Consider the following 71,347-nt stretch of genomic DNA (forward strand, 5'->3'; position numbering starts at 1 on the left):
AGAAGAAGAATGGGAGAAATAAACTTGAGCACGGAGGTAGAATGCAAGATTTGGGAGCCCGCTGTCGTTGTTGTTGTTGTTGTTGTCCTTGTGTGTGCATTGTTCTGAAATAGACGAGACAGAGATGGACATGAATGAATTCATAAATATCAAAATAACTTATTTTGACCCTCTACTTCCAAGGAAGGAAATAGGGTGTGTGTGTGTGTGTGTGTGTGTGTGTGTGTTTCATCAAAGACTTTATTACTGTTTTGGCCATCCAAAATGTGTCGGCAACACGTCTTCCTAATAACACGGCCAGTGATTTCATGCTGTCCTCCGGCCACGGTCATTGGGCAGCCCTGTGGCTCTCCAGTGCCCCTCCCCCAGAGGGAAAGGGAGGTGTAGGTAGGACTGGAAGTGGGAAAGACTTCTCTCCCCCACTTTCCAGCGTCAGGAATGTAGCGAAGGTGCTAGAAGGATTTGCCTGTTGTCTCTGGGCTTCGATTGGGTTTCGACAGGCCCCTTTTACTTTCCTGTCTGCTTCTCAATCCAGGCAATTTCATGGCTTCTTTTCTGCTGCCGAGACGTGTTTGTGGCACAGGGTTGTTAGCGGGTGGAGGGCTGTTAGATGCGGCCGCGGGCTGAGGAGCAGCTCAGTTGCTAAGCGGCCTCCTTCTGCAGCCCAGCCCCGCTCGGGAGGTTGTGCTAGCAGCCCAGAGTTAATGGGGGTGATCTGGGCGCCCGAAGGGGAGCAGTGTGTCCTAGTTAATTACTCAACACAATTGGACAGCTGAGAGCTGTCTGTATACTTACGTTCAATGAATTGGAATATAATAAAGTAGAGCTCATTCATTTATTGAACAGGAGTTTATTGGGATCCGTGCTACTGCTCCGCTGAATGTAATTAGCCAATTACACAGAACTGTGCTAGAGGGGAGGAGCGTTCCAGGCAGAGGGAGCAGCCAGGCCGATGTCTAGGTCACGTGCTTGGCCTGCTCCGGGAAGAGCAGGAAGGCGCTTGGACCTCGAGACACACGGGGAGGACAGAGCGGGGTGGGAGAGGAGGCTGGAAGGTAGGGAGCCTGGGTTGGGGGGGGCGGGGTGCACGTCATGTACAGCTTTCTAGGCCACAGTGGGGACATGAGATTTTAGCCTAAGTAGGAGAACAGCTACTACAGAGCTTGAAGATCAAGTTGCTTTGAGTCTCATGGGGCCCTTAAGATGCCATGGCCTCTTGGGTTAATCCCCCGTACCCCCTCCCCTCTTAGCATGGCACCCACCAACTCCACTTCTGGGCTCTCCTCCTACCCACCCGACCCCCAGCTCCATACACACCAGTGACCATATCCCTTTCTCCACCCAGCAAACTCCTCCCTACCCTTCAAGACCCAGCACCTCTGTCACTGGCCCCATCCAGCCTTCCTCGAATCCCCCAGTCTGTGAATTCCCCTCTCTGGGACACACTCTCCTGTGAAACAGGGTCCACACCGTCTCCGTCTCCGTAAGGGATCTCCTGCCCCCAACGACTGGAGGCCGGAGGAGGAACCTGGTGCTGGCCCGGGGCCAGGACAAACAGGGGAGGTGCCGGAAGTTCTGAGTGGATGAACGAGCAGATGAACGAGTGAAAGAGTAGTTGCAGAGAGTTAACCCACTAACTTCCAGTCAGCCGTCAGCCTCACAGGGTGAAGGAATGTTCCCAAGCCCCAGCTGGGAGCCAGCTGCCTGAGGTTACATCCAGCCCCCACCAAGCACTCCCTAGGGGACTCTGGGCAAATGGCTGAGCCTCGATTTTGTTCTGTATAAAACCGGAATGATAATACTGCCACTCCTTGCCCTGTGGTCATTGAGAGGACTAAATAAATTAGTGCATAAGTAATGCTTAGCACACAGTAATCATTCAGAAAGTACCAGGAGGATTATGGCGACTATTGCTGGTGCTAAGGAAGGGAGCCCGCAGCTCGTGAGGCGAGGGAACCTCAGAGGGAAGTGAACTCTGCTTCCTTCTTCCCAGGTCTGCCCGGAGCAGGTCTGAACCACAGGAGCCATTCATAATAGGCTTGCGTCAGAGGTGCTAGAAGGAACCATATTTTCATGAACCTTCCTGTAATGCCATCAAAATCATTTTTTATTCCAAAACTCTTCCTTGACTTCTTGGGACCCATGTGTAGGGTCTTTTCCTGTGGAGAGGTAGGACCTCGGAAAGAAATTGGGCCCCAAGCCAGAACACCTGGGTCGGAGTTCTCCGCCACCTGTCAGCTAAGTGGCCTTGGGCGACTGGTTTCACCTCTGGGCTGATATCCTCTGTAGAGAGAGGCCGATGGCCTGAGGCTGTGGTGGGGCAGGGACCTGCTTCCACATTCAGCTTGCGGAGTCAGGCTATTATGGCTCAAATTCTGTCCCCTGTTCGCTATGGACCTGGGTGAACTACCCAGTCTCCCTGTGCCTCAGTTTCTTCAACAGAAACATGGGATCGTAACACAGTTCAGCTGTTATGGGCTGAATTGTGTCCCCCGCCCCGACCCAAAATTCAGTTTTTAAGTCCTAACCCTCAGTATTTCAAAATATGACTGTATTTGGAGGCAGGGTCTTTAAAGAGGTCATTAAGGTAAAACAGGGTCATTGGGATGGACTCTACTCCAATATGACAGGTGTCCTTATAAGAAAAGGAAATTAGGATACACACAGAGGGAAGGCCATGTGAAGACACAATGAGAGGGAAGCCTCGGAGGAAATCAACTCTGCCAACCTTGATCTTGGACTTCCAGGCTCCAGAACCATGAGAGCATACATTTCTGCTGTTTAAGCCCCCCGGTCTGTGATCTTTTGATGTGGCGGCCCTCACAGATTAAGATGCATCCTGTTAGGGGGTCGTGAGATTAAATGAGGTGATGCTTGTCAGGTGCTTTGACTTGGGGGAGAGGGGGGCAGGCAGCAGGGCCCACGCATGCCCATTTTGCTCATCATAGGAAAGGTCCCAGAGCACACAGGGTTCATTGGACATGTACTACACCCAAAAGAGAATCCCTTCTTTGAGTTCTGCTCAGACCCAAGGACACTTTCAGTATTTATCACACGCCTATTCTGCGCCAGGCACCCATGGGAGTGGGGGGCTCCCTGCCTGCATGGGGCTTGCAGTCTAATCTGCAGAAAGAGAGAAAACAAAGAAACCATGAAATGCATAAATCCTTAGCACAGGAACCAGAGCACAAATAGAGCCAGGGGGCTGTGTAATAGAGAAGTAGGAGTGTGACAAGGGCTGAGAAGGTGCCCTTGAGTGCTGAGATGGACCTGGGGAGGGACGAGGTAGGCCATGGCAGCAGCCTTTTAAAAGCCTGAGGTGGGGACGCCTGGGTGGCTCGGTTAAGCGTCCAACTTCGGCTCCGTTCATGATCCCGCGGTTCGTGGGTTCGAGCCCCGCGTCGGGCACTGTGCTGACTGACAGCTCAGAGCCTGGAGCCTCCTTCGGACTCTGCGTCTCCCTCTCTCTCTCTCTGTCCCTCTCCCACTCACTCTCTCTCTCTCTCTCTCAAAAGTAAATAAACATTAAAAAACGTAAAAATAGGGGCGCCTGGGTGGCGCAGTCGGTTAAGCGTCCGACTTCAGCCAGGTCACGATCTCGCGGTCTGTGAGTTCGAGCCCCGCATCGGGCTCTGGGCTGATGGCTCGGAGCCTGGAGCCTGTTTCCGATTCTGTGTCTCCCTCTCTCTCTGCCCCTCCCCCGTTCATGCTCTGTCTCTCTCTGTCCCCAAAATAAATAAACGTTGAAAAAAAAAATTAAAAAAAAAAACCGTAAAAATAAAATAAAATTAAAAAATAGAAGCCTGGGGTGGGAAGGTGCCGAGAATGCGGGGGTAAGATGAGACCAGCGGTCAGTAAGGAGTCAGGATAACTCCTCCTTTTTTATGGGCATGAAGTAGAAGCCTGGGTTTGAGTCCCAAACGTGTCTCAGTCTCCTTATCAATAAAATGGGGAGGCAAACAGTAGTAGCCCTCAGAGTTGTAAGGATAACGAGTTTATATGGTAGCCGACCTAGCACAATGCCTAGCAGACAGGGAGAGCTCTAAGTGTTACTCTATAACAATAACGAGCAACATTTATCGAGCACTTACCATGTGCCGGGCATCTAAAAGCTTTACCTATATTATATCATTTAGTCTTTATAATAGCCTTTGGAGACAGGAACTGTCATAATTTCTATTTTGCTGGTGGGGAACCGAGGCACACAACATTATATCCAAGATCACAGAGCAGGATATTACCCAAGGCAGCCAGACCCCAGGAGAGGGCAGCTGGCAGCTGAGGCTGACTCAGTCCTGGCAGAGAACGGTCACCTCTGTCGGTGTCTTCATTCAAGGGGGTCTCAAAGCATGCGCGCGCGCACACACACACACACACACACACACACACAACCCACCCGCGAATGTCATCCCCCAGGCCTCCAAAGCCTGCTCGGCATCTGCAGGGGAATCCTATCCCTTTCCTTCTTCAGAGATCTCGGAGGAGGCAAAGCTGAATTTGAAATTTCTAGCAAGTTCAGAGCTCTGCACCCTGCCTTGTCGGTCCCTGTTGAAGAGATCGATGTGTTTTATTCTTGCACCGCCAACGGGCAAAGCCCAGAGGAGCAGAGCAGAAGATATTTCCTCCTCATGCGCACTGAGAAGAGAACTCAGTGCTTGATAGATTTCCTCATTACGGTTTTGGTGACGCGCCATTTCTTTCCACGAAGAAGAGGAGAGACTGCGAGTGCCTGTGTGGAGCCACGATGCCTTTGCAGGCAGCTCCTCTTAATGCCATAAAATCAGTGGGCAGGGCAGGCCTGGCAGAAGGTGCAACCATGCCAGTCAGGGCGAGTCGTGGCTGGCAGAACCCGTTCAACATCTGTCTCCCTGGCAGTTTCAACTGCTGGGCTCTCCAGGGCCTCTTTGGTTGGTTCCCGAAATCAAGGCCATCCCTGGGCACTTCTGCGAAGAAGGCCAACTTTGCCCATCTTCGTTCTTCGCACTGGATCGATTGGGATTACATCTGGTTGAAAGCAACAGAGATCCCAAACACAAGTGGCTTACGTAAGACAACTGTTTCTGTCTCTCTCCTGTCAGAGCCAGGAAGTCAGCAGTCCTGGGTTGTTGTGGTACTTGGCCAAGCCCTCAGGGACCCAGGCTTTCTCCAATTTATTCCTCAAACTTCTCGAGGGCCAGGATCATCCCTGGGTGCACAAGACCACAGCTACAGCCCCACACATCACACTCTTTCGTTACTGGTAAGTAGATGGAGGAAGGCATAGAGAAGAAGGTGCTCATCGACCACCTCTTAAAGAAGGTTCCTAAAAGAACCGTGTGACAATGTCACTTACTTACCTCCCATTTAATCACACGGCCACGTGCAGCTGCAGACGGGGAGATATAATCCTTACTTGGGACGGTCAGGGCCTCGCTAAAAACTGTGGAATTTTAATTACGGAAGAAGGGGACAATGGTTACCGGCTCATGGGGCCATCTACCAACCTCAACCACACCTCCTCACCGCCAAACTTTCCGGTAGAAGAGAAACTCGCATTTTGTATAATGTGCTCGGCATCATGGACTTTCCCACAAGCTAAGTCCCTGGGTCTTTGAAGACAAAGTATAGAGTCGTAGGTAAGGGTTGGATTTATAATCCTGACTTAACCCTTTACAAATGGTGATACCTCGGGCAGATAACTCAACCTTAGTGTTGTAATAGACAAGGTGCATGATTATGATCCCTGTGCCAGAGGTTGTCATGAGGATTAATCAAAAGGGTAGGTAAGGTTCTTGGCACACAGTGTGTCCCTGGCTTTGCCAAGCCACTGAGCCCTCTGAGTCTTAGACGCTTCATCGATAAAATAAAGATCTGCTCTATAAGGTGACGAGGATTAAAAGCGAGGAAAGATATTAAACATTGGCACAGCGCTTACTCCCAAGAAAACAGAACCGTTGGGGCTGCTGTTATTTAGGCCTCTCAAAATGCCCGCGACGTGTCAAGATATGATTTTCAAGAGGTTAGAAACGCGGCGCTTTAAAAAAAAAAAAAAAAAAATGGCTCTTATAAAAGATAGAATGAACACAAGTCAAAGTCTTATTCAACTCATAAAATCCTGAGGGAACCAATGTGACAGCAAAGCTGATTTATAGATTATAGGCAAGAAAAAATAAAAGAAAAAGAATGTGGAATAAGTTTGTCAGGTTAGGTCCGAATGGCTGACATTCGATGTGGCAACAAAGTCATAGGCTATCTTTTGTGTCAGGAAGAAATCATCTCCACAATCACCTCTATGGGGCAAAAATCTGCAAGTTAACATGCAACGTTTAGCGCCTGGGCTCTATTCAATAGCAAACAGCCAAATCAAATATGGGTGAGTTTTCCTGGAGAATTAAATAGTCCTTGGAAGCCCGGGTGCCTCCGCATGACGTTGGAAGGGCATGCGGTCCTTTTCTCATCTTATTTCCGTGTTTCAGAAAAATCTGGCTAACAGAAGTAATCCTCAACCCTTGAGGAAACGGAGTCCCTGCCGGTGACTTTGGAGAACAGGGAATGGTCCCTGCCTGCTGGCTTCTTCCTGTCTGCCGTGTGTATGTGGCAGGGAGGGGGCTGTGAATTGTTGAGTCTACTACGTGAACGCAGAGTTGGCCATCCACCCTGGGGAAGACGGCCAGGGAAGCAGAAAGATGAGAAGGAGTCAGGTGGAAGGAAGGGAGAGGCACTTTCCAGACTGGAAGGTCCCCGAGAAATGGCACAGGGACGAGGGTGCGGATAGGCACGCGGCAAGAGCTATAGGCAGCTGAGTCCGGCCCGAAGCGGAGCTCTCTCGTGTTTTTGCAGACGAGAGGTTAATTAACTTGTTCCAAGTCCCCTGGCTAGTAAGAAGAGCTGGCCTTGTATAAAGTCCACTCATGTCCCCACACCACTCTCCTCTCCTGGCTTTTTAAAATCTTGGCCCTCGAGGGACCAAAGGTCTGCGCCAGTCATTTGCACTTCGGTGTTAGTTTAAACCAGTATATTGCTTCTCCTGGGGCGGTTTGAGTTTCAGGCCTGTCCTGCTGCAGTGAAATGAAAGGTGTTGACCTGCATTAAAGGAATCCCTGGCATCCAGGTGGTGCTGGAGGGAAGGGAGCTTCCCCCCTGCCCCTGAAATCCCAGAGAGTACCCCCAGAGAGTCAGGCTGAAGCTGCTTGACAACCAGAGAGCAGAGACAGGAGCCGGGAGACAGCGTGTCTGCTCTGTCACCCAGATGTCCGCTCCTCTTATAAGCCCGTTAGGTTTGATGACGAAATGTTGGCCTCCAGGCCCAAAGAGGGAGGTAAAAGGATCCTCTGACATATTCAGACTTATAAAATGGGATGCGGTTTAATTGCCTGAGAAGTTATTTCAAGACGTGCCCTGGCCTTTGCAGAGCCCGAGATCCCTGGTGATAGAGGAGGGGGTGGGGGGGGTGAGGGAAACAAGTTAAACGCAATAGCTCTTTAAATTGTTCCTTTGTTAGTGGTTGATTAGTGAAGTCCCTGATGCATGTAGCTGGGAGGAAAATATGTTTCATTTCACCCGGCGTTGAAGTAATTCATCAGATGCAAACAGTCTGCCTCTTTACCTCGGATGCCAACCCTGTTCAAATCGGGCAGCTCTTCTTTTGCAAACAAGCCAGCTCATTGTCACCGCCCCCCCCGCGCCCCTCACCCCACCCCAGCACACACAGCCCACCTCTGGGTGTCTGAGCTAGAAAGCACCCCTTCCTTCTCCCACCTGCCAAGACCCTCGAAGGTCCAGCTCAGGGGCAACCACAGCCTTCCTTGGCTGTTCGTCTCCCAGAGCAGGGGGACCGTGAGGTCTCCGTCTGTCCGGCAGCCTTTTCCTCACCCATTCATTTAACAGATGTTTATCAAGCACCTTGTTCTGTGCCAAGCGCCGGGAATGTAGCATTGAATCCGACGGCCACGATCTCCTGCTTTCGTGGGGCTTAATTCCAGGGCAAGGACTGTTCCCTCTCCAATCACGAGGCAGAAACCGCCAGTTCACATTAAGCTATTCATTGATTCGGTCGATGGATATTAACGAGTGCCTCTTAACGTGTCGGGCACTGTTGTAGGCACTGGGGCTGCAACAGGGAACGAAACAGACGACGCCCTCGCTCCCTCGAAGTTTACATTCTAAACTAGGTAGGGTAGACCATAAACAGATAGACACAGCTGTATGTCAAGCAGTCTGAAATCTGGGTCACGCGATGAAGGGGACGGCAGGACACCATGGCCGGCAAAGCCCTCTCTGAGGCAGAGCATTTGGAAACAGAGCTAAAGGAAGCGCAGGCCAGGAGGACAGGCGGTTACAGCCCTCGCACGTGGGGCTTCCGAGGGGTCGGCGACAGTCTGGGTATTCACCCTCCCAGCCGCTCCTTTAGAGGCAGAGGGCAGCGCCCTTGACCTTGTCTTATGGATGAATCAACTGGGTTTCAGAGAAGCGATCTACCATGGAGGAAAGGAGTCTGAAGCCAGGCTGTCCCGCATGGAGCCAGCGTGTCCCTTCGTAGAACTGCAGAGCTGTTTCAGAGCGCCTTGGTCTCAGCAGGGACGGCTCAGGCTCGCTTTTTTCCCTGCTCACTGCATGCTGAGAACCGCGCTGTGTAGCGTCAGGGCTGTGGCTCTCAGGTCCGCTCTTGGTAGCTGTGTGTGACGTGGGGCAAGCTGCTCAACCTCTCTGGCCCTCTGTTTTCTCATCTGTAAAGTGGGGATTGCAGGACCCAGTTATAGGGTGGAGGTGAGGCTCACATGACCAACGGAGCCAACACGCAGGAAACGGTATGTTAAGTGTCCCTAGTCGTATGGATACTTGACTGAAGTATGGGTGATATTGTGGATCGAATTGTGTCCCCCCAAAAAGATAGGCTGAAGTGCTAACTTCCAGTATTGTAAATGCGATCTTATTTGATAAAAGGGTCTTATCTGTAATTAAGTTAAGATGAGGTCGTGTTCGGCTAGGGTAGACCCTAACCCAGTGTGACTGGTGCCCATACGAGAAGACAAAAGAGTGTAGACGGAGACAAACAGGGTGAACCCCATGTGACCCTGAGGCAGAGACTGAAGAAATGGGTCTGTAGGCCAAGGAATACCAAGGATTTCTGGAAGGCAGAAGCTAGGAGGGATCATGGCACAGATTCTCCTCCAGAGGCTTCGGAGAGAGCATGGCCCTGTGGTTACCTCAATTTTGGGCTTTGGCCCCCAGAACCGTGCGAGAACACATTTCTCTTGTTTTAAGGCGCCCGGTTGGTCGTACTTTGTGACGGCAGCTATAGGAAGCTAATGCAGGTGAGATGGTAAGTCTCCGGAAGAACTGAGTGTGTAGATGGGAACCAGAGTTCTGTCTCCTGGCACGTGTTTTGGGATCAGAGCCTTAAGGATCTCCCGGTGCGTGTAATCTTGGAGCCAGATGATCAAATCTTCAGGGGCCGGTCTGGAGGTGGGGACAGAAACCTGGAGAACACCCTTAGTCTGATCCTGAACTGGAGCCCCACCAACCTGTGGTGTTAGCCCGAGACTTCCAGAGGGTAATCTTGGGGTTCGGTCTGAGTACAGGGGCTGCCACAGACGTCCTGGCTCAGGGAAAGTGAGAGCCCGTGAGCTTTTCTGGACATCATGCCAGAACTCACAAAGCTGTCTGTTTAAATACAGATGAAATCAGAAGCATGGGCCTTCACCAGCACTTACATAAAACCCAGATTGTCAAATTCGAGGGAGAAAGAATCAGAACAGCCTGGTCAGGGTCTGGGCCAACATTCCAGGGGACTGATTCAAGACAGGGAACAGATTCTGGGGGGCCCCCAGCAATCTCCAAGATCTCAGCAAAAATATCAACACAGGCTGAAGTGCAATCCCACGGGCAGATACGGTATCATTTCCCTGTGGAGGTTTAGAATTCTAGCATCTTGGGGTGGAAGGGACCTTAAGAGTCAGTTCATATGGGATGGCTGTTGGATGTAAGGGCTTTGGAAGCAAATGGAGCTGGGTTCAAGTTCCACCTCTTCGACTCTTGAGGAGAGCCGGTTCCAAGCTCTGTGACCTTGTTCTCCTCTCCTTCTCTGTGTGACAGGAACCAGCGACTAGCATCCTGGGATCTAATGATGCTTCCACTGTGCTTAGCTTAGACTCATTACAACTGCCGAGAGAGCCATAACTCTTGTTATTAGGATTGCTGTTCAACCCCACTCCACAGCGGGGCTGGAAGGCCCCTCCATGAAGGGCCCTTCTTCCTATTTCCGAATGCCTCCAGCCCATGCCTCTCTGACTACCTCTGGTAGAACACTCTTTGCTACATTAAGATGGCTCCTTCTGGGGCGCCTGGGTGGTGCAGTCGGTTAAGCGTCCGACTTCAGCCAGGTCACGATCTCGCGGTCCGTGAGTTCGAGCCCCGCGTCAGGCTCTGGGCTGATGGCTCAGAGCCTGGAGCCAGTTTCCGATTCTGTGTCTCCCTCTCTCTCTGCCCCTCCCCCGTTCATGCTCTGTCTCTCTCTGTCCCAAAAATAAATAAACGTTGAAAAAAAAAAATTTTTTTTTAAAAAAGATGGCTCCTTCTAAGGAAGCTTCCCTTGGCTGCGATGCTCTCTGTGTTCACAGATAGGACAATATTGCCAAAAGGTTAGGGGCACGGGCCCCTGGGCCCGCACTCCAACCTGTCTCCAGTTGAGGAGCTTTATGTCTTTGAGCAAATTACTCAACCCGCCAGTTAACTAACGGTCACAAAGTTTATATCACTTTACCTTTCAGTGCCTTGGCGTTCTCCTCTGGGAGATGATGATAATGATGAAGACAGTACCTGCCCCCTACGGTTTGTCATAAGATTGGAGAATATACATAAGGCACTTGGAAGGGAGCCTGATATAGAGGATCCTCAATAATTAGCTGTTACTGATGGAACTGCCATCCCTTGGTTGAATCTTATGTCCCTCTCCCGTTTTTTTTTTTTTAAGTTTATTCATTTATTTTGAGAGAGGCAGAAACAGTGTGACTGGGGGGAGGGGCAGAGAGAGGGAGGAGACAGAGAATCCCAGGCAGGCTGTGCCCTGCCAGCGCACAGAGTCGGACCCGGGGCTCGAGCCCGCGAACCGTGAGATCATGACCTGAGCTAAAGTGGGACGCTTAACCCACCCAGCCACCCAGGTGCCCCTCCCCCAATTTCCCCCCAATTCGTTTTTCATCACAATCCACTGCATCCCAGTCGGCCCAGCCCGTGACCCCGTCACGACACCAGCCCCAGCTGGGGAATGTGGGCAGGCTCTGCAGCACTTGCCGGCCCCACACTTGGTTTAATGCTCTGCAGTCTCCATCCTGAAATTCTGAATAAGTTTTGAACAAGGGGCCCCGCAGGTGCATTTTGCACCCGGCCCTGTAAATGATGGTCCCGCCTGAAGCGTTGGCGCCACTGGCCTCTGGCCCTCCGCACAGCCCGCTTCTCCCCCTGGCCACTTCCCACTGCAAGCGGCAGAGCTGGTCAATTCGGGCCTCGGTGTACCCTCTCTGTTCTCTCCTCATTCGCGCCCCCCTCCCCATCCCTCGCTCGCCACCTTCTCCCCCAACTTTCTCTGTTCCTGCTTGGCAGCCAGGCTCAGAACAGGCTTGTCCCCACCCCAGATCAGGTGTCCCAGGTCCCATCAGGAGGCATCCTCCTCTTTCAGAGGCCTCTCCTCTCCCCCACTGCGATGGTGGAAGCAATCTGCATTTGTCGGCTTGCTGTGGTGACAATGGATACTGTCTTTGGCCGAGTTGAAGTCACAGTGGCCTTTACAAATCCATGAAGATTGTAGGGTAAGAAACCCAGCTTCTGAGCCTGGAGGTGGGGGCGTGAGGCTTGGCAAAGGGTTCCTGGCGGGAGGGAGGCTTGAGGGAAGGATTTGAGGGCATGGAGTTTGGCATCCAATCATCAAGGAAACCAGAACGATCTATTCCCGTGCATTGAGCCGGAGACTTTGCCCATCTGTCATTTCCCCAGGGTTACTCGCTGCCTCACTTCTCTTGTCTCTTAGGAGGTAAGAAAACTGGGTTAGTGCTGAGCAAATAAAGTGGCCACCCAGAATTTCTGGGTCCTGCTTGCCACGTAGGAGAATGGGCAAGGGGGAAGCAGGTGGGTTGAAGATGAAACGGGGCAGCGCGTGCTTTGAGCGGCAGAAATAGCTAACGGGTCTGAACTTGCAGAAAACTCATATCCCTCCAAATGGTTCCCCCTGGAAGGAAGATACCAGCTAGACAGCGCGGTAAAAGTGCCTCACTGGCTCCCTGCTGGCTGCCAGAATAGAAGAGCGGTCAGCCCCAGCTCTGCCTCAGACCTGGGTCCTGGGGGATCCCTGAGGCTGGGGCACAGGCTCAGTAAAAGTGGGGGGCGGAATAAGGCCTGGAAGTCCATACTTGCTGCTTAAATTCAAGGCCCCCAGGCCTCTGCAATCAGGCACCGAGCCGGCCTGAGAGGACTAAGAACCTCTGAGAGGCCTAAGAACGGCAGATGGGGTGCTGGGATAATCCTCCCATTTCACACTTAATGAACTGGCTTTCAGCTGGAAGAACCGCTCCCCAAGGGCACACTCCTCTAACTGCTGGGGCAAAGCTACCTCCGGGTTCCCCTGGTAACCAGAGACTCCTAAGGGGGGGTGGGGAGCTGGGGGTCGGCCCCTGAGGGCATCTCCTAACGGCAGTGCAGCTGGAAAGTGGGGGTGTCCCGGACTCCTGGGGCAGCTCCAACCCGCTGCGTTGACTCAGAGAGCCTGGAGGCCTGGAGACGGTCCTTGGGGCTTAGTGACAGTCTGCAAAGATGCTGTGTCCTTGTTTCTCCAGAGCCTAGACACTTCACCAGCATGGGCCCTAGAGACCGGAAGGCCTGTTGTGGGTGGAATGTTTACTTAGCCCCAAGGCACAGGGACTGTCGAGCCAGAAAGGCAGCTGTTCTAACCACACCACACCCAGGGATGTGAAACCAGGACTTGATCCAGAAGGAGGCTGGGGCTGGGGGTGGGGGTGGCGGGAGGCCTTCCCCAAGGGCTGGGCTGGGGTTTGAAATTGCCACGCTCCACCAGGGCCTGGGGAAAGCGATGGAAACCCGGCCTGCAGGACAGAGGGGTGGAAGAGGAGAACCCCAACTCCTGACAGGCGCCGGGCTGGGTGTAAGAAGAGACTGAGCTTGGCCACAGGGACACGGGCCGAGCATGGGCCTGCCGCTTCCCCTTTCTGGGCCTAGTTCCTCATTTCTGACTCGGAGCCTCTGGAGCGGTCTCCCATGGGAGCTGCCAGCTCTGATTTTTTGATGAGTTGAGTTTACCGTGTCCTGAGCTGGCTTTGCAGAGAGCATGTGGGAAACGAGGAAGCTGCAGAGAGCTGACTGGTGATTTCCCTGGAGGGTCTGGGGCCAGCAGGGAAGTCAGTGGTAGCCCAGGCCCCACATGGCGGCGGTGGGCACAGGATCCGCTGAAATTGCGTAGCGGGAAGATGAGCTCATTACATTTCCCCGTGTACATCGGTGCCTTTCACAGCTGAGTGTCCCGGGGAGGGGAGGGTTGAGAAGGCGGCTCAGCAGGGTCTGGAGCCCCCATGTCTGAAGGCCAGGCGGACACGAAAATGAGGCAGTAGCAGCATATTTAATGACACGGAAAAACGTTCAGTGATCAGGTGAAAAAAGCAGGTTATAAAAAGCAGCATATGTAGGACAATCCTCTTATTATGGGGAAGAAATATTTCCTTCGCCCATGCACGTGCTCGCACACACACACACACACACACACACACACACCAGAAGAAAAAAGGTCCTAAAAGGCAAAGAGTGATTATCTCGGTGTGTTGGGATTCCCTGTGGCTTTTCTTTTCTTTCTCTTCTTTTTGCTTTTTTTTAGCGTGTGTACGCATACTTTGTGTATTTTCCAAGCTTTAAAACATTGAATTTTTTTTCCCTTCGCAGAAGGTACCAACACTGTCCAATGCATTGGCTTCATATATATGGGAAGTTCCTGCCCACGATTTGGCTAAAGGTCCAGGCGCTAGGTGGCCACGTCTTCCTTTATACAAGCTCATGGTGACTTTAGAATTGCAGCATTGGAGTGAACTACCGGGACAATCTGGGGAGTTGAAGTTACATTTACAATAGAGAAAGCATCACCTGTCCATATAAAAAAGACTACGAGAGGCACTAAAACTTCCACAACCATCTTCTTAGTGTCGGCCATTAAATTTCTGGCACTTCCTGGCCCTTCTCCCTACCTCAGCCCAGCTGATTGGACCGGCTGTGATCTGCTGACCCCACCAAAGCCAGTCCGTGGGTTGGCCAGGTCCCTATACGATCAAATTCCCTCCTCAGGGATCTGAACTGAGAAACTAAGAAAGAGTGAGGCAGTTAGCCGTGGGAATAGTAGGATGGGAGGAGACGTAGCAGCATGACGGAGTGAGGGCAGAGGAGTTACAGATGGTGTGGGTTGTGAGAAAGTAGAAATAATTATTAAAATGAATAAGCAAAAGACAAGAGAGCAGAGCTCTGAGTTTAAAAAAAAAAAAAAAAAAAAAAAAAAAAGGTACAGAGATTAAAGGCCGAGACAACCCAAATGGCAAGAGGAGAAAAGAGCAGAAGTCCAAGGGAACAAAGTTGCCATGTTTCTTCTTACTTTGGGTTCTCTGGGAAACAGATTCTGAGGCAAGGATTTGGGCGCAAATTTGCACTCAAAATATTTGGGCAGTGGTCCCAGGAAACTGCAGAAGAGGAGCGGAAAGGGTTACGGGCAAGGAAAGGCAGACAAAATGTGGTGCATTATCACGCCTGCCACGGAAGTGAGCGACTGGGCCTTATTCCAGGGGGAAACCTGAATACACACACCTGGGTTAACCCCAGCCAAGAGGTGAGAGATTGGGGCATCTATACAGCAACTCCTGGGAATCACTGGTGGAGGGCTATGCCCACAGAGTTTGAGTCCCTGGCACTCCAACCTGCTGCTTGTAGAAAGAGCTGCCTTCCATGGCCCCAGGAAAACGTTCCCTGGGCACAGAGACGCTTACGCTAGCAGCGGAAGGAACGGAAGCACACTGAAAGGTCTGAAGGCCGTAGGCAAGGCACTGGGGGTACCTGCCTCACCGAGAGAGAGGAGTGACCTCTTCATTTTTTACAGTGGCCTAGATCTTGGACTTCATTGCAACGAGCCCCCAAGATCTGAGTGAGCCTAACTAAGACACTGAGAGAAGATGGAAGGAGTCACTCCTCTTTTCCAGGACTCCACACCCTCTCCAGCCTCCCACAGGGCAAAGACTATCCTATGTTTTCTGGGGCTTAAGCCATTAAAGACTGTCATCTTGGATTGATTCTTAAATAATAGAGTGTGGATTACTGACACAACCCCTCGTTCCCTCTTCTAATTCCCAGTGATCATGCTAAGGCATTATGTGGGAGTTCCCAGGTGTGGCATGAGAAGCCCTAAGAGGCTCTATGCCTGTTCGATGTCAAGGCCACCCTGACAGCCTCCTCGGACAGACATACTCGAGTCTACTCCATGCTGGGCACTGTGCCTACTAGACATGGCAAGACCTCATCGTCGCATAGGGGGTGGACACAGACACCAAATTCCCTCATAATGTGGCAGTGTGTTCACAGTGGTGGGGAACATCAAGGCAGAAGAAACGAATTCTGCTAATGGAGTTACAAAGAAAACAGGCTTCACAGAGGAAGTGGCTTTTGAACTTGATCTTGAGAGTGGACTAGAAGTTCGCTGGAGGATGGGGAAGGCTAGGGGATAGAGGAGAGGAGTCCAGCACAGGGCAGGGAGTATAGCTAAGCAAAAGCGCTGAGCTAGGAAAGAGCTGGTTGGTCTGGAGAACGGGCAAAGACAGCAAAAGCTAACTGGCAGAAAAGACTCAAAAAGCATCCCCACCCCACCCCCCACTGCCCCATAACTGTGAAAAGCTTTACACGTTGAGCTGAGTTTTAATTTTAGTTGGTGATCACTGAGGACCCATCAAAGGTTGTCCATGGGAATTATGAGAATGCAGAAGTCTAGGAGGGTAATGATCATCAGTTCTTAGAGATGATGAGGGCATCAGTTCACTGTCCCACCAGAGAAGAGATCCACCAGGGCAGTGGGCAAAGATGAGAGCAAAATTTATTTTCTCATATTTACTGAGCACCCACTATGAGCACAACCATGAGCTAGGCATGGCAGGAATCCTGGGCATAATGTCACTTCAGAACAATTGGAGAAACATAATCAATAGGACTAAGAAATTAAACAATTACTGTGGTGAGGAGGGAAAAAATGTTATTTGAAGAGCTAAAAGCGGAGTTCTTTCTAGGGCAAGAACTCGTCTGGGCTCAGTAAAACATGTTATAAACCATTTGTACTGGGTCAAATAGTGGGTCCTCAAGACTCATGTCCACTAATCACGTTAAGATGAAGTCATACTGGATTAGGGAAGGTCCTAAATCCAATATGACTGGTGTCCTTGTAAGGAGAGTAAGGAGAGGGAGATCTGGAAACACACCGACTCCCACAGAGGGAAGAAGCCCACGACAACGCGACATCGAAGCAGAGAATGTCAGAGGGGCGGCCACAAGCCGAGGAAGGACGGGGATTGCCAGCAATGACCAGCAGCCAGGAAGAGGCAAAGAAGGATTCTTCCCTATCCCCCACTGACACCTTGATTTTGAACTTCTAGTCTCCAGAACCGCGAGAGAATACATTTCTGTGGTTTTCAGCCCCCTGGTTTGTGACACATGCTGCCCCACCTCTAGGAAACGAAGACGCCATTTGAGTGAAGACAGATCAGTGGACAAAATTGGAAAGAAGAGGACCGAGCAAAGATAGGCCTGAAGGGCTCCGCGTGAGAAGAGGAGAAACCGAAGTGGGCAGAGGTGGAAGTCGTACGGAATCCTGGGGGGGGTGGGGGAGGGAGAGGGGATTGGGGGGGAGGCTGACACCCCAGCAGGAAACCGTGTGAGGGAAAACATGACAAACATGGGATTTGTCGCTGGCGAAGATTGCAGAGGGCCTTTAAGAAAAGAATCTGTAACTTGTCTGCTGAATTTTAAGACGGCAGAATCAATAACTTTTCCCCTCCCTTCTTGTATCAAAAATCACTCTCAAACGAGAAGGAAAAAAGCAAATACATCTTTGATGCGCCTTCTGTAACCCTGAACTGCAATATGGGAAAATGGAAAACAGGCGAAGGAACTAGAAGGGGGAATGGATGGACAAAGGGACAGATTTTTTTTTTTTAATGTTTATTTATTATTGAGAGACAGAGAGAGAGCATGAGCGGGGGAGGGGCAGAGAGAGGAGGAGACCCAGAATTGGAAGCAGGCTCCAGGCTCTGAGCTCTCAGCACAGTGCCCGACATGGGGCTCGAACCCACGAACCGTGAGATCATGACCTGAGCCGAAGTCGGATGCTTAACCGACTGAGCCACCCAGGCACCCCAGGGACAGATTTTTAAAGGGCTGACTCCTCATGTACCAAAAGAGGAAGCCAAGCGACAAAGCTCAAAATGATTGACTCAATCGATGGTGGTATATGGGAGTTTATACCTGAAGAAAACCCTAGAAAGGTGGTTGACTTTCAGGAAGGAAGTAGGAAGGGAGGTGAACAGGGTATTACCGTTATTTACTCTTGGTTTTGTATTGTTTAGTCTTCATCGACTGTTAAAACTTTTGATGCGATACTTTGATTTAAAAAAGCAAGTTTTTATTTAAAAAAAAAAATTGTAAAAAGCAATCATTTAAAAATGTCTGTACCTTGCTGTGCCACAGTAGAAGAGCCCAGGCCATCAGCCGCAGTTATATGTGCTGCCGTGGGAAATTCAGGGGAAGGGAAGAGTGTTCTCAAGGCTGGGAGGGCAGAAAGGGGCCAGCTGCAGGAGAGGCCGAAGGTGCAGGATGAACCCCAGTCCCAAACCCAGAAGGACAGTGACGGGAGGGACATTCTCTGGGCACAGCTGGAGAAGCCAGTTTTCAGATGGCGAGGACCACGGGACGGCAGCCAAAGAGAAATCGATCGTGTAAGTTTAGCTCAGTGTCTCTTAAACTGTAACATGCGTTCAAGGTACCTGGCTTTCTCATTTCAGTACAGATCCGTCCGATAGGATCCTGCATTTTTTTTTTTTAACGTTTATTTATTTTTCAGACAGAGAGAGAGCATGAACAGGGGAGGGTCAGAGAGAGAGGGAGACACAGAATCTGAAGCAGGCTCCAGGCTCTGAGCTGTCAGCCCAAAGCCTGATGCGGGGCTCGAACTCACGGACCGTGAGATCATGACCTGAGCCGAAGTCGGACGCTTAACCGATCAAGCCACCCAGGCGCCCCGGATCCTGCATTTCTAACAGGCTTTCAGGTGGTGTCAAGGCTGCTGTCCACACTTTGATTAGCAAAGCTGTGGGCTGAAGGGGTCTGAGTGGGGAGGAAGGACATGGCCTAGGGCCTTGATGGGCAGGGAGAGGGAGGAACAGGTCTGAGGCTGCAGCAGCTGAGCTCATGGGACAAAGACCCTAGTCTTATGGGGCTAAGACCAGGCAAGCGGGCCATCGGGGGAGGAGGGGGACACGTCGAAGACAACTTACCTCCCATGGGGTTACCTCTGGCCAGCACCGGCGAAGCTCTCGGTGTTTTGTTCTGAGCGAGGCTGTCCCCACTGTAAGGCAGATGAAGGGTTCCTGGCAGTCCCTTGGCTGCCCGGCCTCACCCGCCCCTTCCTGTCCACACCGCGGAATGACATTCACTGACGGTCTGTGCTGGAGCCCTGACCCCGGGGGACTGGCATGGAGGGCGATGTCAGTCTGGGCTTCCATACCCCTCCCCGACTCTCCTCCCCTCCCAACGGTCAAACCCTAACCCTCTGTCTCCTACATCCTCCCTATGCCATCGGCCCTTCAACAGGCTCCTGTGCTGGGAAACAGGCTCATTCCTGCCTTTCCCACAGAAACAGTCTGAATAGTGGTAACAGTGCCACGCTAAGTCCGTTTAAAATAGTAGGTCAGTAGACACAATGGCAATGACTCTTATTTTGGGGGCGCCTGGGTGGCTCAGTCGGTTAAGCGTCAGACTCTTGATGTCGGCTCAGGTCATGATCTTGTGGTTTGTGGATTGAGGCCCGCATCCGGCTCTGTGCTGACAGAGCGGAGCCTGCTTGGGATTCTCTCTGTCCCTCCTCTGTTTGTGCATGCCCCCCCCCATCTCAAAAACAAATAAACATTTAAAAGGGTGCTTCCCAGAACACCTGGGTGTCTCAGTCAATTGAGCGTCCAGCTCTTGATTTCAACTCAGGTCATGATCCCAGGGTCGTGGCATCGAGCCCCACATCTCTCTCTTTCTCAATAAATAAACAAATAAATGATAAAAAAAATAAAAGGGTTTCCCATATGCAATCATTTGCTTAGGCACTACTGTATTTATCCTAGCAGAATTATTATCCCTACCTTTCAGATGAGGAGACCGAGGCGAAGAGAAGTAACTCGCCAAGGACACAGAGAACGCAGCTGGGATTCAAGCCAGGCAGCTGGCCCCACCATCTGTTTTCCTAAGAGGCTGTGCTCCCCGCACAGAGAAAATTTGCATCATATGTGAATTTTCGTCTGTAGGTAACAAGAGATGATGGGAGAGAGGGAGAGAAAAACGGCAACACTTTTTAAAACTGTGGATCATTACCTGCCATTGTGCTCACTTAGCCATGCCCTAGAGAGGATGTAGGATCTTCAAGCTATAAATCTGGAGTTCCCTTGGTCCATCCCGATTCCTTCTGGCTTGTCGGGCTCTAAGGGAACAACATCCTGGGGCACCGAATTTCATTCTAGTTTAAAGACGTACTTAACCATGCAGCACAAGTTCTTAGATGCAAGCCACCTGCTTCATCCTGTGTTCAACTGAAGCCAAAGCTGCCTGTGGCACGGTGGGAGAAAAGCTGATGCATGGGGCTTGCTGGAAGGTAAAGTGGATGAGACTCCACTGTAGAATTATTTCTACTGTTGTAAATACATATAGTACTTCAGGTCCGTATTGGATCCCATGGGCCAGCCTGGGCACCTAAGCATCACAGTACATTCCCTTGCCTCCCTGCCTTTCGCTGACTGGTCTCTCTTCTTGGCTTGTCCTGACTTCTTTGGCTGGCGAATACCTACTCGCCCTTCAAAATTCAACTCAGGCAAGCATTACCCCTGCCGGAAGGCTTCCTTTGCCCACTCTGGGTGAACCGAACACCCTGTCCTGTGCACCCCCAGAGTGCGTTGCTCTGCCTGGTCAGGTCCCCTGTCTGCTTCCTTCACTGTCCCCTGTCCCCTTCCTTCACTCCAAGGCGGGGCTTGGAGGCTCCTGGAACCAGAATTCCAACATAATTGGAACTCTCTCTGTTGCTTTCTCTTCCCCATTTCCCTCTGCTCCTGGGTATCATTCTCTCAGACCGGCATAACTTTATATTATAAGATCTCCAATTGGTTCTGTTTTTGTGTAGAACCCTAATACAATGCTGACAGAAGCTTCTGGGGAGAATGGATTCCTACAATCTCCTCCTCAGCCACCTCTAATCCTGCCATGCATTTGGTGTGTGGAGAGAGTGGCAGGAAGTTTCCCAGGCCTCCCCCCCCCCCACCCGTGCTCTGAGGCACCAGCTTTCATCTTTACCTCTTGGATCATGGTGTTAAGACCGTCCAGAGGGCACAGGGGGCCCTGAATGCTGCAATGTTCCACGGGTCCCAGAACACCTGCTCCACATCGTGCGAGGGAGGGACCGAGGCTGGCAGGGAAGTCGTGGCTGAGATGAAAAGGAACAGCTGGCACTCTTTCAAAGGGAAGGCGCAGACTGGTTTAGTCCTTCTTAGCAACCTCCCAAGAGCCGCGCCCCCCTCCCCCCACCCCCCCAGAGCGTTACTGTTCTTTAGAGACAGCAGGGGCTTGAGGAGAAGGGAGAACCTGAGAACACAGAGCAGCCCAGCTGTGTCACCCCCTCCTCTCTCTCTGCACTAAGCTTTGCTCAGGGTACCTCCAGATTGTGAGTGAAAACTAAAGTCCTTGCCGCAGAGCATAGCTAGGACCATTGGAAAGATCTGGAACTCTGGCTGCCACCTGAGTGGCTGGCTGTGCCCTCAGCCAGGTTATTCAGCCCTTGAAAAAGTAAGATGTGCATCATAATACCTACCTCTTAGATATGCTGTGAGGTTTATCGAGTAAGATAAGGCAGGTAAAGCATTTAGCACAGTGCTTTACCCAATAGGATCTCCACAAATGCCGGCAGTCACGGGGGGGTGGGGGGGTGGGGCTGGAGGGGGTGGGGGGATGTGAAGGGGGGTGGAGGGGGGCTTCTGCGATGTCATTCTCACAGAGGGAGGACGCATCTGCACAGGGGGAGGCCGACCACCCGGCAGACCTTCCTTCTCCCACATGCGGTGGTTCTCAAACTTCCGCGTGTGTGAGAATCACTGCTGGTCCAGGGAACACACTTTGAGAACCGCTCTTCTCACGGAGCCCAGCAGGCCTAGCTGCATGGGAGGGTCACCAGGGAGGCTTAGGCAGCCCTGAGATTCTGACTGAAGTGATCCTGACATAGGTGCCAGCAGTTTTTAACGCTCCCCACGTTGGCCCCATGTGCAGCCGCTGGAGGACCGTGGCCCCAGTGCCTGTGTCGAGACAATGGCGGCCCTCACCGTGTCTGGGTCAGGGGACTGGGGTTCTGCCGGAGAAAGTGCAGCTCCCACACTCAGTTGCAAAGTTTTCCTCCCCTGGGTGCTTCCTCTCAGCCTCACCTCCCTTTCTCCACCCAAGCCACCTCCTCTGCCCATGTCAGGGTCCTGGGAGGTCCCCACCAAAGGCCTCAGCCCCAAGGTCCAGGCCAAAGCCGACTGGAGTGACGGGTCCTCTGCTGATTGGCTTCTATTTCTGGGTCCAAAGCTCTGTGTGTCGGGGTTTCCAGCGCTGGAGCCCTACCCCTGACCCCTGGATTTCCCTGGACGCCAGGCTCTGAGCTGGCACGGGTCCAGCTATCCTCATGCCTGCCGCTGGGCCCAGGGTGGGGATTGCCCCGGGGTCTGCTCGTCGTGGGCCCAGCTCATGCAGCTGGACTTCTGCTTCCTTTGTGAATCCTGTGATGTTCTAGGCATTAATTTAAAACACCAGAGGTAAAGCCTTATATTTAGATCTCAGAAAGGGACCCTCCTTACCCTTTGATGTTCACAACACAAATAGATCTTCAAAGGGTAGAATACTAACCTCAGCATCTCAGCCCCTTTAAAAAAAAAAAAAAAAAGCGGTCCATTGCTGAAATGCACCGTTTCTAATTAGAGTTTTGCTGGGCTGAGGATGCTGTGGAAATGCACCTCCCATCCCCTCCCTCGATCCTCCCCACCCCGGGTTACCTCCCCCAAGGCACCTTTGATCTGGTCTCCCCACTCCCTGCCCCCGACCTCTCCTTTCACGAGACCCACTCCCTCGGACGACACAGCTAGGATCGCTAGAAAGCAGAGGCAAACTTCAGCCCCCCTAAGGATGGAGGTTTGTGGGGTGATTTCTTTTCCTTTAAATCATTTCTTGATATATTTCTGGGTCTTAGCTGGCACTTTTGTCCACTGTCTGGGGCAGCCCCAGGTCCGGTTCATCTCCTGTGCTAGTCAGGACACGATAGGTTAGGCTGTTGTAACAAGCGCATCCCCAAATCTCAGAGGCTTACCCCCCAAAAAGGGTTTCCTCTCGCTTAGGTTAATCTAGACAGGGCATTCCTCCTCCATCTGGAGGCTGCAGTGTCTTGACACCATGGTCTTCAAAGTGGCCATGTCACCATGTGAGACAAAGAGAGGGAAGGGAAAGGCACACTGGCTCTTAACTGCTGGGGCCAGTAAGTGACACACGTCATCTCTGCTCCCCTTCTGCCAGCTCAAAGTAAGTGTGTGGCCACTGTTATGCCCAGAATTTGTGATCCCCAAAGACCACCAGGGAGCCAAGTCCGATGCAAAAGCAAAGAGCCTTTATTCGAGCTAGCTCGAGCTCAATCCCCTACCTGCACTGATGCAGCAGTGAGATACTGGAGAGAGAGAGAGAGGGTTTCAAAAGCACAAAGGTTTTATAGGGATCATGGCCTTAGCCGATTGGCTGGGGAAGGGTCGTGGCCTCAGCCGATTGGCTGGGGAAGGATACAACAATGGCTGCCCAGATGTGGTCCGAGATCAGCGATTATCAGCATCGCCTGGAACTTGTTAAAAATGCAAATGTTGGGCCTGGTGGTCACAGACCTACTGAATCAGAAACTCTGGGGGGTGGGGCTCAGCAATCTGTGTTTGAACACGTCTTCCAGGAGATTCTGATGCACCTGAAGTTTAAGACCCACTGGGTCTGAGGATCTCTAACATGTTTGGCCTCAGTGTATACAGAACATTTCTCACTGGGCACCTATTAACCATTGGCTGTCAGCCTTGCTGTGCTATATAAATACCTAGCACCAAACACCATCCTCAGAGACTCTGATTAATTGGTTTGGGGAGGGGTAAAATGCTCCCAGGTCATTCTAAGCCTGGACAGGGTTGAGGGCTCCTGCCTCTGGCCCCTGCTCTTTCGGCCACAAGCTGACCGTAGGAAGCGCATGGAATTTGGGGTGAACACTGATGACTGCATTGTAACTTCCCACGTGAAGTGGCTCAGGTAATGTACGCTGCTTTCATGACGTTGTCCTGGATTTCCCAGGAAGACCAGCCCAGGGTAAGGAGCGGGTGCGGTTAACTCTGCACTGAGCCTCCAGGTCCATAGTCAGCAGCAGCGATGGGAAGTTTCCAGCAGGAGATCAGGAGGTTGGAGGAGAGGGAGTGCTTTTCCCATGTTGACATTTTTAATCCTCATGACAACCCTTGAGACAGATTCTACTATTTTCCCCAGTTTTCGGATAAAGAAACCAAGAAACAGAAAGGATTAAAACCTGCCTGAGAACACACAGCTCTAAATGATAACATCTGGATTCGAACCCGAAGAGTCTAGCTCAAGAGTCCTGGCTCTCAACGTCTATCCTACTATGCCACATTCCAACCCACTTATTGGAACCATGAGCCTTGCTTGCCAAGTGTTCCTTTGACCTTCATCTTCTGGTTTCAGTGATCGCTCCGGCTGCAGGACCCTCCGCCCTCTAGGTCTAAGGAGGCTATAGCTGTGTGATCTCTGGGCCTCTGTCCACTGTGAGGCTTCTGCTTATCTTATGATTAAATAATGCCTCCTTTCTTTTCTTTTCTTCTTTTCTTTTCTTCTTTTTTTCTTTATTTTTCTTTCTTTTTTTCTTTCTTTCTTTCTGTCTTTTCCTTTCTCTCTCTTTTTTAAACTACCTGGTTCATCAAAGTATGGCCCTTTTTTGTGGATTTAATTGTGTCCCCCTCAAAAAGCTATGCTAACGTCCTAACCCTCAGTACCTCAGATTGTGCCTTTATTTGGAAATGAGGTGGCTACAGTTGTAATTAGGTAAGATGAGGTTATTATACTGGAAAAGGGAGGGCTCCTAAGCCAGTATGGCTGGTGTCTTTATCAGAAGAGGGAAGTCTGGACCCAGATATATTTCCTTTATCTTTATCCTTTTAAAAGTTCTCTTTGTTTTTGTTCTCGGCTGATATATTCAAGTGTCCCTTTTTTTTTTTTTTTGTAATGTTTATTTAAATTTTTTTAATGTTTATTTATTTTTGAGAGAGAGAGAGGAGGAGGAGGAGGAAGGCAGAGAGAGGGGGAGACAAGGAATCTGAAGCAGGCTCCAGGATCTGAGCTGTCAGCACACAGCCCGACACAGGGCTCGAACTCACGAACCAGGAGATCGTGAACAAGAGCTGAAGTCGGACGCTTAACTGACTGAGCCACCCAAGCTCCCCAAAAAGTGTCCCTTTTATAGTTGTTCAAAAAGATCCATATATTATGTTTGGTTGTTACGTGTCTCCATTCTCTTTTCATCTTTTTTTTTTTTAACTCTCTTTTAATCTGGAATACCCCTACAGTCATCTTTATTTAACACCACTAACTTGTAGAAATTGGGTTAGTTGTGCTGTTAAATGACCCACCTTCTGGATTTGTTTCTTTGCCTCCGTGTGGTCTCATGGAAGTCATTTTCCTTGTTCCCCTATTCCTCCGTAATTCCTGTAAATGACAGCCGACTCGAGGGGCACCACTGGCATTCGTGACAAGAACACCTCCAGGCGGTACCGCAGGCTGCCTATTGCCACACATCGGGACACACACGCTGTCCCACTTCCCGTGGCACTCAGATTGATCGCTGGTTCCAGGAGCGCAGCCTGATCCCTCCATGGTCAGGTCCCCCATCAGTCCGTCATCTGATGAGTTCACAGATTAGTCGTCATTGCCTGAATCAATTATTTCCCCAGGAGTTACAAACCGATGACGCTCTCATCTTGTCATTCCTCCCACATTTATCGGGACACATTCTTCTGCCTGTTGTTAAAAGAGCCGGAGAACCCCTCTTATCCACAAGTCTTGCTCTGAAAGACTTGTGGCTGTGGCTGACCTTCAGATTCACACCTACAAGATCCCATTTCTCTAACGTTGAAAAAGTTCTGAAGATTCTGCCTTCGACTCCAAAGGCAAGTCTGAGGGAGGGATTCTAAGAAGTTATTTCCCCAGGGTAGTATGGCTGGTTTGAGTTCATGGCTGTCTAAGGTATGTGATCATTTGGGGATGTAGCTTCTGAAAGTTCTGCTTAAAAACAGAAAGCAATCACATTATTTACTACCACCCCACACCCCCATACCCCCCCCCCACCACCACCACACACACACACAGATAATGCAAACCAGATCAAGAATTAAACCTGAACGCAGGATTTATTGCGTGCAACATTCTTTCAGAAACCTATGTTCCCGGTTCCTGCCCTGGAGAACCCACTTCGAGAGAGGCCAGGTCGGGATGGTGACATGACCTCCTGCAAAGGGTTCTGGAACAAAACGCCCCCTGAAGTTCAAAAAGGAATCGAAGAACGAGGCTTTGAGGAAATTCTATTTCCTCTTGCTCACAATCTTTCCTGGGTTTGTGGAGTTAGGTCCTCTGAACTTCCTTTCCTACCGGCTCTCATGCGGATGGGAGTAATTGCCCAAGGATCACCTTTGGCTGTAAGGAAACAGGTTTCAGAACTGCTGTGGCTGCCCTCACTTCTAGTTGTCTGCTTGACGCTTCTTTGCTCATCTCTTGAGCTGCTTGCTTGGGATTAGCCCGACTGAAGGCAAGGTGTCATTTTATTTTTACTTAGGTTTACAAAGAATCGATCTCCAAAACAAATCAATTCCAAAGCCAATAAAGTCAGAGATTGTGAGAGGTGGAAAGGGGATGTGGGAATTTTGAGCTCAAAGGGCATCTTAGAGGGTCTGTAATCCATTCCCGGCTTACAGTTGTGGGAACCGAGGCTCAGAGGGATGAAGAGCCTTACCTAGGACCCCAGAGCAAAGTTGACATTTGAAACCAGGTTCTCCCCCGCTGGATCTTGAGGTCTCCCTCCCCACAGTGGACACACAAGGAGAAAGAGGTCTGGAGAGGTTCATGTCATTTGTCCAAGATCAAAGAGGTGAGCTCTAGGAGCCTGCTCTGTCCTAGGTACTGTGCCAGGCATGTAATTACACCACACTGCTTCCGGAATGAGTAAATGTGTCCTTCTTACCATTCTTCATGTGCCATGCAGCTGTTTCCCACAGAGAAGCTCATTAGATGTAAATATCCAGCATTTTGTCATTGCAGCCTATTTATCTCCTAATGGGTAAAATTCACTCACTGTGCTTTTTAGGGAAAATTTTGCATCTATCAAAATATCTTCCAGAGGAAACAACAGTCCTAGATTCTCCAAAGCATGCCATTTCCTTCCTGTGTGAAGTAAGAGTGTAAAACTTGGGGGAGTGGTGTTCAGAGGCCCAAGTTCTAGACCTGGCCCTTCACTCCCAGCTGAGTGACCTTGGCCAAGTCCGCTGGCCTTCTCTGGCCTCAGATGCCTCCTGTGTAGAGCAAGGAGGCTGGATTAGTGATACCCAACTGTGCTTACAACAAAAGCCTCTGTTTAGAAAGATTCCTTCAAACACCAATGCTCTTGATGAATGAGTAATTTGTCTCTCCTCTTTGTAAAAGTTAACCTTGGATCTGGGAGGTAATGGCTTTTGGTCAGAATAATCTACCCCAAGAAGGAGGGATGCCTCCAGCCCCTAACAGTGAATGTTAACATTTAGCCTGCATGGTTTTGTCATTGGTAAATGGATCGGATGATTTCTTTCAGGCTGTCAGAATATCGAGAGCAATTCTTCGATCTCCACTCTTGCCTTGATGGAACATCCCTCACCCCATTCCAAGAACTCTTCTGATCCACTTGGCTAAAAGCTTCAGATAGTCCTCTGGCTCCAAAATTCTTAAGGGGGTAAATCCTGCAGTCTTCCTCGGGGGGGTGGGGGGGAATATCTGAAGTCCCATCTACGGGTCAATGCAAAAGCTTTTTAAGAATGTGGCTGGCAACCTTAGTATTTCAAACCAGGAGACTGGCTTAGTCTGCCTTCCTGTAGGCTGAAGGCAAGCCCTGAAACAAGGATTTAGGGTCATGCCACTTATTTGGGAAGTGCTGTGAGAGTGGGGGGGTGAGGCGGGGGGGGGGGGGGAGGAAGCCAGTTCAGGGACATTAGTGAGTGGGGCTGCTGCTGTGCACAAGTGAGGCTCAGTCCCATGGAGGGGCAAGAAAGCTGGGGGTCTCCCCACCAACTCCCACCTCCTGGGCTCCTCCTTGGGGTGAAGTCCTGGCAATTCTGACTCCTCCCAGGAGCACATGGCCTGAGACCCAGGACACATCTGCTTTTCGGGAACTATCTGTTGGTGACCTTTAGGATAGGTGGAGGGGATGCCAGTGGGACACTCACAGCTTTTCTGCAGACACTAGACCGAAAGCACCTGTTAAAAGTCATCGCAAACATCCACCCATTCATTCAACAAGTATTGGCTGTTAAGTGCTGTTTCTAGGTGCCTGGACACATCCGCAAACAAAAGGGATGGAGATCCTGCTTTTGTAGGGTTTAAATGCCAACAGGAGAAGGAAACACATAATATATGATAAATACATGAATTATACATAGTGTTACAGGATAATATTCACAATAAATATGTAAACTATACGGTGCTGGAGGAGGGTGAAGGGGCCTGGGGGGGGATGGTGTCAGGTTCTGTGAGGAGAGGTTTTGGTCTTATTTTTTTTTAATTAATTTATTTTTTGAGAGAAAGAGAAAGAGAGTTGGGGGGGGGGGGGGCTGGGAAGAGAGAGAGGGAGAGAGAGAATCCCAAGCAGGCTCTGCACAGGGCTCGAAGTCGAACCATGAGATCATGACCTGAGCCGAGGTTGGACATTTAACCAACTGAGCCACCCACGTGCCCTGAGAGGTTGTGGCTTTATTTTATTTTATTTTTTTTAACATTTATTTATTTTCGAGACAGAGAGAGATAGAGCATGAACGGGGGAGGGTCAGAGAGAGAGGGAGACACAGAATCTGAAACAGGCTCCAGGCTCTGAGCGGTCAGCACAGAGCCCAACGCGGGGCTCGAACCCACGAACTGTGAGATCGTGACCTGAGCTGAAGTCGGACACTTAGCCGGCTGAGCCACCCGGGCGCCCCAAGAGGTTGTGGCTTCAAATGCAGAGATGAGGGGAGGCTCTTGAGAACAGATTTGAAGGAGGTGGTGGGAGGAGCCATGAGGGAATACGGGGTGGGGGGGGGGGTGGGGAGAGGATTCAAGATGGAGAGACCAAAGGCGGTGGAAACGGGAGCAGGCCCGATGCATTCCTGGAGTAGTGAGGGGGCCACCGTGCCTGGAGCAGAAGGGAACAGGAGAGAAAGTAAGAGGGATGCGGTCAGGGGTGGTTGGAGGTCAGATCATGGAAGACGTCCTGGGCCTTGGGCTTGCATCACCAGGCCCACAGGAGACATTTCTGAGCGAAGGAGGGCCATCTGCTTGCATTCTAACAGGGCCACCCTGGCTGGCGTGTGACAGCAAGTAGCGTGCATCCGTTCTTTGGCCGCAGAACTATTAACCGCAAAACCACTACCCTGCCAGCGGCTTAAAACCACGCAAGCGTATCGTGCCAGTTTCCTGGGTCAGTAGCCTGGGTGTGGGCGAGCTGGGTCCTCTGCTCGGGGTCCCACCAGGCCGAAAGCGAGGTATCGTTTGGCGCTATGATCTCATCTGAAGCTCCAGGTCCTCTCCCAGGCCCGCTGCTTTTGGTGGCAGAGTCCATATCCTTGTGGCTGCAGACCCAAGATCCCATTCTCCCGCCAGCGGTTGGCTGCGAAAGGCTCTTGTCCTGGAGGCCACTCTCAAGTCCTTGCCGTGTGCTCCCCTCCTCAGTTAGCAACATGGCTGTTTGCTTCTTCAAGGCCAGAAGGGGAATCTCTCTTACGCTTCAAATCTCATCCTTCAGGAAGGACCCAGTCCCTCGAAAGGGCCCACCATAGTAGGTAAGGACCAACCAAGACACCCTTGAAAGTCATCTGATCAGTAACCTAATCATGGGCATGACGTCCATCACATATACCTACAAGTCCCACGCACACTCAGGGGAGATGGGGTACACAGGGCCATGTTAGGATCTGTCTACTACAGGGGACAAGGATAGAAGCTGACAGTCATGTTAGGAGGAGGCTAAGACCAAGGAAGCCTTGGGGGGGGGGGGGGGGGTTGGGACAAACTTTAAACAGGTCTGGAAATAACTGCGGTATTTGCATAGGTGACAAGGCCTGAAGGGTCCTCGAAGGACCAGTTTCATTGGAAACTGAAGGACAAGTTTCCACCAGGACTGAACGTGGGCAGAGGGATGGGGAGGGGCAGGAAGGCATCAGGGGCATGTCGAGGGACAGGAGTAGATCCGTAGGGATGGAGGGCCGTGTGGATGAGTAATATGGGAAAGCAGGCAGGGTTGTGGACCTTGGAAGAAGTTCACCCTCCAGCTAAGGCCATGATCCTATACGACAAAGAGTTTTAGTTTTAGAGAAATACTCACAAGGAGGACGTAACAGCATCCAGCAGATGCTTATCAGGCAACTTACCGTATTAGTTTGCCAGGGCCGCCATAACAAAGTACCACAGCCTGGGTGGCTTCAACAACCGAAACTGATTTTCTCACAGAAGTCCAAGATCAAGGTTATTGATACGCTCATTTCTCCTGGGGCCTCTCTCCTTGGCTTATAGATGGCCATCTTCTTCCTGTGTCTTCCTGTGACTTGTGTGAGTCTGTCAGTGTCTTTCTCTCCTCTGCTTATAAAGGACACCAGTCATACTGGATTAGGACCGGCCCTGATGTCCTCAAGTTACCTTAATTATCTCTCTCAGACCCCATCTCCAAATACAGTCACATTCGGAGATGCTGGAAGTTAAGATTTCGACATAATGAATTCTGAGTGGACACGATTCATCCCATTACACCTACCATGCTCGTGTAATTGTATTAGGCATTCTAGACACTAGAGAATCAACTGCCCTTATGTGTCTTCCGATTCCTTTCCTGGAAGCATATCCTGGAGGCCAAGGCCTTGGGGGACAGGCTGGGCCAAGTTTACCGACACTCACCACAACCACTGTCTTCATCACTGAAACCCATGGAAAGCTGGTGCAAAGTTGATGGAGAGCTCAAATGAACCGAGGAGTCACGTGTTTAATGAGCGAAGCAACAAGAGCGACCCTTCTGAGATTCCCAGTCGCCTGCCTAACTTGTCCCCCAAAGCCACAGACCAACTTTCAAAAAGCAGGGACCAGCAGAAACGGAGTCCTGCTCTTTTGATGACAAAAACCAAGTAACAGTTCCGTGCTCGGTATATTATATCTCTGATGGGAGTCCACATCAAGTGGGAGCACAAATAAACATAAAAAATAGCCATTGTAGAAGGCAGATTTTGCTCATTCTGCAAGATAAATCACCGGAGCTTCCATTTTCCTAGTAATCTCAAAACCAGACCTCAGTTATATTTTTTCCCAGACACAACTGTCTTCATTTGAGTTTCTCAGAGAAGAATGTGCCCCTTTGGGTTTTCACTCAACTCAGCCAGGGCAGCAAGCTGAATGCCCCCTTACACACGTTTACCCAATATTCCAGCAACACATTTATGAGGCTTAAGTGGCTCTGATGTATTCCAGGGCGAATATACTTAGCAGAAAAGTTCAGAAGCTGGCAACTCACATTTGCCCAAATTGATTCCACATCTGCCTTAAGTGGACCGCTCCCTCTGATACAAGCATGCTTGGGTTTTTTTCCTTCCCTTGCAAGTCAGTGTATGTGATTAGAGGTTGAAAATAAAGGGGCTATTTTAGAAAAGAAGCAAAACAACTTAAAGGTCAGCCTGGGGTTCAGAATACTGCTGTCGGCTGCTGTTTCTTCTGTGAAGCAAACTCAGTAACTTGGCTAAGTTATAAGACATTTCAACCCTAGCTCATTTGCTCACAGTGCACACTCCTTTAGTGTGAAAATCTTGTTACAGTGAAAGTCTCAACTAACAGAAAAATCAGGAAACCTCATCCATCCAGAACCAAGCAGAAACAAACAGCAAACACCAAAAAAAAAAAAAAAAAAAATCCTCGGGGGCAGCCAAAATGTCACGAAGCCCTTGCAACCCGTCCCCACCAGAGCCTCCAAACCCACATTAAAGGCGTTTACTTTCATTTAATGCCAGATCCCCAAATTTTGGCTAACTGCTTTCCAATCTCACTGCAGACTAGAAGCAACGAATCTGAGATGAAGCCAGAGTCTGCTCCTTAACAGCTGTGAGGCAGGGCAGAGATAAGAAAAACAGAAAAGCCAGAAATCTCACAAGCTCAGCAGATAATGTCTGACCCGCCCCAGCAGCTCCTTAGGCACATCTGTACAATAGCAACACGCCCAAGTCATAAAGACAGGCTGAATTATGTTGAGCATCCTTTATTTAAGGCGGAAATGACAGAAAAGTAATTAAAATATAAAATTCAGATGCCCGCTCAAGACTCTTTTGGCTGCAGGTGACAAAAACCCAGTCTCAAATGGTGCAAAAAAAGGAGCTTATGAACAGTATTTGCTAATCCAGAGCTATCCTTGCTTCAGACACAAGTGGATCCAGGAGGTAGGATCTATAGCATCATGATCTGGCTTCTATCTCCTGTTGTTTCCTCCTCTGATGGTGTTCCTCTCAGACCAGCTCTGCCCTCATGGTGGCAAGATGGCTGCCAACACCTCAAACTCTGGTGAAAAGGAGACCATTCTCTGCTCTGACCACACAAGCCAGCAGGCAAGATTAACTCCAGCTTGACCTGATTAGCTTGGTTTGGGTCCCATGCCCAGCGTGGATCCAATCCCTGTGGCCAGAAGTTTGCACAACGTTCTGATTGGCCAACCTTGGACCACATGCCTACTCCTGCAGAGTGGGATAAAGTCAGGAGACAAAATGGGAGCAGGATGAGCAAACGGGAGTGGGAGGTGGGAGTAAATGTTCCCATGAGACAGGGAGTAAGGTGCCGGGTGAAGGGAGCAATCAACATCTACTAGGGCAGGTAAAACTTTAAACTGTCTAGGAGATCCAGCGTGCCTCATCCTCCAGGGCTCTGGGTATCATCCTTTCTACATTCACAGAAGATTGTGACCTAGGACTTTTGTATTTGAAAAAATGATTGTGACAAGATATAACGATTGTGACTCTGGAGTTTTCAATTACATGATTGAATTCCCTTTTACATCATTTGGGGTTTGGTTTTCTCTCACGTGCAACCAGAAGGGGTCTGGACAAAGCATCTTCGGTTTTTGTTGTTGTTGTTGTTTGTTTTTTGTTTGTTTGTTTTTGTTTTTGTTTTTTTTACTGAATTTTATTTTAATCATGTGTGCTCACAGAGGGAACCCCAGGAAGAGGAGACTGCTACAAACTGTTCCCCAACTCTGGTGAGGAGCAATGACCCCTCCTTTGTCTCCAGTGTGTTCAGATGATCAGAGTTTGGGAAACAGCACTTAGCAGAGGAATGAGGGGCTCCCTGCTGACCGGAACCCCTTCTCGTGGAAAGACAGTCGCCGAGGCAATGCCCCTCTTCAGGCACATATTCAGTGGGACACACAGCAGGCTCCCCAGCGGCTCCCCTGTTTGCACCCACAGGGGTTGTCAGTTACCAGCAGGCAGAGTCAGGTCTGGGAGAGTGAAATCAACCATCCATGGAGTCCCGCCCAGGACAACGACCGGGGTGTTCTCATCTGCTGGTGCGTCAGAACAGGGGAGCCTCGGGCAGGCAGGGGGCTCCCAGCTTGCTGAGCACACGGGACTTCCCAGCCAGACTGGTGGGGACCAGAGAACAGCCTCTCACGTTCAGCCTCCGGTTCAGTGCTCTTTCCCAACTACCTGGGGGCGAAGCCCCGTTCCTGTTCCTACATCCCAATCCAACGAGGATCTGTACAGCGACATTAGTTTCATTAGAGATTTTGTACAAAGCAAAAAGTACAAAGTGCGAGCCCATTATTTTAAATCAGATTCAAAAAGATAAAGCTTGACCGGTCTGTCAAACCGCTGCTCGCCTTTCAGGCTGCTTCGTCTGTGTCTGCACTTCCCTCACGTGGGCAGGTAACGGGGTGGGACTGTTCCTGCCACCACTGACGAGTGCCGCTCTGGGGCGAGCCCTCTGCCTTTAACGGTTTCAGACCACCTCCCGCTTATAATGCTTCATGTGTAGAAGTTAAGTAGAACTTATCAGCCCGACATGCCCGAGTGTCCACCACAGGGTCCCAAACTCCCATTCCCTTCCACTGTTCCTCCCTCATTCTTTCAACTGCTCGTTCGATCCAGCCAAATACTAACGAGTGCCTGCTGTAGGCCAAGCCCAGGCCCGGGGGGGGCGGGGGGGGGGTGGGGGTGGGGGGGCACGGGACAGGCAAAGTCCATGGTGGCGGTGCCTCCCCACACACACCTGCCCTGCCCCGAGCCCAACCATCTCTCAAAGCCGTGTTCGGTTTTGTTAATGTCGCGCCGCTGTCACTCCCCGCGTGTCTGAATCCCAGGCGTTTCTCATGGCTCTGCGGGAATGTCCGCTGGTCCACCGATGGGAACAGCCGTCATCAATCCGGCTCCGCGGGCGCCGGCATGTGCCTGGCACTTTACACAGTGTTCCTCATGTCCCCGGCAACGCCACAGGGTAGGACTGGCCGTCCCTCCCCAAAGCCCTGCTCCTTCCACTGAACAGCGTCGTTCTCTGGAAAGCTTCCTGATGCCACTTCTCTTTCTTCTAAATCAGATTCAACTTCTTTTCCTGCTAAAGCCACTTTATGTGCCATTTTTTAACACCTTTCAGGACGACGCACATTGAGAAAAGAACATGAATTTGCACAGGTCAGTGTTCAAAAACTCAGTACACCCATGTAACCTGCACCCGGATAGAAACAAAAAATAGAAGAGATCAGCACCGTGACAAGCACCTGCATTCCTCCCCAGCCACCAACCCTCTTCCTTCCCACGAGTAGCCACCATCCTGACTTCTACCTGTATGGCTTAGTTTACTCTGTTTCTATTCATCTGAACGGAATCCAAGCGTACTCTTGCAAATGGCTTCCTTCATGTGTTTATCGGCATCGTTTGTGGGACTCGCTGTATTGTTCATTGTCATTGCTGTATCGTATCGCGTCATGTGAATGTATCACAGCTCATTTCTTCATTGTACTGTTGATGGGCATTTGGCCACTTTCCAGTGCTGCGGTGAACATTCTGGTCCATGGCTTCTGGTGAACCTGTGAATGCATTTCTGCTGCATAAGGAACTGGGAGCAGGACCCCAGGGACATAGGGTTTGTGTACGTCCAGTGTCGGAAGACACCCTGAATACCTTTCAAGGCACTTTTCAGGTTCCACGTTATTTTAATCTGTCGTGAGTTCATTTCTCTTACTAGATGAAAAGTGGTTTTTAACTGAATAAATATTGTTTGTGCCCACCTCATTTTAAAATAAGGGGTCTAGGGGTGCCCGGGTGGCTCAGTCGGTCAAGCATCCGACTCTTGATTTCAGCTCAGGTCCTGACCTCAAGCTCATGAGTTCGAGCCCCACAGTGGGCTCTGTGTTGACAATGCAGAGCCTACTTGGGGTTCTCTCACCCTCTCTCTCTGCTCCTCCCCTGCTTATTGTCTCTCTCTCTTTCTCAAAATAAATAAATAAACATAAATAAAATAAAATAAAATAAAATAAAATAAAATAAAATAAAATAATAAAATAAAATAAAAATAAAATAAGGAGTCTAATGTACAATAGAAGATGAAAGACTGGAGCGAGATAGCAGAAGAGAAAACCAGGTTGGGGGAAGAAAAGGATAAAGTGAATGCACTGGCCCGAGTAAATTCCACAAGGGCTTAGGTACTTTTTAGAAAGCTGGACCACAAATGTGGCTGAGCTTCCCATCAGCCAGTACAAAGTGGGCAATGAGTTACACACACTGACGTTCACAGGATAAAGGTATCCAATGCTGGGCAACGTAGCTGTTTCTGGTTCTGAGATTTCAAAAACGTCAGCCTGAGCTGTCCTAAAGACGATACGGTTTGACCTTGAAAATGAGGAATCCAACAACTGCACTTTGGTAATGACAGTAAAAAGTTCTGGCAGTTTCTCCCGCCCCTGATAGTCTCCCTTAATGTGGACATGCCAAAGCACAGCTCACTGCAGGCAACGTTTGACACACGATTCTGCAAGGTGTGACTAAAGCCAAGAAAAACAACTAAAGTCAAAGTGTGGTCCAGGGACCTTCAGGGGTCTCTGAGACCTTTTCGGGAGGTCTGCATGGTCAAAACAATGTTTATAATCCCATTAAAGCTTCTTTGCCTTTTCTTACTCTCATCTTCTTATGAGTGTATACAGTGGAGTTTTCCAGAGGCCACATGACATGTGATAACAGCAACAGATCGAATGCAGAAGCAGATATTAGAATCTAGCTGTTAAGAGGCATCTATTATGCTAGACATTAAAGAAATTCGCTAGTTATTTTTTGTTTTGGCAAACAGATTTTTCACATAAAAATATGTCATATAATTCTATATGGGTTTGTTATCAATATTCTTAAGGAAATTAATAAATATTTTAAAATTTTGTTTTAATTTCTAACACAGTATCTACAGATATAACCCACATAAAGGGGAACATTTTGGGGGCCTCAAAAAATTTTAAGAATTATTAAAGGGTCCTGAAAGATTTCCCCAAAAGGATGTTGTTGGTCACTAGCCCCAGAAGATAATCCGTGAAAAATATTTTGTGATCAAATACATTTGGGAACCGGTAAGCCTCTCTTGGAAATCGCCAAATGAGAAGCAAATAAGCCTAACTCACTTTAACTCTGTGTTTCCTAATTGTATCTGACCAAGATCCCCACTTCCGAAGGCTTTCCTTACTGTCCCGGAGGCACACGCGGGAACCACGTGGCTGAACCCCGAGGCCCTGAGTCCACCCTCAAGAGCAGCCTCTCTTACGACCCGCCCCACCGTTTGCTAAGCGTGGGCAGCAGAGTCTGATGGGACACCTCGGACAACGCGTAGACTGATCCTTTTATAAACATCAAGGCAGCTGAGTGGGACAGAGAGCCCCTTTATCTCCGCGGAGAGGTGTACCCAGGGCAGTGTCAAGGCCAGGACGAAGATCCCACTCAAGAGACAAAACGCAGTCTGTTCCATCTGACAAACAGGCAATCACGGCCCCAGAGTTCGCTACATCTTCCAGAGCACATGGCACATGCACTCGCCTCAGTCATAAAGAAATCTCCATTAAGCACCCACGGAATGCCTGGCTTCAGGTTACACAACTTCCTGCTGCCCCCTCCAAGGGAAACAGTGGCCAAAAGTACCCTGAACGAGTCAACTTCTTTCATTGCGTTATTAACCAGAAGTCAATTAAAGGTTAGGGAATGTCTACCCAAAAAAATGATGACTTTGGTTTTGGAACTATCAATCCGACTTCGTTCTGACGATAATTTCCTAACTGCGACTGCTGTCTGTTATGCAAACTCGCAGCTCACAGTAATAAAATGATGTCATCAGGCAGCTCGTCTAAGGAGAACCTACGGTAATGTGCAAGGCACTCTGAGAAACCTGAAGGCGAAAAAGGGGGATCTCTTCAAAGGCGTATAATCTAGTAAGGGGCCAGGCCGAGCACCAGAGGGACAAAGGTATACTCACCCTCCTCTCTGCAGCACCCGGTGGGGTCCCTGGTAGGACACCGTGAGCAACAAGTCACCTGCGTCAACAAATGTGCTATTTACCCTGAAAATGTTAACCTGTAGACACAACGACAAATGCCATGCCGCCGAACATCTAGTCAAACACCGTCCAGCCAAACAGGGCTTCTTACTGTAACTTACAGAGTTGATAAAGGATTTTCAAAAAAAAAACCAAACAAACAAACAAAACCTACACCATTGTGAATTAAGAACAGATCCATTTTAATACACACATTTCACTTCTGTTAGTGCAACACGGATTTCTACCCCAACACGCAGCAGCCTCCGACAAGACGGTTAAGCTGAACTGGTTATTCTTCAGGAGTACAGTGCACCTTGTCCTCAAAGAGTTTTATCAACTTGCCCATTTTCAAAGAGCCCCGTGGGGCTGCTCAGCACGGTGGCGTTCCACTGAAATTTCCTATTTGGGAAATGGCAACACAGACTGGGACCTTCCCGAGTCTACTGGCTGCTTGCATTCACATCACAGCTCGGCTGGGAGAGCAGCAGAGACTGAATAATAAGTAGAACTCCTCCAAACACAGCTGGGTGAGACAGCTTCATTTTTAGAAAGTAAAGCGAATCATGAAAACCTCCCTAATGGTGTGATTTGCTCCGGGGTTCTTTTGATACCTAAGAAGGGAAATATTAATCCTTGTGCACAGCGCTCTTATTTTCAGCCTTACAGACTTTTCTTCTCCAGCCATCGTTCTGTAGCGAGGCCATTTATTGTACTTGCTGCAGAATCGAAAGCAAGAAGATGTCTTTCATAATTGAGGTGCTGATAGCCTTCTCATTTCCTGCCAAATGGATCAGACCACACTCTTAACCCTAGAGAAAGAAACATGAATCAAAACAGGATTCGCTTTTAAACTTCCTACCACTTCCCTCAACGGCAAACAAGCGAAATGTCATCAGAATTGAGTCGTGCAACTCCCACATAGTTTGAGACAGTGCGGGTAAGCTGCCAGAGTCCTGGAAAGTGACGGCTGGGAGGCCATGGCCGCCATGACAGATTTCAAAATGGCTCAGACATGGCCGCACAACAGGAAGCGACGTATCTGGCCTAGTTAACAAAAACTAAACAAAAAATTAAAAAAAAGAACGCTGCCACAGATTACAAGAGTTTTAGTTACGAAACTGGAAACTTCTCATTCTCACTCAACTTGGATCATCTGAACGTAACTAACTAGTCAGCCACAAAGGGAGCTTTTGAGCCTCTGTATAAAGCAGAATTCTGTATCAATTAAAACAGTTCACAAGCAAACAGCCTTTTCCCGTGAGGCTAGTGTTTAACTAGGTGCTTGGAAATAAGCCTGCAGAACAGCTATTCACACTTGGTATTCAATCGCACACTTGTGAGATTTTCATGCCTACTTATCAAATGCAAAAGAGGGAACGTGCAAACTTACAAAAAACATTCTGGGGTGAAATATCAAAATGAAGTCTTGGGGTGCACCCATAGAACAGCCACGGGTGTGCAAGGAACAGCACAATCACCATCTAGCACACACCCCCCCCCCCCCCCCCACAGCGGTACAAATGAGATTTTGCTTTGATTTTTAAGTTTACCTGGTGGCTGTACATCTTCTTGAATGATACCGGCTCGATTTATGGCTTGCTCTTTCTCTAAAAAACACAGAAGAAAAACTGCTCTTTAGAAAGGCTGGGGGCGGGGGGGGGGGGGGGGGGGAGATGGTGAGGGGCCCTGGGTGGCTCAGTCGGTTAAGTGTCTGACTCTTGATTTTGACTCAGGCCATGATCTCACACACAGTTCATGAGTTTGAGCCCCGAGTCAGGCTCTGTGCTGACAGGGCGGAGACTGCTAGGGATACTCTGTCTCCCTCTCTCTGCCCCTCCCCTGCTCACATTTGCTCTCTCTCTCTCTCAAAAAGAAAGAAAGAAAGAAAGAAAGAAAGAAAGAAAGAAAGAAAGAAAGAAAGAAAAGAAAGAAAGGGAGGGAGGGAGGTAGATGTGGGTGGACCATGGTGGTAGAAATCTTTCTATTTATATGGGACAATGACATGCAGGGGACAATTCGGAAACAATATACATGAGTGCTACCAAATTCAGAGACCCCAGAACTCACAGCTTTTACGTGATGGAAGTTCAATCCTATAGAGCAGAAAGACTGGCTATTTTCAATAAAGGAAAAGAGAGCCATACTTCAAAAAAAAAAGCTCCCAACTAACAGCTTTTCTCGGTGATCTCAGCATTTTGGAAAGGCAACAAAACAACAGAAAAAGAACAATTCTGAAAGAGCTAGTGGGTGGGATATTATGAGGGGAAGGCTGCTGAATTGAAGGAACAAGTACAATTAACAAGAAAACGATGTAGTTTCTATGTCTCAAATGCGCTCTGCCGAAGGACGAGACCCAGAGCTAAATATGCTATGTTTTTGATAGGAAATAGAGCAGAAAATTAATCTTTGGGTGGGTGGCTTCGGTTTGGATAATTGAAGCTTCCCTAATTGATTGCAGGTGCTGTGCCAATTAGTAAGCGAGGTTCAGCTCCGGCAGCTTTAGCCCACCTCTTTGGAGATACCCAACAGGCAAGGGCCAAGAGAAATTGGGCATTTTATGTCTGTGGGCTTCACGCGCTCTGACACATCTTTCTAAGTGGTTGAGAATAAACCCAAGGTCTGTGAAAACAAAGACTTATTATTTTAAGTATCTTGACAAACAAATGGCGGCTTTTCGGGGGAAAGACTTGGAGCCAAAGGATGTTTACTACTAAATTACAGTAATTAAACGCTGTAATCAGACCTTTGTTTTAATCAGGCTGACAGTGTTTCTTGAAATCCACATTCAGCTCTTATTTAATATTAGGCTGTTTTCTTTATTCTGGCCTCTGGATTCTCATAAAGTTACAAGAAGCACGAAGGTACACGGAACGGGGATTTGCCAAATCGAATATCCATTGAACCTGCTTCTCCAGTGATGTGACAGAAAGTCAATCCTAAGTGACCTACCTGATAGTTTTATCAATGTTAAGTTTTGCTTTGGCAAATAAAATACTGGCCAACAGGGATCATGTGAATCTTGAGATCTAATTCTAAGGGAGACGGAGGGAAGACGGAGCATAATGAAGGCCATTACAGACAACGGCCCAATGGTTTCCCCGGGCCTCTCTGAAAGGTAGCAGGTAAGTGGCAACCAAGACCCTCTGGACCAAGATAGGCCAAAGGGCGGACAACGGAGCCTCTCAAGTGTCAGGTTTTCTAAAATAACTACAACACAAAAGGCGATCTCACTTCCTAAGACATTAAACTCCTGTAGGGTTGAGCCCTACCGTATTGTCAACATGTAAGTTCTCGAAGTACGGATGTGTCTCAAAGACGCTCTTAGAAAATGCCAACTAGTCAAAGACGACACTGTCATCTGGGCCAGGAACGAAAACAGATACAACTGTCCACACCTAAAAGGTCCATTTGCCAGTATTATGAAAGAGGTGGCTCTTAAAAAGAAAAAAAAAAAAAATGATCAACTGCCAGAAAGCTTTCTAGCCACAGATTTAAGAAAATCAGACATCCTGCTGTACTGAACACATTCTCCAAGAGGCAGGTACCGCGAGGCCGAAGACACTGGCAGACGGCCAAGCACCAAAGGAAGTTGACTTTTGGTAACAAGGACAGAATGTCTAATTGTGTCCTAATCTCTTACAATGCAATGGAGAACCAAGTGAAGAGAGCGGAATCCCTGTCTTCACACCTTCTTGCTAATTGCTAATGAGGTTGGAGAGAGGCTAAGGATTTATTTAAAATAGACCATAATCTCTTTATAATCCTTGTCCTTATGCAACCACCTCGTTTTTTTTGGCTTGGACAGGCAATTTAAACCGATTTGCTGAACTAGTTCCTACCAAGTGATAACCGGTATTAGCATCCTATCTACATCCCCTGGTTTTCTTTAATCCGTTAATGTTTTATAAATACTCTAAAGCCAAAGCAGTCTTATATAAATTCATGATAGGACACAAAGACACTTTAAAATCTGTGAATGCGGAATATGCTAAAAGGAAAACAAACTGGTCCCTCAGGAGTTAGAAGTCCACGTTGCTGAAGTTGCCGCTAAGTTTCTATTTTGCCACCATTAAGAGAAACGGCAAGGGTCTATGAACCTCAGGAAAAGGGCAATGCAGAAGTCAGGGCTTTAACCATGTGAACAAATCAGGATAAGCTAATTACTGACTTTTCAGTAGAGAGCATGTTTCTATCAGGAGTGAAATGATTAAGACCCAAATATGTAATACTGGGCCTGGAGCTTTGCAATGTCAGTTAGAAAAGTCCTCACTCTAGTGTCTCAGCAAGCCCGACTCTGCCCCCTGGTGCTAAGGCAGTGGTTTGATTTGTAGTTTTAATTGAGGATCATTATCTCCAGTCAAAGGGCCAAGCATTATTATGAAAACTGGTAATGCATGTGGACAGGCTGATTATCGTATTGTAGTGACAGAATCCACCTAATGATTTTTAAGTCTTTGAAAGTGAAACATGTATCTTTCTATTGAATGGCCACACTGTGAAACAGCTCCACTCTGTGACTTGTTACTTTAACATTCACAAGGAAGCAACAAAGGAAGAGTGTTCCCAAGCACCCCCTGAGAAGGGTCAAGGGCGCCCGAGGGATGGGCCAGCAGCTAGAAGCTGAAAAGCAGGTGCAGAAGAGGACCTGGGAGCCGTGCCCAGTGAGAAAACAGCCTCAGGACGCCGCCTCCCTGTCTCCCCTTGGCAACAGACGGTTAAAACTAAACGCAACTCGAAACCTGAAGTAATCGGACAAATGGCAACATTTGAATATGGACCGTATATGAGATAGTAGCATTGTGTCAACATTAAATTTCCTGGCCTGGATAACTGCATTGTGGTTATATAAGAGAATGCCCTTGTTCTTAGGAAATACATGCGGAAGTGTTGGGGGATGAAAACTCACAATGTCCTGAAACTTACTCTCAAAGGGTTCAGCAAAACAATAGTAATAATTATATGTAGATGTAATTATGTGTGTGTATGTATGTATGCATGAATGTATAGATATGTAATATAATATATGGGGCAGGAAGGGGGGGGAGCAAATGCGGCCAAATGTTAACTGGCAAATCTAGGTGATGAAGATACAGGGATTTATCATACTATTGTTAGGTCTTTTCTGTTGGTTGCAATGTTTATTTTTAATAACTAAAATATTCAACTGCAAAACAAGTTTTTAGGAAGTCCTTACACTTCCTTATGACTGGGCCATTACGATTACTTCAAAGTATCTTTTTTTTAAAATAGCAAATAAAAAATTTAAAAATTACGTTTTCAGTGTTTGCATTCTGCACTCCAGCTGCCTGTGGGGTACTCCGGGCCTGGATGTGCTCTGGTGCCCCACTGAACTAGTGGCGGAGGGGACCAAGTGGTCATGAGCTCACGGCTTGTAGTTCGAGCCCGTCGGGCTCTCCACTGTCAGTGCAGAGCCTGCTTTGGATCCTCTGTCCCCTCTCTCTCCCTGTCCTTCCCCGACTCATGCATGCTCTCTCTTACTCTCTCACTCAAAAACTAGATAAACTTAAAAAAAAAAAAAATGGCCATGGTGGCAAATGTGAACCAGAGGCTGAGGGGGACTAAATGGCCGCTGGAAGGACTGACTCCTCCCAACACTATAAACACTTTTATTTCCTCACCAGACAGTCTGGTTGAACCCAGGGAGCTTTGTAATGCCGGCTGGAAAATAAGACCTTAGTCTGTCTGCACTGTATTTGACTCTATGGTGAGAGAAATAAAAAGCATATTCCAGGGGCGCCTGGGTGGCTCAGTTGGTTAAGCGTCCGACTTTGCTCAGGTCATGATCTCACAGTTCGTGAGTTCGAGCCCCACGTCGGACTCTGTGCTGACAGCTCGGAGCCTGGACGCTGCTTTGGATTCTGTGTCTCCCTCTCTCTCTCTGACCCTTCCCCACTTGCTCGCTCTCTCTCTCTCTCTCTCTCTCTCTCTCTCTCTCAAAAATAAATAAACATAAAAAATTTTTTTTAAAAAGTGTATTCTAGTACCTGGCATATCATGGGGAAAATGCCCTTCTGAGGTAAGAATTATTTCTGGAACAAGTGATTACTTACAACCCTGTTCCGACTCTACACAACATACTTCAGGTGGGGCAGAAGGTACAGCAATACAAGAACCGGCCGGGTGGTAGGGCAGTGAGGTCTCACAGCAATTCCGTAACCTTTCCCTCTGCTGGGAAGCACTCTTTTCTGTCTTAAAGGCACGTGAAACAGGCATCATTAAGCGGCAGCCACAGTCAGAGAGTCAGAGTCTGGAGTCCATCCAGCAATCAAGTGCCAAGTGACCTTGGACAAGTCACCTAAATGAGGAGACTGAGCACAGGGTTTCTGGCAGAACTCTACGATTTTATGCATCTGCACATCTAATTAAAGTTAAAAACGAACAGGATCACAGAAAACGATCCTATTCTGTCTCATTTCACAGGCGAGTATAAAGTGCATGCTACTTTTAAAAGGCCACGTTCAGGATCACGGTCTAGCTCTAGGACACAAAGCCGATGAGGCCCTAGCTACGGCAGCTGTACTCTCCCCGAAACGTGGGCTCCTCGAGTAAACCACGCCGTGCCAGCAGGCTGAGAGCTAAAAAGCATCATCTGGGACTCCCTCCGGAAGCACAACAGAACCGGCCCCGTACTTCTGCTTTGAGATCGCTGACTGCCAACGCCGATGCCGACTCCCCAGTGCTCATTTCGTACTGAAGTGTCACGTGTAGCACTGACCCTGTAATCCGTGTGACACTCAGCAAAGTCCGGCTGAGTCAGTGAAAGAGCTGCAGACCACGCTGAATGTCAACATGAAACCCAACAAGGCGGTCTTGTGGGAGTGGGTTGCCGGCTTTGAAAGCCTGGGCGATCGCCTTGACTTTATTTTATCTAAGCAGCCTTCCTCTTCTTTTCTGCTGCCTCGAGGCTCATTCCAATAGCTTGCGGGGTGGGGTCTCTGCCCACCCAGGCTGGCCACCACTGGTCAGGCTGGCCCAGCTGAAGGGCCCGCACTGACTCGATACTCGGGCCCTCCGTGGTGTGGGCTCTTCCCTTGCCAGCCACTGGCCCCGCTTCTCAAGGACTGGATGTGTGGCCTACCTTGCCCTGACCTTCCAAGAACTGCGCTGCCCTTCCCCTCCGTCTGCCCAGAGTCCTGGGGAATATAAATGGAGGAAAGGTGGTCAGAAGAGGAAGACCCACCAAGAGAGGCTAAGAAGGAGTGGCTGAAAGGCAGGAGCGAAAGAGCAAAGGCAAGACGACTGGCAGAGGGGGTGGTCACAGAAGCTCAGGAAAGGCAGTGTTTGAAGAGCGAGCGAGTCTGGCTGCGGGCGGTGCCTCTCACTCACCGACGACCGGACTTGCCGCGTTACAAAGAGGACAGAAGTCATCACCCAGAAGTGCCCACAACTTCCCAACAACAAACCTATATTTCGCTGCATCCATACCTGCCCTCCCTCCTGAGCCGGTGCAAGGGGTGTCCTGCCTTCGGTCCAAGGCTCTCTCCTCCATCTGATCTCAAGACCCCCTACCACCTGTCACTCTACGGATTATCTTCATCTTTCTCTGATCAGAGACCTCACCTCTTGGCCGTCCCATCTCTCCCTGAAACAAAACTCTCCCTAGACGCCCTGACCTGCTGCAAATATAGCATTCTCCTCGCTGTGCGAACATCTTTAGTCAATTTAACACACTATTCGCTCTTCCGTCCGCTGCAGCCTGCTCTCTGACGACTACCAAACCACTGAGAGCATCCTCAACAAGAAAACCTACGGCCTTCACCTTCTTTTTCAGAAATCTAATGAGGATTTTCACTTCTTCTCTTTCTGCCTCCGGGAAGCCTGACCCTGCTGACCATCCCCCTTCTCATGAAGAGTTAGTTGTCTTCTCGGGACTTGTGACCCCACAGCCTCTGCTGGTTTCAACCCTCTTGCTCTGACTGTTCCTTCTCAGTCTCCTTTGAAGGCTCTCTTTCTTCTGACCACTTGCTCTGCAAATACCGTGTTCACCACGCCGGATGTCAACCGTGTTCACGCAATGCTGTGTGCTGCCCTAGGCCAGCTCATCTCTTTCAGTCCCTCCTCAGTGCCGCCTGGAAGCCCTTACCTACAATGACTCTGACTCCCAGCCGGTGCTGATCCACTGCCCCATCCAGCTCCGGCCCAGGGCCAGTGCCTCGGTTCAGACTAGCACACCCCACTGCCTGCAGGGAATCTCCAAGAGCACATCCACACCCCCAAAACTCAATACGTCCAAAATTGAGCTCGCTCATCCTCTCCCCAAACCAATTCCTTCTCATGTTTCTTAGTTAACGACCCACCATCTCCTCAGCTGCCGGGGCCTGGAAATTGTCATTCTCCTTCGTCTCCTCCCTCACCCTGGAGGGTTTACTTCTTAGGCACAGCCCCCAAATTCAGTACTTGTCTCCGGTCCCACACCACTCCTCTGATTCAGGCTACAGTCACCTCCCCCTACTCTCAGAACAGCTTTCCTGTAAAAGGCCTTCTTGTTTCCAGCCTTGACCCGGAGTGACAGTGAAATCTGATCACCTCACCCTCCTGATTAAAATACTTCCATGAGCTTCCCTGGCTAGACGCTGGGGACAGCAGAGGGCTGTGGAACTATTTTAATCCAGCAAGCAAGATGATCAAATTCAAGGAACAAATGGCATGGAGACAGGCTTTCCAACAGCCACGGGGAAAACCGGAGTTCTAGACATGTTCTGACAAACAAGAATGAATCTTCCCGGTTGCAAATGCTCACGAAAGAAATATTATCAGGTGGACCTCAGGATGAAGAAAACTGACACTGGAAAAGAGTGAGATGTAGGGCTCGGTGAGTGAAGCATGTGGGCAAGGAGAAACAATCCGTGACTGTACAAAACTCTGAAAGTCCTAGGTGCCTGGGGAGTAGTAATAACACATGGCAGGCCGGGTGTGTGGGGCAGGGAGAGGCGTTCTAAGGTCTTTGTATATTTCATACATAGGAGGATAAAGATATTGACTAACTTTAAAGTTTAATCACAAAAGAATGTCAGACTTTCAAAAGAAGAGGAGAAAATAAAGAAAACTCAAAGGCAGAAAAGGAGAAAATAAAGGAGTTACAGAAAAAGAAGAATAAATACAAAACACAACATAAAGAAGGCAAACAAATATAAATACATCAGTAAACATAAATGAAGATGAGCTCGGTCTAACAGTTAAAAGGGATTATCAGACTGAATTTAAAATTCCAGTTTAGGCTGGTTATGAGATTTAAAGACAAACAGAGGCTGAAGATAACAGGATATATATACCAGGAAAACACTAACCAAAACAATGCTGGTAACTATAATATTGGCCAAATACAGCTGGTGAGGAATAGCAGGGATAAAGAGGTCCCTTTACGTAATGATACTTGGAAAAAAAGTCTCCAGAGTATTCTATATTGTGTGCACCTAATAAAATGGCCTCAAGATACCTAAGTCACAGAATTAAAAAGCTTGATCTGTAATCGACACACACAGAACTCCATAAACAAGGAGATGACATCCTCACTTAAAGCACACAGGACACATTGGCAAAAATTGACCTGTATTAAGCCACAAAGCAAATCGTGACTAATATCAAAGAATCAAAATCATACAGTCCTTGTTCTTTAACCACAAATGCAAATCGAGTAGAAATCAGCCACAAAAGAGCAACCAGAAAGACTACTGGGGCTGCTGGGTACAGAAGGAGTAGTAGTTGGGGCCCCAAGGGGGCAGGGAGACCAGCTCAGAGTCCAAGGAGAGGGCGAGGGAAGTGGGTTGGATGAGGGTGGGAACACGGAGGTGGAGAGGAAGTCTCTGCCCGTCTTGTGCAGTCATGTACACCCGGCACCTGACACAGTACCCAGTACACGGTAAGTGCTCAAATCCATGTTATAAAAAATGCAAAAGGAGCTGACTGAATGCGAGTTCAAGGTGCTGAAATGAGTTGCAACTCCATCCTCACACCAGATGCGCCAGGTTCCCACGGCCCGGTCACCAACACCTCACCTTCCTGGGCCCCAGTTTACTGCCCGGTCAGCCAGCCCTGCTTAAATCTCCTAGTCTCATCTCCCTGCCCTGTGGCTCCTTATTTTTTCAACATTTTTATGGGATACCTACTATAATACTATACTAGGTGTTTCCACACCTGTTATCTCATCTAATACATCCCCAAACCTGTAAACTCAGTCCTGTTAACTCCAGTGCTCCAGAGGAAGGCACGGGCTGGGCTCTGGGAGGTTAAGTAACTTACCTTAAGATTCTCATCTGGTAAGGGATTTAGACCCTCACCTGCCTTCGTCCCCCGACAAACCCCCCGCACCCTCCCCCTCCCAGAGACAGTATGGTGGTGGGTCGACTAAGTGCACTGGTTCCAACCCCAGTTCCGACTCATCCACTCTGGGTCCTTGCGCAAGTCACTTGACTGTCCCATACCACACACTGTCCACATACAAAATGGGAGTGATGATCACACAGCAGCTGCAACAAATGGAAACTAGATGGGTTAATATGTATGAAGTGCTTGGAAGAGAGGCGGACAGATAGTAAATTTTCAATAAATACTAGCCGTCTCGTATTATTTACTTGTTTAAAGAATCAACTAGGACTCCTAGAGAAGAGTTGGCCACATTAATTAACATTGAACCAGAAAAGTGGGCAGGCGTAGACTGCTTTCCAGTTAAAATGCAGATATTGTAGCCACGCTCTCTCAACGTTCGCCTACAAGGCCTGATTTTCCGTCTCAAGCACCTCAGACAAACATAGATTCTAGGGTATCCCTATGAGGCGGTGTTGGGTTACATGGCACAAACTCACACCTTTTGAATCTGATGTAGATGAGCATTTCTCAACCTCTGCACCATGCACATTTGGGGCAGGGCAATCCTCTGTCACGGGGCCCTGTCCTGTGCACTGCAGAAAGTTTGGCAGCATCCCTGGCCTCTATCCACTAGATGCCTGTAGCTCCCTCACACCACCCCACTCCACCCCCAGTTGTGACAAGCACAAATGTCTCCGGAAAGAACCAAATGTCCCCTGGGGGACAAAACCATCCCCAGCTGAGAGCCACTGCTTTAGTCTTCCTCACTGAAACTTTCCTAGTGGGCTCCATCGCAGGGCCCCTTGTCCCACGCTCGATGCCCTAATAAAACAGCCCGGGGCAGACATCCAGGCAGGAAGGATGATGGAACGAGATTATGCAGGGCTTCACACAGCCCTCTGTTTACCCCGACGCAGGGTGCCTGGACACAGGCTGGAAGGCAGAATGCACAGAGGCCATTTCAATCCTGCCTGATGAAAAGAAGCTACAAGGAAATGGGAGTGCGGACTTAAAAACGCTCTGCCTCCAGAAACCAAATGTTGTAGCATTTGTAATGGGCAGAGCATTTACACGGAGCTTTTGCCTTCAAACCGCCAAGCTTTCAGCCTCCGCTAATATTCTCCAGGGGCAGGGTTGGCCTTCTTCCATCTTCAAGATGATTCAGGTTTCCTGGAGAACAAAATGAGCCTCTAATGCCTAATATTTTCTCTCTGACAGATGGTTTCAGATGTATCAAAGTGCTAATCCTTGCTGAGGTATAGGTCTCAAGGAAGGAGAGTTTGGCTTTTAGAATGATAGAACTTGAATGATTAAGGAGGAAAATTACTCCCAGGATATTCACCATTGTCATGTGAGCAACCCGCTTAAAATGAAGGAAGACAGCAGAATCTGAAAAAAAGATTTGAGGGGAAAAAAAGAGAGGAAAAATTCAAAAACCCAGGTTAAGGGTTTAGGTTCGAAACATTTCCGTTCAAAGGCATCTCTGGGAATGGAAATGAAGTGCAATAAAAACACCTTCAAGCTCACGATGATTAGGGTTCCATCTGCCTCCCTCCAATATCACCATTCCCAGTTTCCGTGTGCGGGAGAAGCCCTGGAGACACAGGCCAGGATTGGAATATCTGCCTTGCAACATATTAGCTATGTGACCTTGGTTTGGGCCTGTTATACTACCTCTCGGAGCCTCAGTTTTCCCACCTGTAAAACGGGCTTTAATACCTACCTCAAAGTGAGGCTGTGGACATTAAAAGATCCAATGTGTGCCTAATGTGACACACAGTAAGCGTTCAGCGAACGTTACCTGTGCGCGTGAACTAGTATTTGGTGTCAACCTACTATGTGCAGACTGCTTTCGTTACCACTTTGGAGTCTCAGTGGAGGCTAAACGGTTTTGTTTTAGATATTACAAACAGTCATTTATAGAGGAGGATGCTGAGAGTATGAGAGATTAGGTCACTTGTCCACGGTCACAGAGCCGCACACGGCAGGATTCGAACCCGGGCCTGCCTCACTCCCGAGCCAAGCTCTCTCCACCGCCCCAGGAACAGGTGAGGGCTGGGGGGGGGGGGGGGGGGGCGGAGGGGGGTTGTTACTGAGACCAGGCCGCCGCGCGGGGTCACGGGTCACTCACGGTACTCCTCCAGCCGCATTAGGGGCCGGAAGTAGATAGGGTAGAAGGCGGCGCCGATCAGGGAGATGAAGCCGCCGAAGATGAGCGCGGTGCGCAGGTTCCGGGACATGGCGCCGGGCGGGGGACCACCCCGTCCCGCCGAGAGCCCCGCACTCAGGGTGTCCGCGCTCGCGGCGCCCTGACCGTGACCCCGCTCGGAAGAGGCGGAACGACTTTCGCTTCCGGGCCTTGGAGGCGGGGCTAGGGTGAGAGGCGGGGTGCAGTAGGACAGAGGTGGGGCTAGGGGGCGGGACCCCAGTGCCTGGGTGGGGCCAGCCCGGGGCGGGGCCTCGGAGTCGCGCACCCGGTCAGGGGCGCTCCCTCCAAGGGGTGAGCGGAGTCTTTGCATGGCTGGGCCCTGTTCTGGCCGCCCCTGCCCCTCAGCCGCTCTACCCACCATTCTCCTGACCTCCTTTATCACCCCCTCCTTTACCAGTCACGCTTTCTCATTGTCCCCACCCCTTAATTTGATTTTAGTGACTTTCTGTGTCGAGCTGCGTGCTCTCTGTGGCTCCCTCGTTTAATCCTCATTATCAGGAGGCCCATTTTGCAGGTGAGGGACACCCGGCTTGGGCGTGCGGCTTTGGACAAGTCAGTTGACCTGCTTGAGGGCGGTTTGAAGGATTCAGACACAAAGGGGCAATACACCTGCCCCAGGACGGCCTGCAGGGGGCTTCTAAACCGGACCAAGACTAGTGGGGGAGGAGTGCTGTTTCAATGACCAAGCTACAAGTAGATGTTTTCTGACCCCGTTTTTCCATCCCCCTTCTCTCTCTCGGTTCCCCTGGCTGAATGTCAGGGTTATGAATGAGGATGGGGAGTAAATAGGATCAGTGCAAGGCAGAGAGCCAGCGACCAGTCCCACTGATGGGACCTTGGGGCTCTGTCTTGCGGCTTGCGGTGGGAGCCTCTAAGGATAGACATTCTCCTCCCCTTCCTATGATCGCCATCCTTCATCCTTCTGGGTGGGCTGTGGGGGCATATGAGCTACCCAGGGGTATTGAACAGCTGAGACGAAGGTCCCTTGGGCCTTCACTCAAGCCCTCATAAATAAGGGATGCTACCAGCAGCTGGGGGCTGGGGAGCAAGAGGCTATTCATCCTGACCCCAGCAGTATTATTTAGTCCAGAAAAGATCTACGATCTTTCAGAAACGGTGCGGAGAGCACCGGTTTCCTCTCTTGTCTAGTTTTGTACTTGAATCAAGCTACTTCTACCTCTGTGGTTCCAGAGGCATATAAATCAGGTGTTCGATCTGTCAGCAGATTTATGGACTATCTGCCATGCCCCAAACACCAGGCAAAGTGCTATGAGGGACACAAGGATGAGTAAGACGTGACCCTTGCTCTCCGGAATCCTGCCACGTGGGTGAAGAGGCAGGACATATACATAAAGAGATAACTAATGACCCGACGCAGCTTGTTGCCAATGAGTGATAGCATCCTGCGGGCTGCAGGAGTTCTGTAGAGGAAGACAGATGACCGTGGTTGAGGCTGCGGCTCCTCCCGAGCTTGCAAGAGCTTGTTAGGGTGAGGACAGAGACTTCACAGCAGAGAGAGGAGCTGGGATGCATGCTTGCTATCACGTGATATAAAAGCCCAGGTGTAGTGCACCTTTGTCATTTTAGCAATTCAGCATCCACTTACCTTTTTGTTAATAGCACTGGAATATCTTTTGGCAAAACACTCCTCTCCCATTCTCAATCCGTGAGGTACAGGAGGGCGTTTCCTCTGTCCCCCACTCCAATTATTTTTTCCAGCTCTGAGAGTTAAGCATATAACCAAGCCTGACCCGGCTTCCACACCACAGAGATTGACTGGGACAGGACGGAGGCCTGATCATCCAATGTAGTTGCATCCTCCTGGCTACATGACCCAAGCTGAGCCAACCATAGTCTATCCCAGCCTCTAAAAATCTGGATTTGAACTTGGGATTCGATGCTGGAGCCACTGGGCACCACCATTCAGAGACTGAGAATGAGGACAGTACAGCACAAGGAGAGCTGGGAGATAGAAATCAGGTGCTGACATTACATTTGAGCCCCTGGAGCCAGCTGCGCCTGAAAAGGACGCGCCCTTGGACTTCTTAGTAACGTGAGCCAATGAAGTTCCCTCTTCCCTAAAGCCGGTTTGAGGTTTTTTTTTGTTTCTTTGTTTTGTTTTTATTTTTTTTTAACGTTTACTTATTTTTTCAGAGATAGAGACAGAGTGTAAGTGGGGTGGGGGTAGAGAGAGAGGGAGTCACAGAATCCCAAGCAGGCTCCAGGCTGTGAGCAGTCAACACAGAGCCAGACGCGGGGCTCGAACCCACAAACTGCGAGATCATGACCTGGGACGAGGTCAGACACTTAACTGACTGAGCCACCCAGGAGCCCCTGTTGTTTTGTTTTTTAACAACGGAAGGCATTCCGGATGAATTCACCACGAGTGTGATGGTATTTGCTTAACAATTCCACGAGCTGCAAGTCAAGGATTACCCTATTTTGTAGACCAGAGACCTGTCTTAGGGTCACACACCATTAGTTGAGCCAGAACCGGGGTTTAGTTTTCATGATTCCTAATCTGACAGGCTCCTCCGTGAGACCTCGCTGTCTCCATGAGGAAGCCGAGCAGGGTGGCTGGGCGAGCCCCACCCACAGAGCCTCTGAAAGCCATTATGGAGGGTGCCAGGATGTCCTCATGGGGTACCAGCCGTGCCTCCAAGGCAGAGGTGGGCTAATGTGGGACAGACGCGCCGTCCCCCACTCCAGGGTGATGTGGCAAAGTAACCTGGCTGTTTCTCTGTCCCCTCATGCTGATCTAAAGGTTTTGGCCCGACCAGCAGCCAGCCTACAATCTCCAAATACAGTAATCATCATATTAGCATCATCATACCAAAAATTAGTTACTTATCACTTGCCTGCCGCTGACTGCTACCAAATATAGGTTCGTCTCTTTGGTCCCGGTGTTCTTCCCATTTCTGCGAACCCCACTGACTTACAGATTCAATCAGAGACTTATTGTGTGCCTATTCCAGCAAAGCACTGCACCAGTTGATTGGGAACACAAAAAGGAAGCATCAGCATTTGTGTATTTGACAAAGGTTTACTGAGCCAAGCACTGTGTGCCAGGCACATTTCAAATGCTGGTGGATGCAGCCAGCAGTGAATTAGACAGAACAAGACAGTCTGTTGTCCTCATGGCATCTATAGTCTGCTAGAGGGATAAGATGCGGCAGTGGATAGTAATTGCTTTTTGGTCACTCAGCCTTCCCTAATAATAGCTCCTGATTCTCCATTTGCATAGGGAAAGGCTGGGATACAGCAAGAATGACTAGCTCAATAGCTGCTAAAGTAGAGCCAGGATTCGAATCCAGTCTGGCTGGCTCCAGAGACCTGCAATTATCACCAATCTACACTGCCTTGCAAAGTCAGTGAGTTCATATTGTCTGAATGCGGGTACAAATCCAACCTGGTCCAGTTGTCCCTTTTCTCCCAGAAATAAGAATCATGAGGATGGTGACACGGGGACAGACGGCACTGTCGCAGTGGATTTCTCCTTCCATTGCTAAATGTTCCAATGAGATTATGTCCCACTCGCCTATAGTCCTACAAATTCCCGTATTCCCCCCCTTGCAGTCTGATTCTTGGTTCTTCATTACATTCTACAGGCCACCCATGTATTTCCAGTAAACTCCCTTTGGACCTGAGTCCACTCAGAGTCTGTTTTGGTTGCATACCACCGGAAGCCCTAATGGATAAAGAAATTCCCGCAATGACCTCCAACGCATGGCAGAGACAAAGGGCCTGGGGCTTCCTAGCCGCGCTCCTGTTTGCAAAGGCCAAAGGAAATTTGGATCTGGGGGAAGATATTTGTGCAAAGGGGAAGAGAGCTCAAGGATAGAAGGAGGCAGGATGCAAGTCAGATATGTCAGGAGTCCTAGGGTGCATATTTTCATCTCAATCACTGAGAGAAAAAAAATTGGTTTGGGCTCCTATCTGGCACTTTCTCCTTCTTCCCTTGGATGTGAAGATTGAATGCTTGCAGGGAGCAGACCACCAGGGGTGTCTCACACGGGGTTCAGACAGACATCAAAGTTAATCCGCTCTCTGATCTAAGCAAAATGGTGATGAGGGTTTCCTGGGACAGCAGCTTCACTAATTGTGGTGCTGCAGCCCAGCTGATGTATTTTTAGAATATTGTGGATTTTCATAAAGCATCATTGCTTTCTGCGGGAAAACAGTCAGACTAGAAGCTTGGGGTTTGGAATAGGGTGGGATCTAATGCAGGATCCTTTGCACCTGAACTTGTAAGGATAAGAACCTAAGCAGGGGCAACACTTCCCTGGTTTTATCAGGCGCTGCGGCTCTCTGAGTGCCCGCTCATCTGTATAAATATTTTCGATTTAGATCATTTGTCAAGTTTTTCTTCTTTGTCCTTTACATCTAAGAGAGCTCCCCAAATATCTGTCTTGGCTTACCTCTTGCCACAGGATGCACCCCACAGTTTTAACTAATAAATACCTTCATGACTTTGTAGGGGCCAAGGGCAGGCAGCCCCAAGACGGGCCACTTGGGCCTGAACATGGAGTTAAAAGCAATCAGGGGTGGCTGCCTGGGCTGGCTCAGTCTGTAAGCATGCAAGTCTTGATCTCAGGGTTGTGGGTTCGAGCCTCACTTTGGGTATAGAGATTGCTTAAAAATAAAATCTGAAGAAAACAAATTAAAAAAAAAAAAAGCATTCCAGGGTGTCTGGGTGGCTCAGTCAGTTAAGTGTCTGACTTCGGCTCAGGTCATGAGCTCGCGGTTCATGAGTTCAAGCCCCCCACATCGGGCTCTCTGCTGTCAGCGTGGAACCTGCCTCAGATCCTCTGCCTCCCTCTCTCTCTGCCTCTCCCCCACTTGTGCTCTCTCTCTCAAGAATAAATAAACAGTACAAAAAAAAAAGCATTCAAAACCTAGTAGATTCAGGGAAGTTTTTCACCTCCCCCCTCAACTGCCTGCCGGTCCCAGGAAGAGTGCCATTAACAGAGATTCCTCTTTACCTAAGAAACTGATCTGCGTAACAGTTCACCTTTGTTTTCTAAAGATCTCCTCTCTTCCTGCTAATGGTCCGCCTCCGTCTAAGTCAGACCCCTACCCCTCTCCTTAGCTCCTACCTGTCACATTGCCTCACTGCCTTTGGGATTTCCGTGCCTGTGTGGACTCCCCGTAACTACGCTACTAAATATGATTTCCTCCTGTTAATCTGTCTCATGTCGATTTGATTCTTAGTCCAGCTAGAAGGACCTTGAAAGGCAGAGTTAAATTCTTCCTCCCCAGTAACTTTCGGAGCTAGTGTCTAGGTCAGCCTTTCAGCTGAACTCCAGCCTCATGTGGCAACATTCTCAGGTTCAGGACCTACTTACTTCTGCTCCCGGCTTCTATTCACCACTGCTGGCTTGGTTAGAGGCATTATCAGCTACACACACACACACACACACACACACACACACACACACACCGGCCCCCGGCCATGGCTTCCTAACTTGCTCACGGGTGCCATCCCCTTGCGTCACCAAACTGTCTCACTCATGGAATACCCAAAGCTGTCTTCTGAAAACATAGATCCGGTTCATCACTGCTCTTCTCAGAAGACTTCGGCGTCTCCCTAAAGTATGAATTACTCAGCCTGGACCTCAGGTTTTGGCCAACAGGTCATTAACGGCCACTGCTGCATCCATGTGCCCTCGGCTGAGTAAAATAGTAGTTCTCTATGCCTAGGCTGCTACGCTCTGCGCCTGTGGCCATTAGCTGATCGAGCCAGCACGGGATATGGTCTAGAACACAGTTAAAGGTCCAGAATCTCAGCCTAAGTGGGGAATGGGCTGACCCCATGAGATTCTCTGCCTCTGGAATTTCAGCTGGAAAGTCAGAGAGAGTAGGGAGGTTGGCAGAGAGAGGAGAAGTTGGACAGATGCACAAGAGGCTGTAGCAGCATGGGGGAGCTGTGAGTAAGTCATGGTGATGAATCAGCAGAAGCTGAGAGAGCTGAGCTTGGTGAGTAGAAGGGGAGAGAATTGCCTGGGAATTGCAGGAAGCAGAGAACGATGGAAGAAAATTAAAATGAAGAGCCACAAATCCCTGCTGCTGAGAAGTAACAAGTTACCTTAAGCCCTAATGTTGCCTGGGATCCATTTACTCATTCACTGTTTTCTACCATTTTTCGTTGAGCATCTAGTATCTGCCAGACTGTATTCCAAGCATTAGACAAAGTCTTTGCCCTCATTGATTAAAAAAACAAACAAACAAACAAACAAAGACAATCTCATAGATACAGAGAACAGATTAGTGGTTTCCAGAGGTGGGTGGTTAGGCGTGAGCAAAATGGGTGAAGGGGGACTTCCAGTTATAAAATAAATAAGTCATGGGGATGTAATGGACATAATGTACAGCATGGCAACTATAGTTAAGAATACTGTAGTTGCATATTTGAAAGCTGCTAAGAGAGTAAACCTTAAAATTTCTCATCACAAGAAAAAAAAATTGTCACTATGCATGGTGGTGGATGTTCACTAGACGTACCGTGGTGATCATTTCATACGATATACAACTATTGAGTAATTATGTTGTGCACCTGAAACAAATGTAATGTTGCATATCAATTGTACCTCAATAAAAATAGATTTAAAAAAGACATGGGACGATTTGGCAACTTTTTTTTTTTTTTTTTTTTACAAAACTAAACATACGCTTACCATACAATCCAGCAATCACACTCCTTGGTATTTACTCAAAAAAAAGCTGAAGACTTATGTCCATTCAAAAACCTGCACATGGATATTTATGGCAGCTTTGTTCAGAATTGTCAAAACTTGGAAGCAAGCAAGACGTCCTTCGGTAGGTGAATGGATGAATAAACTGTGGTCCATCCAGACGATGGGATATTATTCAGTACCCAGAAGAATGAGCTATCAAGACATGAAAAGACATATTGAAGAAACTTAAGGGCATATTATGAAGTGAAAGGAGCCCATCTGAGAAGACTACATACTAGGTGGTTCCAACTATATGACATTCCGGAAAAGATCAGTCACTGCCAGGGGTTAGGAAGGAGGGAAGGATGAATAGACAGAGCACAGAGGTTTAGGCAGTGAAAATACTCTGCAAAATACCATAATGATAGATACTTGTCGTTATATATTTGTCCTAACTCATGGAAGGTATCACACCAAGAGTGAACCCTAATGTACGCTATGGACTTTGGAGATAACGACACGTCGATGTAAGTTCCTAGATGATAACAAATGTACTATATTGGTGGAGGATGTTGACCATGAAGGAGGCTGTGCATGTATAGGGGCAGGAGGTTTGCGGAAACTCTCTGTACTTCCTGCTTAATTTTGCTGCAACCTGAAACTACTCTAGAATATAATATCTGTTAAAGAAATTCGTGTTATACCAAAAAGCTGGGGGAGAGATTACTCCAGATTAAAAGAAACTACAGAGACATTCCCGAAGTAAGTAAATAAATAAATAAAGCAAATGAATGAATGAATGAATGAGTGCTGGGAAGAAAAATAGAGCTGGTAAGGGTACTGTGTGAGGGGCAACTATTTTTACTTAGACGTCAAAGAAGGCCTCTTTGAGAAGGTGGCAGAAACCTGAATGAAGAGAAGGGGGAACCATGTGAGGAGACAGGGAAGGAAAATTAGGTCATCAAGGTGGTTGGGCAAGAGCACCATGCCATGGACCTCCCAGGCCACGAAGGACATTAAACTATTACTGTGTGTGTGATGGGGAGAACTTGGGGGATCTCTAGCAACCTTCCAACCCCAGTGCCTTCTGGCAAGTCCCGCTGCTCTATGGTTTCCATTCTTCCATAAATTCCTGTCTCCCTTACCCATAGAGCCCCCATTGTTTCCCATAGAGCCCATTTACTCAGAAGAGCAGGATGACTTTTCCTTTCTGTCAAAAAAGTGAGGCTGTCCCCAAAGCTGTCATGCATGATTTTACCCTGAACACCCCTTTTAGCTTTTCTTTCTTCCTCTACTCTGTTTCTTCCCTCTCTCTAGAATGACTTTCTCCTAAGACCCTCTTGTCACCATCCTTCCCCCCAAGAATATCTCAAATCCCATTTCTTCTAGGAAAGTTTCCACGATCACTTGACCTGAAATGGACTCTTCTCTCCTGAACTCCTGTTTGGATTGTTTTTGGCCATATAACTACCCCAAACTTAGTGCTTAAAAATTAAAAATAATAATTTACTATCACTTAGAAAATCCACGTAGGCATTCTGCCTCACGAGATGTGGTTGGGCACTGGGACGGCTGAAGTCATCTGGAAGCTTAACTGGACTGAACCACGCAAGATGGTTCACTCCCATGGCTAAAAGTTGGTGCTCAGATGGAGATGTTGCCTGGAGCACCCATTAGTGACATCGCTAGTGTGGAAGCTCTGCTCCAAGAAGTACACCAAGAAAACCTGGAGGAAGCCATATGTCTTCTGATGGTTTAGATTTGGAAGGCGCCCAGAGTCATTTCCCCTGCATTGTATTGGCCAAAGACCAGGTCATGCGCCAGACCAATGTCAAGGGGGGTCTGGCTGTCAGTGGGGACACCGTTGAGGAATTTGCAGTTACCTTTAATCTACCATAGCTCCCGTGGCACTTTTTGCAAATACTAATTATAGCCTTTTTCACCTCTTGCCTTACATTACAATGATTTAAGTGTCTTTTCATCTCATATACTAGATTTTCAGCCCTTGATGAGAGATTATGTTATTTAAGCCAAATATTTCCATGTAATAACCACAACCACAACAAACATTTATTTATTAAATGCCTACTATAGGTTTGGTCTCATCAAATACATGAGCTCATCTTATCTCCACCTTGATAGGATAGACATTATCCCCATCATACAGATCAGGAAACTGAGGCACAGAGTGATTCTGCCTTACTCAAAGCCACATAATTGGTGAGTAGCAGAGCCAGGATTTGAGACCCTTTAAAAGCCCGTGTTCTCATTCTCTGTCTTCTATTGCCATCTCACAGTCTCGGCACCAAGAAAATATGCTTGAGTCAATCTGTGTTGGTGTTACTGAAATGTCACTGAGCCAAAGAACAAAAGGGAAAGAAGGAGAGAGCAAGCCGTGCAGAAGATGGGCAGTGGCGTGGGGTTGTCGTCCAATGTTCTAGGTGGTTCCACATGCAGTGCCGAGGGTCAGCGCCGAGCGTCCTCTGTGGCCTGCTGGATGGAATGCAGAGGATTTGGGAGATACTCTGCAAAAGTGAGAGTATTTATTGGGTCTGAGTATTTATTGGGTCTGAGTGCCTGATGCGAAACTTTCCTCCCAGATTCCAATTTTCTATCTGCCAAGATAAGTGATGGAGGTTTATGGTCCATGTTCTAGCACATCCACCCAGGCCAGGGAACTACAACTTTGAATTTCTGACCTGCCTCCTCCCAGCTAAAAGCGAATCTCGATTTACTTCCCATCACGAACGAGCACCATGGCCCTGCTCAAGAAGATCCTAGTTTTAGAAGATTCTGCCTTTCGGGGGGGCCTGGATGGCTCAGTCGGTTGAGCGTCCGACTTCCACTTGGGTCATGATCTCGCAGTTGAAGAGTTCGAGCCCCACGTCGGGCTCTGTGCTGACAACTCAGAGGCTGGAGCCTGCTTCTGATTCTGTGTCTCCCTCTCTCTCTGCCTCTCCTCCGCCTTTCTAAAATGGAGTCTCTTCAGTTTCGCTATCTCAGGTCACAGGGTACATCAGCCTGTAAAAATACTGCCTTAAGACCTTAGAAAGTCTGAAATGATGGAATTCTGCCAAACAGTAGAGAGAGCCATTTTGAAAATACCAACAACTAGTGGAGTAAGGTCAATAAATGTCACTGGGTCATATTAAAGGCAATATTATCGGGGCGCCTGGGTGGCGCAGTCGGTTAAGCGTCCGACTTCAGCCAGGTCACGATCTCGCGGTCCGTGAGTTCGAGCCCCGCGTCGGGCTCTGGGCTGATGGCTCAGAGCCTGGAGCCTGTTTCCGATTCTGTGTCTCCCTCTCTCTCTGCCCCTCCCCCGTTCATGCTCTGTCTCTCTCTGTCCCAAAAATAAATAAACGTTGAAAAAAAAAAAAGAAATTAAAATCAGATTGTATGACCCCTTGCTAGAGCACTCCAAATGCTTCCCAGTCACTTAGAATAATATCCAAACATCTTACCATGCCCCAGAAAGTTCTAGATCATTTTTGCCTGCCTACCTCTTATACCTCATCTCTCTCCGTTCTCCCACATTAACTGGGGTCTCACCACGTGAGTTTCCAGTTTGTTCTCGAACACATCACATCTGATGTGGCCTCTGGGCCTTTGCACATGCATTTCCCTCCATCTGAAATGCCCAGGACCCAGCTCTTGGCCTGACTTTGTTAATTCAAGTATCTGTTCAGATGACACTGCCTCAGAGTGCTCTCCACAATCACATAGTCTCCAGTAGCTTTCATTTCCCTTCTCTCTCTCATTTGTCCCCAACCTCCCCGTCCATGTGTTAATCTTTGCCCTCCAGAATGTAAGCACCAGGAGTGCAAGAGCTTTCTCTCTCTCCCTGCTGTGTCTCCAGCACCTTCTGGAATACTCAGCACATAGTAAATGCTCAGTAAACATTTGTTGACTGACTGGTGATACCAATTTCTTACATTTCCCAGGCATTTTAGAGACACTATTACATGGGGAAGATATCTGGAAACTTCTTTTCTCTTACAAAGGCAGGGAAAAGCCTTGCTTCCCTTTAAGTATTTAATTATCTTCAAAGCTTGAGGTTTCGGGAAGATTAAAAATCTTCCTTATTCCAGCGCTCCCAGCTCCGTGCTCTCAGGCCTCGGCTGGGCACCTGTGACTCTCACGCCGCCAGCTGGTGTCTGGGCTTGGGGGGTAGGACCGGCACAGCAAGAAAGCCTCCTCAGACTGTTACCACTGTCATCTTTTGAGCCTTTCATTAACAGAGTATTTTTTGTTTCTTTCTCATCCACGGTCAGGATTCGGATCAACTTGTAAGTGGGAGCTTTGTTACTTAGGGAAGGTGGGAGGGGGTGCTGAGGGCTGAGGGAGGCCGGGGAGGCCCTTAGCCTCTGGCGAAAGAAGCAGCTGTGTTTCGGCTGCCTCACCCCAGATCTGAGCTGTCCACACCCCACGTGGGAGGACGGAGAGGCCCCGTTTACTGGCTGCAGCGTCCCAGTGCACTTGCTGGGATGTGTGCTTACCAGACATTGCTGTCCTGCCTACAGCATCCTGATGGACACGGGGGTCCCCAGGGTTTTCAGCGGGGGAGGGGTCAGCAGGCAGCAGCTCTCTCTGGTGCTTTTGTCATTTGGACACCTTCCTCTCGGCATTTGGGTTGCATCCAGGCTGCCTCAGCACTTCTGAACGACCGAGGTCTGGAAAAAGTTCACCCGCCAAGCTGGCTCGCCAGGCGAAGGCTTCTCAGCCCAGCGGGGGCGCAGACCTGACTGCCCTCCACTCAGGGGCCTGAGGTCCAGCCCTGGCTTCTCACTGCCACCTGCTCCGGAATTTTCAGAGCCGAGTGAGGCCCGGGGAGATGTTAGGCGTTTATTTTAATTTTTTTAAGTTTTTTTTTTTTTTTTAATGTTTATTCATTTTTGAGAGACAGAGAGAGACAGAGCGCCAGCAGGAGAGGAGCAGAGAGAGAGGGAGACACAGGATCCGAAGCGGGCTCCAGGCTCCGAGCTGTCAGCACAGAGCCCGATGCGGGGCTCGAACTCACTGACCGAGAGATCGTGACCTGAGCCGAAGTCGGACGCTTAACCGACTGAGCCTCCCGAGACATTGGGCGCTTAGATGCAGCATTGCAGTGAGACAGATGTGGGTTTGAGTCTTTACCAATGTATTGAACCCTCCAAGCCTCAATACCTTTACCGTAAAATGATAACCATCATGTCTCTCACGAGCTTTCTGAGAGGATTAAATGAGGCACTGAGTGCAGCGTTTAGAACAGTAGATGTCAGCTGCAATTGTTTGGGTCCAAGTCTGTGTATAGCACCTTACCAAGCTAATTCTATATATATATATATACATATATATATATGGGGCGCCTGGGTGACTCAGTCGGTTGAGCGTCTGACTTCGGCTCAGGTCATGATCTCATGGTTCATGGGTTCGAACCCTATGTCGGGCTCTGTGCAGACAGCCCAGAGCCTGGAGCCTGCTTCAGATTCTGTGTCTCCCTCTCTCTCTGCCTCTCTCCCTCTCCCTCTCTCTCTCTCTCTCTCTCTCTCTCTGTCTCATTAAAAAGAACGTAAAAGTATAGGATAGGAAAGGTTGTATGCAAACACTGGAAAGTTAAACAGAAGAAGAAGAAAAAGCAGCAGCAGCAGCAAATAGCATTAAAATAATTATTGCATGAGTGACTGGACTATTGTTCCTCAGGGGAAAATATTTCCCAGTTTGCTGACGATAGCAAAAAAGAGGGGGAAAACAAAGATTTGATGGTTATTTCTCATCTGTCTCCCCCCAGGGAAATTAGGCCTGAGTTATGGGGCATTTTTCATAAAGCCAGAGTCTGGTACAAAACTAGCAAGTAAGCAAACTACTGTGGGGCACCTGGGTGGCTCAGTCCATCAAGCGTCTGCGTCTGGATTCCGACTTTTGATTCCAGCTCAGGTCACGATCTCACACTTCCTGGGATCGAGTCCCACATTGGGCTGACGGCGTGGAGGCTGCTTCGGATTCTCTGTCTCCCCCTCTCTCTGACCTTCCCCCATTCGCTCTCTTGCTCTCAAAAGAAAACGGTAAACTTAGAAAAGACAAGACAAGACAAGAAAAAAGAAAAAAGAAAAGAAAAAAGAAAACCACTACGAGGCGAGCCTAAGTGGATTCGGACAAGGCTGTCCTCAGTGCAGGGGTTTCTGGGCTCACCATCCCTGGTGCCTTGGAACTTCCTATTCCTCCCGCTCCCCAGCTCATCCCTGCCCCACGACCTTGGCATGCTCGGGAGGAGTTACCCCAGCCTCTGTGTCCTATCTCCCTTGCAAGGATGTCCGGGTCGACAGGTCCCCTCAGCCCCCGCCGTTTGCATCAGCCCTCCTCACCCCTAGCAACACTGCCTGCTGCTACGACGGTCACGTCACGAGGGCAGCTGGGCATTTTTACATTAAAGCAGCAACTCTCCAGCTCCTCTCTCTGAAGGAGACTCCTCTTCTCCCTCGGGAGTCCAGTCCACAGGAGGCTCCCTCCGCCCTTCCCCTGACCCACAGCTGGTCCATCCATGAATCCTACGCTACTGGCTATTGTGACTGGTTCTGATGATCCAGACCAAGCAAACCAGAACCCTCCTTGGATTTTTTTTCCGGTGTTGTAATCAGCAGAAGCCGTATCTTCTCTCTGGGGTCGTGAGGCGGGGAGGATTTCAGTCTGGGCTTGCTGGTAGCCACGGAGCAAGGGCCTGTGTGAGAAGCAAGAGATCCCTGACAGCGTTGTTTGCCTACTGGATCCAGCCCTGCCTGAAGCCACGCTACTAGGGCATTATGGGAGCTGATAAATACCTGCCATGTTGCTCTTTGTTGAACGGGTTTCCGTCACTGACAACTGAGAACGTCTTGATCAATACAGTTAGATAAGCCTCGAGTTTCGAAAATCTTGAAGAATTTATGTAGCGGGATGAATGTGGTACAAAGTAATGTGAAATGGAGGGTAGTGTGTGGGGTTAAGTTTGCAATATCCTTTTAAAATAACACCTCCCGGGGGGCCTGAATAGCTCTGTCGGTTAAGTGTTCAACTCTTCATCTCAGCTCAGGTCGTGATCTCATAGTTTGTGAGTTTGAGCCCCAAGCTGGGCTCTGTGCCGATATCTCAGAGTCTGCTTGGGATTCTCTCCCTACCCCTCTCTCTGCCCCTCCCCTGCTTGTGCTCTCTTTCTCTCTCTCTCTAAATAAATAAAGTTAAATTTTTTTTTCAAAATAATTTATTTTTTTTTTCAAAATAATTTAAAATAACACCTCCCGTTTACTGAACATCTACTATGTGCCAGGCATTTTATATACTTTATCTCCTTGGCTTCTAACCACCATCCTGCATGCTGTATTATAACCATTTTAGAGAGAAGAAAATTGAGGCTCAGAGGAACTAAGAGACTTATGAAAGACCACTCAGGGCAGAAGGAAATAGAGGAGCCAGGACACTGCACTCGGGTTTTTGGTCAGGTAATCCACATCATACAGATCTGAGAGAATTGCTTACTCCTTCGTTCAGCACTTATGGGACATTAGCTTTTTGGCAGATATGGGGTAAGCACTGAGGATATGAAATGAATAAGCTAGTGCCCGTTTTTCAGCTGTTTCCAGTCCAGTGGGGGAGACCCCCACTAGGGTCATTATTATAAGTTGAACTGTATCCCCCCAAGGATATCTGGAAGTCATAACCCATGGTACCTATAAACGCAAGCTGCTGTGGGAATAGGGTCGATGCAGATGTAATCAAGCGAAGGTGAACTCATTAGTGCGGGGCCCAATTCAATATGCCTGGTGGCCTTAGAAGAGGGAGATTTAGACCCAGAGGCACACAGGGAGAGCGCCCTGTGAAGACCGAGGCAGAGACTGGAGTAGTGCCTCGATAAGCCCTGGAACACTGAGGACCGCCCACTTCCACCAGAAGCCCCAAGAGCGGCTGGAAAGATTCTCCCCACGAGCTCTCAGAAGGAAGCCATCTTGCCAACCCCTTGATTTAGGCCTTCCAGCCTCCAGATACAGTCGTCCAGGGTGCGACTCCCAGGAGCCTCTGTTTATTTGAATCTCACCTGAGATTGCTCTTCCTGCTGTCCACCCAGCAGCTGCCCCGGGACAAGCAGCCAGAGTCCCACCCTCCCCGCCATTGCCCCGGGACCCACCCTCTACGACAACTCTCCCCTCACCTGCCCTCTAAACAAACTCTGGTCCCAAAGGCTAGCAGGAGCCCCACTGTTTGCTTTGGCCAGGAAAGTGCATGGTGACAGCGGTCAGCTAATGCCAGGGAGTTACACATCCTTTGTATTCCCAGGCTGTCTGTTTCCAGGATACAGGTCTCGTGGTTTCTCCTTTGTGATTAATGTTGGAGCCATTTCTTGATGTAGTGTCTTAATAACATGGTGAAGGCACACGGGCTTTGGTGGCAACATGTGACAGCACTTTTATCTGACCAGCTCTCCCCCCACCCCCAGCCCATTTCTGGGAGTCAGGTAGGCAAGAGAGATGTGAAAGAAGGCGCAAGACAGGGGAAATAAAGTCGAATTCATCAGCGATTTGCCTAGGGTAGTGATTAGCTATGATTTGGAGCTGCTGCCCGGCATTTTAAGCATTGGCTCAAATTCCTTACTTTTCAACTTTTTCACGACACTGACAGAACTCTTCTAGCATCAGGCATTCACCCGCTGATGTGTTTGGAGGGCAAAATACCAACTCGTTAAAAATGGTGGAGCCCTTACGAGCTAAAGCTTTCCCTGTGGGTAAACTTAAACTTTCCATACCCCAGAAGAATGGGGCAATGGCTGTCATAATTGTCTGCAGGTGGGTGCCCTCCTGTCAATACCTCAAGGCCAAGGCCCCGATTTTGCTTTCTTTTTGCACCTTTAAGAATGTCTGACAGAGTGGGTGCTTCGGGCCGGCTGGTAGGCTTGACTAAGCACAGAGATTTAATTCAGGCCATGGTGTCGCTAGTATGCTTTTATTAGGTATGGTGGTTAAGACTTTGGGCTTTGGGGGTTGGGGATTACTAGACTGCCTGGATTAGAATGCCAGCTGGCTGTGTGACTTTGGGGAGGTCAGGTCACCTCTCTGAGCTTCAGTCTCTCCCCTGTAAAATGAATTGTTAGAAAGCATCAATGAGATAATACACCCGCAGTGCTTGGCATTCAGTAAAAAGTCCGCCCATATTACTAACTGGTGACCGACAAAACGCTGACCACCCAGGTTCGTCTGGCTCCAGAGCCCAGGACGATGCCCATCTAGAAAGATCAGCATGATTTCCATTGGAACTGCTCTCCACCATGGGGTGCTTTGTCACACCCAGATGTAGGACCGGCAGTCACATGCTGTAGGAGCCACACTGGACATTGCTAAATCCTTTCCACAGATGCCTGAGCTGAGGGCCCCACACCCCCCAAACTCACAGCCAAGAATTCCCATACTCCCAGTCTGGCTCCCAGATATCTAGGGAATGTTCTTGCCACTTTGGGGGGAAATAGAAGCTCACTGGCCATCCATATGTATTCGTTTCTTGAGGCTGCCTTAACCTAGGTACCAAACACTGGATGGCTTAAAACAGACATGTATTGTATAGTTCTGGAAGCTAGAAATCCAAAATCAAGGTGCTGGCAGGGCCAGACTCGCTGTGATGGCTCTGGGGGGAGAACCTTCCTGTGCCTCCTTCAGCTTCTGATGTGGCTGAGAGTCTGTGGCCTTCTTTGGCTATGGCAACACCAAGGCCAGGTGCACGGCCACCTTCTCCCCATGACTCCGCAAAATCTTCTCCTTGAGTGTGTCTGTCCATGGGTCCAGTCATGTTGGATCAGGGCCCATACTAATGACTTCATTTTAGGTTGATTACCGCTGAAACGTCTCTTTTCCAAAGATGGTCATATTCTGAGGTTGTGGGGGTGAGGCCTTCAATCTAAGTTGGGAGACAAGTCGATTCACAACACCATCTGTGATGGTTAATTTTATATGTCAACCTAATTAGGCCACTGTGACCAGATATTTGGTCCCACACCATTCTAGACGTTTCTCTGAAGGTATTTTTTTAGAGGAGACTAAATGTTTAAATCAGTAGACTTTGAGTAAAGCCGATTTCTCTCTCTCCAGTCAGTTGAAGGCCTTGGGAGAAAAAGACTGACCTCCCTAGAAAGAGAGGGTACTCTGCCTACAGACTACCTCTGGACTCAAACAGAAATCCTTCCCCGGATCTTCCAGCCTATCCTGGAAGATTTTGGACTGGTCAAGCCTCCACAATCATGTGAGCCAACTCCTTAAAATAAATTCTCTCTCTCTCTCTCTATTTATATATATATATATATATATATATATATATATCCACACAAATATATAAAAATATATACATATATATGTATATAGAGATAAATCTCTGTATATATGTGACATATATGCATATATTTGTATATCCATCTGTTTATATATACATATATAGATAGATCTATAGCTACCTATCTATATATATACACATATATGCATACATATATACACATACGTATATATATAGAAAGAGGGAGTTGGCTCTGATTCTCTGCTGGTTCTGTTTCTCTGAAGAACTCTGGAATACCCTAATAGCCCATCCAAGGATCTCTGTAACCACAGGTCCTCCCTTCGGCCCCAGGATTTGGCGATGGTGCCCACAGTTGTGGCACGGCTGGGGACGCCCCACCTGGACAGTGGAAGATGACGGAGCTGTCCCTCAACCTACCCCACTGAAAGACAAACTATCAGTCAACAATTGAACGAGCATTTCTGAGCCTTCAGTTTTTATTATTTCCTTAGCAAAGGAAGGTTGAACAGTTCAGTCTCAGCATGAATTGCTACAGGAGATGATGGGGAAGAAATGAGAAGAAATGTCTTAGCTTTACAAGATAACAGGGTGCTGGAAGTCTCCGTTCTATACAAGGAGTTAGAGCAGAATCCCTCTTTTCAAATAACGCACAAAGTTTTAAAATCTATCACATGGTTCCTTGTTTCCTTGCCTATTGCTGGGTAACAAACTGCTTCTGAATTTAGTGGCTTAAAATTGTAACCATGTTATTTGTCTCTGACTCTGAGGTCAGCAGTTCATGCTGGGCTCAGCGGGATGGCTTTCCTGCCTGATCCCTGCGGGGGTCACTTACACAGCTTTTGCCACATCGGCAGGATTACTAGCTCAAGCGGCTAGAACACAAATGCTGTAGACCTTGTGGCTTAAACAACAGAACTTTATTTCTCACTGTTCTGGAGCCTTGGAAGTCCAAGATTAAGGTGCCAACCAATTCAGTTCCTGATGGGTCCCCTCTTCCTGGTTTGCAGAGGGAACCCCTTCCTGCTGTGTCCTCTCATGGCAGACCCAGAGACGACCGTCTCTTTCATGGTCTTCTTATAAGGGCATTATTCTCATTCACAAGGGCCCCACCCTCATGACCTAATTACGTCCCAGAGGCCCTACCTTCTAATAACATCACCCTGGGGGTCAGGCCTTCCACCTACGAATGGGTGGGAGGCACAAATATTCGGCCCACTGCACCAAGTCTAGATGTTTCAAGATGGCGTCACTCACACATCTGGCAGTTGGGACCGACTGTTGGCAAGGCTTCCCTCTCCATTCAAGCTCTTCTTCTTCTTCTTCTTCTTCTTCTTTTTTTTTAATTTTTTTCTAATGTTTTACTTATTTTTAGAGAGAGACAGAGTATGAGCAGGGGAGGGGCAGAAAGAGAGGGAGACAGAATCCAGGAAGCAGGCTCCAGGCTCTGAGCTGTCAGCACAGACCCTGACGCAGGGCTCGAACCCCATGAACCACAAGATCATGACTTGAGCCAAAGTTGGACTCTTAACCAACTGAGCCACCCAGGCACCCCTCAAGCTCTTCTTTTTAACATCGTTAACCAACGCTTCCTTACCTGGTGGTTCTGGGCTCTAAGACGGGGACAGTGGAGGCTTCAAGGTCCCTTAAGGCCTAGGCTCAGAGGTCGCCAGAACATCACTTCGATTGTATTCCTTTGGCCAAAGCAAGTTACAAAGCCTCCTATGTTCAAGGCAAGGAGGAACAGATGCCACCGCTTGGCAGGAGGTGGTGCAAAGTGACATTGCAAAAGGCTGTGTGTGCACTGATGTGAGGTTCCCCGACGGCCAACTTTGCAAACAACCTCCCACGTTCACTAAGCGAATCAAACTGGTGAATGCAAAGGGCGGGTTACATCTGGATACATCCGGGGAGGTGAGAGCACGATAGTGATCAGAGCCAGAGAGCAGAGGGGCATCTCGCACGTGCCAGGACATTGCCATTTATTACGTCGTTTGATTGAGAAGCCGGCATGGAAGTTTTCTGGACTCTGCCTGATTTAAAGGCTAGTCTATAAATTTTTTCCTATGAAATGAGTTAGTTGCCTCATCTCCGTAGCAGCACAGCCAGAAGCATCTGGCTGAGCCTGCTAACTTCTGTTCTTAGATTTTTCTTGGCAGAAATTCACTTTTTTTCTTAAGAATATTTTTTTCTAGGGGCGCCTGGGTGGCTCAGTCGGTTGAGCGTCCGACTTCGGCTCAGGTCACCATCTCGCGGTTCGTGAGTTCGAGCCCCGCGTCGGGCTCTGTGCCGACGGCTCGGAGCCTGGAGCCTGCTTCCGATTCTGTGTCTCCCTCTCTCTCTGCCCCTCCCCACTTGTGCTCTCTCTCTCAAAAAATAAATAAACGTAAAAAAAAAAAAAATTAAAGAATTTTTTTTTCTTTTCTCTAGGCTGAGTCTTTGGGTTAGTACTGGGGATCCACAATTCATAAATTTGTTCCTCTTGGTTCATTGTTTCAAAATGAGACTTTTAATAGATTCCAAAGACTTAATAAGAGTGTTGCCTAGTCACATAATGAAGTTACTGTGCACGTGGCTGACAGGTAGTAATTTATTATTATCCTTGTCCCCGATAAGAGTCATGCCATGCACAGTGGGTGCCTAATAAATATTAGCTATAACAACACAAGCGATGGAAGAAAGTTTGTCCTTTGTGTCTCAACCAACCGTTCATAATACATCTTTCCATTACCACCATGTCTATTTTCTGTTAATTTTATCAATTATATGTCGAGGGGAGCTATAGCCGGGTGTCTTTATTATTGTTAGTTTAAATGTCCTAATTTATCCCACCACCGTGTTTTGCTTAGCATAGCAAATCACAATATTTTTCCGTCCCTGCAGTGAAAGACTGCAGTAAGTTGATCTCGCTAACAAGAGATAATTATTAGCTTCCTCGAGAATGTTACCGTACGTGCATTGCTAAGCGTTCCAGGAGGATTCATATTTCTAGGAATTTTGGACAAGCTGAGGTGGCGGTCAAGAAAGATAGGACTATTTTAACATTTGTCCTGGCTCCATTTGCATAGCCATCATGGGTGATCTGTTAATGCCGCGTGCATTTCAGTCTGTGGTCACACGGAGAAGAAATGCACCTCTGCCAATTCCAAAGTGAGAAGTAGATAAGTCAGAACACCGGACGACTCTGGCAGTCGCAGGGTTTGCATTCGGGAGCAACTTGTGTGCAGGGTGATGCTTTTCTGAAAAGTCGGCTACGATACGGCAGATTTGCCAGCAACGGCTCATTGATGTACAAGGGTTTCGTCCTCACATTAGCAGAGCTATTCTGGCACTTGGAATTACACAGGTTTTTCTCTCTTTTTTTTTGGGAGGCTGGGGAGGGGGCTTATTTGTTTGTTTCTATTGTTGTTGGGTGAGGTGAAGGGGGTTGAAATTCAGCAGAGCATTGCTGATGGAGGTCAGGAAGGCTGGGAAGTTTTTGCCAAGCTAAGGATCCAAAGAACTGGAAACCTTCTGAAGTGTCCGAGCCTGTGCAAACATCGATTACACTAGACATCCTAACCAGACTGCATGTACGTGTTTATTAAAAACTGTTTATTAAATAATATATATTAATTATATTTGATATAATACAATTATATTTATATAATAATATGTACTGTTTATTAAAAATATTAAAAAATATCTTTGAAGATAGTTCTAATTTTTTTAATGTTTTTATTTATTTTTGAGAGAGACAGGGCATGAGTGGTGGTGGGGGGCAGAGAGAGAGAGAGAGAGAGAGAGAGAGAGGGAGACACAGAATCTAAAGCAGGCTCCAGACTCTGAGCTGTCAGCCCAGAGCCTGACATAGGACTTGAACCTGTGAACTGTGAGATCACGACCTGACCCAAAGTGCAATGCTCAACTGACTGAGCCACCCAGGCGCCCTGAAGAACTTTCCAGTAAATTCTCCCATCTCAGAAAACTTCAGATAAACTGAAAGGCAAATGTTGATCTCTTTACTTGGAGTTGGAATTTGGCTGTCATTATTAAGCATTTGTGAAATACCTAGTTTAGTCATTTAGTGGTTCATTTAATCAACTAACAGATAATTGCTGAAGGTCTCCTATGAGTCAGATGCATGGCAGGCTTCGGGCATTCTAGAGGATTTGCAGTCCAGAGAAGGAGAAAGACAAGCCGATAGGCAGCTTCAACAGGATGGAATTTTTGGTAGAGGTCAGCACACGGGGCTGTGTGTGCACACAGAGACGCCCCGGGCCCAATGTCGGGGGTCTGGGTGGACCTCTCCGGAGGGCATATCCTCTCAGGGAGGGTAAGCAGCACCAGGTATGTGGGAATCAGACCCATGCTGTGGGGTTGGGAGGGGTTGGAAGGCTTTAAGACAGGAAGGGGCGGGACCAAGCTGAGTGAGGCGTTCAAGGCTACCCTGCTTGCAGTGAGGAGGGTGGCCTAAGATGTTGCCCAGAAGTGGGGCCTGAGATGGGCTTCTTGGACTCACACTTTCCCGAGGGATGCGCACAGGGGAAAATTGGAGAGGCGTGGCGCGAACCCGCAGAGGGCAGGCAGAGATGTGGTCTCACCTCAGTCTCATCCCATGGGGAGCTCTGGGGCGTGCCAGTCAGCCTCAGGCCTCCTTCTCTGCAGTCCCGGCTGTGGGCCGCGGGCTGTCTGCAGACGGGAGGCAGGAGTGCCCCGGGCA

At 48.8% G+C, this 71,347-nt stretch overlaps 1 protein-coding gene across 2 annotated transcripts; it reads right to left on the minus strand.

Moving 5' to 3' along the window:
* Nucleotides 1–37,334: 37,334 nt before the first annotated feature.
* Nucleotides 37,335–49,829, minus strand: SMIM20 (small integral membrane protein 20). 2 transcript variants are annotated; one of them, XM_047857122.1, is made up of 3 exons: nt 49,613–49,825; nt 38,706–38,762; nt 37,335–37,964 (listed from the first exon to the last, which is right to left on the minus strand). In XM_047857122.1, the coding sequence occupies exons 1-3, from the start codon at nt 49,719–49,721 to the stop codon at nt 37,927–37,929; spliced, it is 204 nt and encodes a 67-aa protein (XP_047713078.1). In that variant the 5' UTR covers nt 49,722–49,825; the 3' UTR covers nt 37,335–37,926. The 2 variants fall into 2 exon arrangements, with proteins under 2 accessions (XP_047713078.1, XP_047713077.1); XM_047857121.1 differs by lacking the exons at nt 37,335–37,964; nt 38,706–38,762 and adding an exon at nt 47,503–48,870 and having other exon boundaries at nt 49,613–49,829.
* Nucleotides 49,830–71,347: the final 21,518 nt, after the last annotated feature.

This window comes from Prionailurus viverrinus, chromosome B1 (assembly GCF_022837055.1).
Source record: "Prionailurus viverrinus isolate Anna chromosome B1, UM_Priviv_1.0, whole genome shotgun sequence".
Taxonomy (NCBI): domain Eukaryota; kingdom Metazoa; phylum Chordata; class Mammalia; order Carnivora; family Felidae; genus Prionailurus; species Prionailurus viverrinus.

Coding starts and splice junctions, on each gene's coding strand:
- SMIM20 (XM_047857121.1), bottom strand. CDS start 49,721: ATGTCCCGGAACCTGCGCACCGCGCTCATCTTCGGCGGCTTCATCTCC. Junction 48,871..49,612: donor AATGCGGCTGGAGGAGTACC/GTGAGTGACCCG, acceptor TCTTTTTTTCAG/ATTCTGCTGTCTTCCTTCAT.